Here is a 72,089-nt window from a genome sequence, read left to right as displayed (position 1 = left end):
TAACCGTATAACGCCGGGTGTTTACGCCATGATGAGCGAACTGTTACAGGCTTCAAACAACGCTAGCTCATTGCTCAAAACGCACATTGCTTGGCGCCAGGATCCTCATCATGGTCGTAAAGTAACGCTGTACTGCACATGCGATATTAAAGAATGCAATAGACTTCATTTCGTGAAGTTTTCCGACAAAGTGGCTCGTATGCTTGGCTTCGATATGTATAGAACGAACGAAGAATTAATTCATCTTAACTTGTCCAAAATTATGCAGGGACGTGTAGCGTACTATCCCAATACTGATCGTAATGTGAATCCCCAGAAAGCTGGAGAAGAAAAGTTTTACGCTTTCACTACGACAAAACGTAAACTTATGTCCGACGAACCAAGTAGTGTGGTGCGGGGTGTACCTGATAAACTATTTGTTTATTGTGATATTTGCGAATCCTATATAACGGGAGATGTGCATTCTCCTCTTCTCCGAGTGGTTCCCGTCGACTATAACGATAGTAAATATGCTTACGGACGTAACATGGTGAAACATTTTTCGCCACCGAATTATATTCCATTGCGATTAACATGTTTCCGCACGATCGAAATAGATATAAGAGATCAGGTTGGCGAAAGAATACCATTTGAATTTGGGACGTTGACAGTTACATTACAATTTAGACGTCGAGATTAGAGATAATTAGAACACATAGATATGACGCATTATTTAGAATATTACGAAGCACTATCCGGGGAAAATCGTGGAGGCGGAATTTCACGGGTTTTCGTAGGATCGCGGTATCAGAGCGGTCACGGTATCGGTAGCTTTCTCGGTGGTCTGTTCAGACGGGTGTTACCTTATTTGGCCAGTGGTGCGCGTGTCGTTGGAAAAGAAGCTCTACGCGCAGGGATTAATATACTCGATGATGTGGGGAATAACACACCATTGGAAATAGTTGTTAAAACGCGCCTCAAGGAATCAGGCTCAAATCTCAAAAGAAGAACGGGAGAACACATCAACAACCTGATGAAGGGGTCGGGATATAAAGTTCCTGCGAAAGTCGGAAAAGCTCAGTTTCTTTTCAACACGCCAAGCGGATACAGCGGTAAATCATCTTCGCGCAAACATCGGGTCAGCGCTTCTAAATCAAGTAAGAGGAAAGTGACTCGAAGAAACGCACCGAGGAAGAAATCGGGTAAGAAGCTAGCGAAGAAACCTACGAAGAAGAAGCGTTCAGTGAAAAAAAGCGGGAGAGGACTCACTAAACGTCGGGGAGTTATTAAGAAGCGTACTGTATCAGACATTTTTTCCTAAACAACAAACGTGTGCTTTCGAAGCATGTCCTTTCTTCATACGCATTCCTGCGAATGTTTAAAGAGTGAACTCGATCTCTTCACCCTGCCGCCTACACAAACCAGTATTGAGAGTTCATAATGGATTCACTACAAACCCGTGTCTTCTCTCACGGACGACGCGCCCGTCGAATTCGTCGTACCCGGGCATAGAGAAGAATACATAAATTCAACGAACACTGGATCTCATAGGTCATCTTCACTGCGACGTCTTCAATCAAAATAAATTCTTGATCAACGGTTTCGAAGTGCACAAGAGGCTTGTTCGTTCGAAAGATTCCTTCTGTCTTATGGAGGGAAATACTATGTCACAGATACGCATTTTAGATGCTACACTACTCATCAGCTACTCAAGAGCTAGAATAAACCCAGGCATATTGCTCATACGAAAATGTTGACCAGGACTACTGCTAAATACTCCCTCACGAGAGTCGAGGTTAAATCATTCACGATTCATAGCGGCGTCGTAGGAGAGACACTGGACCATGTCATTCTTGAACAAATACCAAAGCGTATAATTGTCGGCTTCGTCGATAACAAAACGTTTAACGGTGCCCAGCATTTAATCCATTCAATTTCAAGGATTATAGAATAAATATCTTTTCGTTGTATGTCGATGGTACTCAAATCCCTAGCAGACCATTACAACCCAAATTCTCTGGTAACGAGATGCTCTACGCCGAGGCGTATCATACCCTTTTCTCAGGAACGGGCATTCATTTTTTGAACGAAACTAATTCTATATCCAGAGAAGATTATCCTGCTGGTTATACTCTTTTCGCTTTTGATCTCACTCCTGATCTGTCAGCTAATTGCGCGGGCCAATGGAACCTTGTGAAACACGGTAGTTTGCGAATGGAAGTATGATTCGAAAGAGCCCTCACACAATGGTCAATTGCTTAGTTTACGCTGAATTTGAAAGTGAGCTGGAAATAGATTCTTCTCGTCAAGTCATTGTAGATTATAGCAGTTAAAGAAACACATCTCCCACTTTTCTTTTCGGCGTCTTTCCCCTTCCCGTGTAAAGATTTTCAACATCATTCTCCTCCAGAGTAAAAATTTTGAGAAAAGAACTCAGTTGACTTCGAGGCGTAAAGAGTATAGTTTCGACAAGCAGAATTGCGAATACAGCGAGAACATGGATGTGATCATCGAAGCGCAGTGTTTCCGCGATAGCAACGATACTTATGTGCTCAAGGAGGTGGCTATTATCGGTATTAATGAGGCATTTGTCGGACATTGGATCTTAGCTCCATAGTATTCATTTGCGGAATTGAACGAAAAATCAAGACGGGTAAATAACTGGCTTTCACTGAATTATCATGAAATCGAGTGATACGATGTGCAGATTAATCCAAAATATTTTTATCCGCGCTTGCGTGAAATTACGAGTCATATTCGTGACTTCATTACAAATGGCAAGGAAAAAGCGAGCTACTTGCAAAATTTATTAGCGCGAAACGTGTATAATCTGGAGAATATCTCGCCGACGTCCAGTGATCTTTCACCCAGCGAACAAATAGAAGGCTGCTCATTCCACACATTTAGAAGACACAGACGTTATCATTGTGCATTACGCGATATATACAAATTGAAACACTGGTTCATCGAACAAAGTCAAATCAACATCAAGAAACGCGACAATATCTATGTGACCCGGTGCTTGTTCTCCAAAATTGACAAGAAGACAGAGGAAATAGTTATTCCGACAAATCAGGGAGCGAACAGTCACCGGTTGAAGAAGAAGAAAACAAGACAAATACTGAGTTGGAACATTCCGTCGAGCCGTCGAAGACTATAACAATCGCGTTACCAGAGGTAAACGAAATTATATAAAATGAATTCACTCGAAATTCAACATGCATTGCAATATCTCAATGCTAGATACACAGGCGTCTATCCAGCCGACAGACTATCGAGGGTGTGGACGAGGTCGACGGCAGTAGTCGCTAATACGGACAATCATGATCGTCCGGGACAGCACTGGGTCGCATTCTACGTCGATCGGAATGGAGCGGCCACATACTTCGACAGCTACGGGATGCTACACTGGGACTCACGATTTCTCCTGTGTCTTAGAAGAAATTCCGTCATTTACCAATGGAATACCTTTCAGCTACATGGGCTCTTATCGACGACTTGTGGTCATTATTGCTGTTTTTTTCTTTATATTATGTGTCGGGGTTATAATCTCGGGCAGTTTAACAGTGTGTTTACCAATAATTGTAACCGAAACAATCAGTTGATTGTACGAATATATAAGAAAATCTTTTGCCAATGTAAGCATAAATCGCTAGATCATCATATCCCTGTGTACCAAATTCAATCCTGTATTAAGAAAAATGTATAAGAATAAAATGTGAATTGATTCTATGAAAAATATTGTGCATTCCTTTCTCTTCACCTCTTCTCTCTTCCCTGTGATTTCCACTTCGAGGTAACAAATCCCGTTGTAAACTTTTCGAGTTCGAAAGCGAGGGGACCCGCACAGGTAAAAATATTCGGGTAGACATAGACCGGAGGTATTGTCTTCCAACAATCGCTGGGTAGTTTTTGTCTTCGAAATGATCCCTACCTGCTCGAACATGCTCGCACACGCTCGTGAGAGCCGAGACCCGCGGTCTCATGGTGGGGGCTTGAGTCCCCGTAGGTTCTAGAATTTACCAAATTTTTCACGCGTGACGTCAATACTCTTCGTATGTATACAATATATAGTAATATATCTGTAAAGTAAGTGTACGGCATAAATACAGTTGGCTTCAAATATCGTCCTAGTTTTTTGTGAGCCGATAGATGAAGTCTTTGTCGTGAATGCTTTGTCACAAAAGATTCAGTTGGCGTCGAACTCTAACCTGAGAAACATATTAACCGCCATGAGTGCCGCATACGCATCGCGCTACGAGGCTGTATTCGTTTGTTCCCATCCCAAAGGACCAAAAATGTCATATGCAGTGGTTGCTAAATACATGGGAAAGTCAAAATCGTTCGTCGCTAAGTGAGTTCAGCAATATAAGAAGATCAAAAATGTCGATGACTTGCCAGAACGTGGCTCGATAGGCAAAGTGACGCCGAATATGGAAAAGAAATTGTGAATTTGTTTAAGCGGAACCCGACCTTAACATTGCGACAAGGAGCAACAAAATTAAAACAGAAGGGTATAGAAGTATCACATACAACTATTCGAACCCATCTCCTTGCGCATAACCTCAAATATCGAAGCACAATGAAGAAACTACTGTTAAGCAAAAAACATGTGACGAAAAGACTGACTTGGGCAAAGGAGAATTTGGACCGAGATTGGAGCAATGATCCGATCTTTACGGACGAAGCTTCTGTTTGGGGATATACTGCCATCCGACGTTCCTGGTCAACTTTGACCAATAGATTAATAAAATGGACTGTTAAACACCTTGTAAAAGTTCATTTTTGGGGCTGCATTACGAAACAGGCTTTTGGAGCATTACATCTATTTACACACAATTTAAATGCCCCGAAAATGTTTACATTTATGAGAAGTGTTTGTTGCTGACTGCTGAACGATATTTCATAAAAAAAAATGAGGACTGTATCTTACAGGAAAACAACGACCCAAAACACCGGAGCAAGCTTTGCATCGAGTGGAAAGAGCAGTCTGGCATCGTCACACTTGATTGGCCACCGCAGTCGCCGGATGCAAATCCCATTGAAAATGTGTGGGCATATCTCAAGCATAAGCTTCGAGAAAAAGAGTGTGCACTTTGAAGCAGCTGACACGATAAATTCGTCTCATTTGGAGGTCTTTACCGAACGAATACGCAGTCAACTTAGTGGAAAGTATGCCTCGGAGATGCCAGGCAATTATCAATGCCGGTGGTGACTGGACTCATTATTAATAGTATAGCATTTTTCTTATCATGGAGTACAACAAATCCATGTACTTAAAAATCATTAAAAATAAATTTTTCTACACATTAGCCCGTACACGCTCTTAATTTACAGACTGTAGCTAGTTTTCATCAGGGTATAGCAATAGCGTAGTGCATAAGACGTTTGACTCGAAAGCCAGCGGACCCAAGTTCGAATCCGGCCAGGGCCTGCAAGATTTTTCCAGAGACTTCGCACTAACCACACACGCACACACACACACACACACCTCTCTCCGTTCTATGTGTACGCCGTGAAACCAGTTTCTATCAAAGAGTAGAAAGATGGACTTATTCGGCCAATCACGACCAATCCGCCCAAAACTATGAAAACACCTCAACTCTCCACCCCTTATTCCATCTATACCTAAAGATTCATGTCTTCAAGAACTAACCGTCTCCTCCTATCAGATCTTCTTAACCTCACTTTTAACTTCTACTGGCTAAAACCTTTCCCCACTAAGGTCGACCAGGACCATGAAAGAAAGAGGGCGTACTAGGTGGCGACGGGACACCGTGCGTTCGGGACCTGCATCTTATTTTCTTTCCGAAGAGAGAAAAGTATCGAGAGCGCGAGTCGCTAGACCGGGAATCGAACCCGGATCTTTCGCTTGCGGGGCGACTGCTCTAGACCACTGAGCTCCACGCTCACAACACTCCCCTCTCCCTAAATAACGTTGAGAGATGTCGTTCGGAAGTGACATCTCTAGTGCTATCTCGAGCGCACGGCGACTACAGAGAGAGGCATTGTACCTAGTAGTACAAGCTGGTGTCTCTCAAAGTCAAAGGTTGCTATCCTTTAAGACCTGCTGTCCATGCATGCCTGCCTCCACCGTTGCCCCTCCTTATCCGGTGCAAATAAGAGCAGTGGTAAGACGGTTTGACTCAAGAGCCTGAGGTCCCGGGTTCGAGCCTTGCAGAGTGCCTAGGAGATTTTTCCAAAAGTAATATGCAAATTAATGAGCTGACCAAGAGCTGGAATCACAACATCGCCTAATATGAATAATAAAAATTTAATATTTAGGTTACGCTAACTTTTATTCTGGTGATTCAAATTTCCGCCATTTTCAGCCTTAGAGGAGGTATGGCCACTTAAAACATTCCCCCTCCACTCGACCTTCTGGCACCGGTGGGCGTGGTCTAGTGGCGCCGGAGGGTCGAGTGGAGGGGGAATGTTTTGACTGGCCATACCTACCCCTATACTACTTAAGTTTATTACCCAATATATATATGGGAATGTTCACCAAACGTATCTATCACTCTAGTTATAAAATTTGAAACTCTGCGCTAACAAATCTCCAATAAAACGAAGCAACTCGAAGCATTCCTGCTCTAAAACCTTGAAACTTACATCCTCCTAGTCTGAATCCATATGTACCCTACCAGTCAAACAATCGAAGTACGAAACTCAAAAGGGTTTCGAGTTAGTTACCAAATAACCTGCCACCATCTCTTCACCGGTCATCATAAAATTTTATCTCAACCTATGCTTTACGACATCCTGACTCTTCCGGCTAACCAAAATATATGGTTCGCACTTGTACGTACCTCCCTACCTTTTAAAATCTTCTTGCGTTTTACCCCACAAGAATCCACCACCGCACTTTTCATGCCTAACTTATTCGGCCAATCACGACTGTTCCGTACGGCACGTGATGCCGTACGGAAAGTCGGTGTCGGAATCGACGCTGCAGGGCGGGCGGCCTGGTTCCCGGGGCGTTCTCGCTAGCGGCGGGGGACGCGGGTTCTCGCGAGCGAGCGCGCGGGACTTCCGGTAGGTTCAACCGCGGCCGCTACACGGCGCGGCTCGCGATTCCGCTGCCCGCAGGCAAGATTCGACCGCCCGGATATATAACCGGGCGCGCCGTGCCTGGTCTTTGCCTTGCCTTGTCTTCTGCCTGGCCAGTTTTGGTAGCAAGTAGTGCTACGCGTTAGTGCATCGTGTACTGGGGATTACCGACGCGCTTTCTAGGTTTCCTAGGGCGATCGGTCTTCCGTTCAGATTCGAACCACTGCTCTATATACTCTGCTGAGTTGAAGGTGGGGCCGATACACCCTGCTGGGTTGAGGCTAATGGTTCGAATCTCGTTTGTGATCTCGGGCTCACGGCGTTGCCGTGATCTTAGGAGCGACTCGACCGTCTCCTCGGAGCTTCGAGCTCCCTTGTTGCCCAAGTGTCCGTAGGGGGCCTTGGCGATTTAGGAGCGGCTCGGTCGCAGTCCTAGAGCGTTCGCGCTCCTTCGCCCAAATGTCCGTTGGGAACTTGGCTTTCTCGCAGGAGCGACTCGGTCGTCTTGCGAGCCGGAGCTCTCGAAGCTCCATTCCCACGCGTCCTCGGGACCATGGCTGGCTATTGGCCGTTATGTCCGGAAGGGCAGGCCATCCGAAAGACGGAGGTCGTTTCGTTGCACGTCCTTGGCGTGCTCTGGGTGCCGCGCACCGTTGACGTCACAGACGTGTGTCCTGTGGGACCTTGCGTAAGCGACGTTGTTCGCTTGTACATAGTTGCGTCGTTCTCCTGCGTTGTTCCACTTGCGTTTTACTACATTACTTCCGCGACACTCTATTGCGTCTACTGCGTTCGTTGCGTTTTACTTCGGCGTCTCTACATCCTTGCGTGCGTGTCCTCTCTCTCTCTCTCTTGATCGCGATCGCGATGGGATTCACCAGGTGTGATCTACATCGCTTCGCCGCCGTCCCTGGGCGCGCTGCATCGGCGCGCGACGTTGCGTGTTCAGCAGGGTCCATGGTCGCCTTACGGAGCCCCGGCCTTCGATCAGGACGACCGGTCGGTCGTCGAGCGGACTCGAGCGAACCTGGACGCAGGCGGACGTCGCTCTGCGATCCCTTATTTCCAGCCAGCTCTCCGGAGCTATCATATGTTCGGTCTTGTTCCGAACAACGACCAATCCACCCAAAGCTATGAAACACATCAACTCTCCATCCCTTATTCTATCTATACCTAAAGATTCATGTCTTCAAGAACTAACCGTCTCCTCCCATCAGTTATTCTTAACCTCACTTTTAACTTCTAATGGCTAAGACATTTTCCCATTAAGGTCGACCAGGACCAATAATTAAAAATACTAATCAGATCTTCGACATCATTGGGCTCTTCTCAAGATTCCACCCTGTCTCCAAGGCCCATTTCTTTCTCTGATAGATTCATCCTGGCGGCTCCTGCCTCCGATCATCTGTATAAAAACCGCGTATAAAATTCGTCTCCGGACACACTTTTTTCCACACTTTTGGCAGTTTTTCTCTGTTGTTTTTAAACTTTTCTGCGGTTTTTTTTTTACGTTTTCATGCATTTTATTCGCAGTTGGTTTTTGCATATCTTCCGCAGCCTTTCAATAATTATCTGCTGCCTCAAATACATTCTTGTGTGTAACATAACAGATGCAAAATTAGATATCCGTGAGCGACAGAGCCAGAGTTGCACACCCACGCAGTCTAGCAGCAATTTTCTTTTCCTTACACAAGACACTTTGGAACCAGCAGTAAGTTTTATTCTTTACGTTCTTATTTTTATATATTTATGTATTTTTATGTATTTCCGTTTTATTGACTGAACCCCCTTTATTAAAATTCGGCTTTTAGTGGACTACTGTTCTCATTTCTCCTCGCCCGATTAATCTTTTTCATATCCATTTTTCTATCCTTTTCTTACTTCTTCTTCCTCTCTTCTTTTCCTCTTCAGTATTTCACACACACACACACATAGACACACACGCACACGCACACACGCACACGCACACACGCACACACGCACACACACATACACACACACACACACCTCACCCTGTTATACGAGTACGTCGTGAAGCCAGTTACTACTACTACATGGGCTTAAAAGTCTTTAGCTTAACAATGAAAAAACGATTTTTTTAATGAAAAAAGTGTTTTATTCCTCGACATAATCTCCATTCAGAGTAATGCACTTAGTGTAACGGTCCACTAACATTTCGATGCCGGTCTTATACTGCTCAGTGTCAAGTCCCTCAAAATAGGCATTTGTTTCCAACTTTACCTCCTCATTCGAGTAAAATCTTTTACCAGCGAGCCACTGCTTCAGTCGGGGAAAAAGGAAATAGTCGCTGGGGGCCAGGTCTGGAGAATACGGGGGATGCGGGACCAATTCATAGCGCAATTTCTTTAATTTATCGGTCGTATCGCGAGCCGAGTGAGCTGGAGCATTGTCTTGGTGAAACAAAATTTTTTTCTTTGCCAAATGTGGCCGTTTGACCTTGACCTCGTCGTCCAATCGATCCAGTAATGTACAGTAATATTCTTTATTGATAGTTTTACCATGTTCAAGATAATCAATGAATATTATGTTATGCGTATCCCAAAAAATACTGGCCAAAACCTTGCCGGCTGATTGTCTTCGGGCGCTTCGGATAGCTTTCACCAGGCAATAACCACTCCGCTGACTGCCGATTGGACTCCGATGTGTAGTGATGGATCCATGTTTCATCCATTGTGACAAATCGACGCAAAAACTCCTTCTTATTGCGGTTAAACAGGGCCAGATTTTGCTTTGAAAGTCGAACACGTTCCGCTTTTTGTTCAATTGTCAAAAAACGCGGCACCCAACGCGCGCAAAGCTTTTTCATATGTAAATATTCATGGATGATATGACCAACGCGTTCCTTTAAGATGCCTATGATGTTAGCTAGCTCACTCAATTTCATTTTGCAGTCATTCAACACGATTTCACTGATTTTCTGGATGTTTTCTGGAGTAACTGCCTTATTTGGCCTTCCTGAACGTGGTGCATCATTTGTGCTCGTACGGTTACGACGAAACTCAGCAAACCATTATTTGATGGTTGAATTCGGTGGGGCAGATGTGCCGTAACATTTATCAAGCCATGCCTTTGCTTCAACAGTGTTTTTTCTCATCAGGAAGCAATGTTTAATCAAAACACGAAATTCGCTTTTTTCCATAGTAAAGATAAATTCAGAGGTAACGTCACTTCGAAAGCTATAACTTGTACACGAGTCAACGAAATATCATGAAATTTTTACAGCATCTAAGTTAAGGTTGGTACTCTATAGGAAATATAAGGATTTTTAGTTTGTGGCGCCATCTATATGTCAAGCCAAAGACTTTTCAGCCCATGTAGTAGAGAGCAGCAGTGGCACGGTGGTAAGACGGTTTAACTCAAAAGCCAGAGGCCCAGGTTCGAATCCAAGCAGGACCACAGAGTTTTTTCCAAAACTTGTGACGTCGATACTTTTCGTAAGTAGACAATATAACTAGTTTCCATCAGGGTATAGCAGTAGCGCAGTGGTAAGACGGTTTGACTCAAGAGCCAAGAGGTCCCTGGTTCGAGTCCAGCAGGGTCTATATGGGGTTTTTCAAAACTTGTAATGTCGATACTTTCCGTATGTAGACAATATAACTAGTTTCCATTAGGATATAGCAGTAGCGTAGTGGTAAGACGTGTGACTCAAGAGCCAGAGATCCTAGGTTCGAATCGAGCAAAGTTTACAGAGTTTTTCCAACAAATGCAATATGTAAATTAAGTAGCTGATCAAGAGCCAGAATCGCCAACTCCCTAATAATGTCCGCCATTTTATTAGTTCCGGTCATAATTTGCCTATGTCAAAAGCCGATCAATTTTTGCCCGTGGGGAGGTATGGCCCGTCAAAACATTCCCACTTCACTCGACCCGTCGGCGCCGGTGGGCGTGGTTTAGTGGCGCCGGCGGGTGGAGTGGAGGGGGAATGTTTTAACAGGCCATACCTTTCCACATACTACTTATAACATTTCGGAAATGCGTCTTCTGTAATACGGCTCATAATCTAAAATTCCAGATTGTCAAAATCAAAGTCATGATCTTAGTTGATCCGGTGTTCATCCATCACCGATGGTTTCCCGTAATTAATTCATTTATGATTCCGTATTCGGATCCTTAATAACTACTCGTCTGGCTCACATACGTAGAGAGTCTGAAAAGTTCTCGACCTAACAATGAAAGAAAATTTTTTTTGCCGTGAAATACGAGGGCGGTCCGATAAGTACTTAGCCTCACCGCCCGATGGCGCCACTACCGCAAAAGAAATTTACTATCGTGTAGTACATTCTCGTAGACGGCTACTGTCGAAATTTCAGCCGAATCGGACTCGTAGTTTTGTTTTGACCGCGTGTGGAAGCGGGCGTGTCCGCGGATTTTAGAAAAATGGAAAAAGAGCAATATCAGTCGGTGATTCGATTCTTGTTTTTGGAAGGGAAATCGCGCAGCTACATCAAAGAGCGCTTGGATGCTATGTACTGTGACTCTTCTCCTTCGATGGCGACCGTCAAAAATTGGTTTAACGAGTTTCAACATGGTCACACGTCGGTTTTTGATGAGCCACGCCCAGGTCTCCCGAAAACGGTTACCACGGAGGATAACATGACAAAAATCCACGATCTCGTATTGGCAGACCGCCGATTGAAGGTGCGCGAGATAGCTGAGACAGTAGGCATCTCAAAAGACCGCGTGGGTCATATCCTGTATGAAATTTTGGGCATGAGAAAGCTATCGGCGCGATGGGTGCCGCGTTTGCTCACTCCGGACAACAAGCGCAACCGTGAGACCACTTCAGAGCAGTGTTTGACGCTGTTTAAGCGCAATCCGAAGGAGTTTCTGCGTCGTTTCGTGACCGTCGACGAAACATGGATCCACTGGTACACACCAGAGACCAAGGAACAGTCGAAACAGTGGACTTCACCCGGCGAACGTGCTCCGAAGAAGGCGAAGACTGTCCTATCGGCCGGAAAGGTAATGGCCACCGTTTTCTGGGATTCACCAGGTGTGATCTACATCGACTACCTGGAGAAGGGCAAATCGGTCGCAGGGCTGTACTATGCCGAATTATTGGGCCGATTCGACGCCGAATTGCAGAAAAAACGGCCCCATTTGGCGAAGAAAAAAGTGCACTTCCACCATGACAACGCACCGGCTCACACCTCCGCCCTCGCCACGGTCAAATTGGTCGAATTGGGCTACGAACTGCTGCCCCATCCACCGTATTCTCCAGATTTGGCCCCGTGCGACTTCTTTTTGTTTCCAAACTTGAAAAGTCACTCGCCGGGCAGAAATTTGAGTCGAATTAGGAGGTCATCGCCGCCACGGAGGCCTACTTTGCAGACCTCGAGAAAACGTATTTTTCAGACGGGTTAAAGAAGTTGAAGCATCGCTGGGTCAAGTGTATCGAGCTAAAAGGAGACTATGTTGAGAAATAAATTGCCACTTTTCCAAAATTTTCGTTTTTCTTTTGTAGGCTAAGTACTTATTGGACCACCCTCGTATGTCTTATTTTTCAATATAATATCTTGAAACTTGAATACATTTATTCCAACGTGTTTCCAATAATCCAATACCATTATTAAAGTGTGATTCCGGAAGGTCTGCAAAATATCCATCCACGGCTGCAATAGCTTCGTCATTTGATGTAAAACGCTTTACAGCCAGGAATTTTTTCAGGTTTGAAAACAGATAATAGTCAGAGGGAGCCAAATCTGGTGAATACGCTGGATGTTGAAATTCGTACTTTAATTCGTTGAATTTTGCCATTGTCAAAACACTTGTGTGAACACGTGCATTGTTTTGATGGAAAACGATTCTTTTCTTCTTTAAAGCAGGTCTTTTCTCACGAATTTTTGCATCCAATAGATCCAAAAGATTACAATAATATTCAGAGTTAATCGTTTTATCTTTCTGAAGATAATCGATCAACAAAACACCTTTGTAATCCCAAAAAACTGTTGCCATAACCTTTCCTGCTGATGGAACCGTCTTTGCCTTCTTTGGTGCACGTCCACCGGCTTCAATCCATTGTTTCGACTGTTCTTTTCGCTCTGGTGTATAGTGGTAGATCCAAGTTTCATCAACAGTTAAGAAACGACGCTTGAAATTCATTTTATTTTGCTTAAAACGATCCAAACATGCTTGAGAAATACGCATTCGAATGCGTTTTTGATCAATTGTAAGCAAATACGGCACCCATCTTGCACAAAGCTTTTTCATATGTAATTCTTCATGCAAAATATTTCCAATTCGTTCTTTTGAGATGCCTATGGCCTCAGCTATTTCACGCATTTTCACTCGCCGATCATCTAACACCATATCATGGACTTGTTGAATGTTTTGTGTCCGAAGACAGCGCCGCTGTTGTTGTAGCAGTTTTTGGACAACCTTCGCGTGGATCATCTTCGACGCTTGTACAATCAGATTTAAAAAGAGTAGCCCATCTTTTCACAGTGGAAAATGAAGGTGATGCATCCTTATACACTTTTAACAATTTCGGATGAATTTCTGTTGGTGTTAAACCATCCAAAACAAAGAATTTAATCACTGCATGATATTCAATTTCCATTTTTCCATTTTGAAAAAGACAATGACACGTCAATATTAAACTGGTGCTACTACTCGAATGACTTGACAGATCGAAATAAAATTTTACATGGGTTTATATCAGGGATGCCACTTTCCAATACAATTATAGTTTGGCAGTTTCTGTGTGTCAGGCCGAGAACTTTTCATACTGTCCTCGTAACAAGCGTTACAATTTTTACAATGTATGCGATAAACTACATTTTTATGCAGCAAATCCGGAATCGTATTTTTTTGTACCCCAATAATGGTCTTCAGACAATAATGACCTTTCGAGATCCACAGAAATCAACTTTGATGTTAACACGGTTTGACGGCCGCGCATTTCACGAAAAATTTTGCCCTTGCCGCGGGTACCTTTTGTAAGCTACAAATTGATGGTATGTTGTTGATATTTTGTTGTAAATTCAGACATAATTGATATTTAGTAAATAAAAAAGCGTAATTATTTCAGTAATAAATTTGTTATCCTGACTATAATCTCACTTCCACTGTCCCATACTTCATCACTGTTATTTGATATCTGATTGCTAACATTTAATAACCCATTTAATAACATTTAATAAGTTATCAGCGTACACCTCGTCGTCCCTTACGGAGAAAACACTTAAATATTGAGTATCTACACTCAATTATTCGAATTTATTCTCAAATGTAAGTGTATATACTCACATTTGAGAGTAAATTCAAACAACTGAGTACGCCCTCCTTCTTTCATGATGGATCCCTTTTCGGCGCGTTGCAAAAACGTGTTCAAGCGCCCGAGGGCAGCCAAAATATGGCGTCAACCCCGGGGCTTATTTATATGATTTGCACAGGATAAGGAGGAGCAACGGTGGAGGCCGGCATACATGGACAGCAAGTCTTAAAGAATAGCAACCTTGGACTTTGAGAGACCACCAGCTTGTACCACTAGGTACAAGTAACAATGCCTCTCTCTGTAGTCGCCGTGCGCTTGGGATAGCATTAGAGATGTCGCTTCTGAACGGCATCTCTCAACATTATCTAGGGAGAGGGGAGTGTCGTGAGCGTGGAGCGTCAGATAGCTCAGTGGTCTAGTCGCCCGGCAAACGAAAGACCTGGGTTCGATTCCCGATCTAGCGACTACCGTGCTCTCGATATTTTTCTCTCTTCGGAACGAAAATAAGATGCAGGTCCAGAACGCATAGCGTCCCGTCGCTACCTAGTACGCCCTCCTTCTTTCATGGTGAACCATTACCTTGGTGATACCTTCACATTTCGAGTTGTAAACTTATAACTCCCCACCCTATATATGCATAAAATGTTTTTTTCATCTTATCGGTATATTGTATGAATATTCTAATGTTCTCGAAAAATATTTATATAATATTTATAGAATATATTTGTGTTATCTGGGTAAAATAACATATGTCATATTTTTAAGAATCTTTGAGGTTTGATGACGTTATTATCCTCAGGAATCTTATGTGTAACGTAAACTGTAGATTTTCGTACAAAAAACTGTCCATATAACATATATGTATATTAGCCCTTATGATAAAAAAACCCTCAATTTTTACCGAGGGCGAAAATTAGTTTTATTTCAATGATATCAGAAAATCGTCGGGAAGGAAACAAATCGATTCGCATTTTAGCTACTGATGAGGGCCAAATACAAGGCCGAAATGTTTGTTTTATATACTGGACGGGTTTTTACAGAAATAAATTTTTGTTAGATTACGTTACATTTATATCATGTACAGGCGTAAATTGGCCATTTTAGATATTCTAATGTTGCGTTTATAGTGTGACGTGGCAGCCGCGGAGGCGCCCGTCACAAGATGGTGAGCCCTATACCGCGAGGCGGGGTGGGGGGGGGGGGAAGAGGTCCTAAAGGTTGCGCGAATTGCAAAGGACCCTCCTCCGAAATTGTAATGAGCTATTAATATTAGTGGTAAGAGCGCACAGGTGTGACGGTCCCGCGTCCCCGAGCTTTGTGCCCCTGGACCTCCTGTGCCGACCATCAAGACCGGAGGAGCCAGGAGGAAGAAGAGAACATTGTCCTTCGCCGGACAGCCACTTCAGGTGAATGCTTCCCCTTATCTTTCCCATTATCGACTCCCGTATCGCCTCGAAAGATTCTCGCTGCCGTTTTCATTGTCCACAGGCCCGTAGGAATATCAAGCGAATATATCGTTGCTCCCGTGCTCGAAGCGTAACCGCGTGCGAGACAAAGCCGGCCTAGGCGCGCACAGACAGCGGGAGCGCGAGAGAGAGAGAGAGAGAGAGAGAGCGCGCGAGAGTGAGACCGAACATCCGTCCCGCGGATCGAAAACAAAGATCCGCGGAAGGATTCCCGTATTGGGAGAGAAAACGAGGAACGGGGAGAGAAGAGCCTCTAGACAAAACAACGGAGAGACAAGGAAGAAAGGAGGAAAGCTGTTTTTGGAGGAAACAAAAGAGCGGACTACCGTTTTCGCTCTCTCTTACATCGTTTGCCTGCTGCCGAGTATTGCGGATTGCTTATCGTATATCGTTGCGGAAAAGAGTGCCGTTTTGCCGTTAGCGAGAAAAAGTTTTCATCTACCGTTATCGAGAGCTAAAGTTTGTGCTACACTCGCCCAGGATTACCGTTGGTAGCTGCGTTGCGTAGGAGCGAGCGGAGGAAGGAGGTCGAAGGACCATGCCGCCGGGAGGTTCCCGACTGTGTAAGACCGTCCACCTGTTTTTGTATTTCGGTGTCCCGTGCGTACCGTGTCTTGGACTATTTGTGAGCGCAGAGCAAGTCTCGAATTCGCGAGAGCACACAGCGAGGTGTATCGTATCGAAGGGTCGGGCCGTACTGATTCCCGTGATAATAAAAGTGAGATAATCCAAACGCGCAGTGCTACTCTTGTATTTTCCTGATAATTTCCCGGATTCCCTATCGAACCCTCCCGTCTACCGACTTAAAATATCGAGGAGCTACCGGTCCCGTCGGATTCGCGTGTCTCGGCCATTTGGTGGTTTTTCGTTTCGTGTTGGTGATCGGTGCAGCCCGCTGCACCTGGCGCCCAACAACTTTGGTGCGAGTGCGAGCGGCCGGGGCGCGGGGGCCGACGGCAAAAGGAGAGTAACGTCGCAATAGAAAGTTCATGGGGAAGCCTACTTTTTTCTTTCTGGGCTTGTCCCATTTCTTTTAAATAATGGGATATTGTTGATTTATCAACTCCAAGCTGCCCTGCAAGCTCTTTTAATATTTAAGTCAAATTTTCGTTGAGCAATGTTTCCAATTCGTTGTTTTCTATATTGTTTGAATCAAAATGTGGCTTGTCATTCACATCATAATTAACATTTCTAAACCTTTTAAATTTATTCTCACAGACTATGTGTGTATATGTGTGTATGTGTGTGTGTGTGTGTGTGTGTGTGTGTGAGTGTGTGGGCGCGCGCGCGTGTGTGTGTATATTTAAGTTTAATAATGCGTTGCCTCCTTTTGTATTTAACAATTCTTCTGTTCGTTGTGGCATACTGCAAATCAAATTTCTGATTTCTTCTTGTTTTATATTGTTCCATTTTTCTTGCAAAACGTTGCAAAGTGCTGCTAACGTTTGAGTATTATGTTCCTTTGCTCTTCGTTTCAGCATACTGCCCATAAATGCTCGATAGGATTCATATCTGGACTCGTAACATTTTCTTCAAAACAGCATAATTTTCAATTATCAAAAAAGGTCGTAGAAAAATGATTAAAATATTAATTTGTTAAGAAATAAATGAGCTTTAAATCTCATATACTTTTGTACCAGAGACCCGATTCCCCTGAGCAATACAACAGTTAAAAAACAAAATTTTTTTCTCATTAATCGAAGTCTATTTTCAACATTCGCCATTTTGTAAAACATTTTTTATAATTCACTTTTAAGCTTTTGGTTGTTGACGAAACTTTGGTTGTTGTCCAAGCTTTAATTTGAGCTTAGTTTCATTTCAATACGATGATTTTTGGCTGGAGTTATTGCTATTGAAAGATGTTAGAAAACTGTGTTAAAATTTATTGGCCCGTTTTTACGGATTTTTACAGGTGAGTATATGTGAGAAACAATAACAAGAATAACGACTCTATATGTAAAGAATAATAGTTATATTCATTAGTACGTTAATAAAAACTGTACAATAATTAGATTACAATTAGATGCATAAATGAATAATCCAAATTTTTTTAAGCAGTTAGAATTAGTTGAGAAATTAATTTTAAAATCAATCAATTTTTACTGTTATGTAGTGTTGACATATTCGACACTATATTCTATACGAATTACAGCAAGGAAAATCTACCGCAAGGGCATACGAATCGATTTCTTTCTCGACAAAAATGTTCTGTTGTACGATATGTGCATATTTTGATTTAAGCAATTTAAAAATAGTGATTTCAGTCTGATCGACAAATAATGCCTTCGGATATGCGACAGCGATGATTTAGAATAACAAGAATTTGTTGAGCATGTGTCCGCATAAATGCAAAAAACGCTGAGAAATTTGCAGAACAATTAGGAATACGCAAACCATTTCCAATTGCCTAAATAGAAAAGATCCAAAAAGAAGGAAAATGGGTTCTGCATCACTCACTGAAGTTAAAAATTAACGAATAGCAGCGTGTCTTTCTCTTCTCAATAAACAGCGTCGAAAGTGTTTTTTGTGTAAAATTGTTATAGGAAATGAGAAATGAATATAATAATCCAAAACACAAAAAATCATGGATAAATCCCAATGAACCATCAATATCGGTCGTAAACTTCAATTACTTCGGAAAAATAGTTCTGCTCTGCATTTTATAGGAATATCAAGGACATACTTTATTATGAGTTTGAAACCGGGAAATTACTGAAATTACGATTATTACTGACCGCTACTAACGCCAATTAATCCACTATATTATAACTAATTTAATTAATTAATCCAATTAATTGAGTTAAGAATTGGAACGAAAACATCCTATGAAATTGTTATATAATAACGCCAGGCCGTACATTGTTTCTAAAACAAAAAACATCATAACACGAATCTTAGCTAAGACGTCTTACAGCATCCAGCATATTCACTAGACATTACTCCATCCAATTATCACTTGTTCCGGTGTTGTCGATACAACACGTCTTATCTGATGTGTACTTCCAATCAGTAGATGAAATCCGAAAATGACTTGATGATTTTATTGCGATCAAAAATAGCATTTTTCCGTGATAGAAGTAATTAGCTGCTTGAAAGGTGGCTTAAAATTGTAGAATACTTTGATTGAAAAATTTGCTTTATTTTCTTTTAAAATGAATCTAGAATTTAGCTGAAAACTTTAAATTATTCATATATCTATAATATCACATTACTAATAAATCAAATAATAACAAAGTTAGTGTTAATAAAACAAATATCGTGCAACGATAACAGCGTTATAAATAATGCGTTTCTTCTAACTGCTACCAACCTGTTGCTGTCTGGCGCCAACTCCTTCGGGATACAAGTGCCAGTGGGAATGCAAATAACCGCCGCCTGTGCGATGATTCTTTAAAGTAATTGAGGCACCGTAAGCTAATTGCCGTGGCATGGTTGCATTATATAACGAATTCCCCCGTAATAGCGACTGAAATTCAGAACTGTAGAATCCATCGCCGCTTCCACTAAATAAAACATATGTCTATCTGTAATCTGGATATTAACTACACGGTCAAGTAATAATAAATTATACAGAATATCTAAAAATTAAGAATAAAACACTTGTATGCAAATAAAGCAATTTAAGAACTGAATAAGAAAATTCTTTATCATTTTGTGTATTTCGCGATATTATCAAATTAATTAAATGATATTTATAAATAAGTGCACGGATTCTATAAACAAAGTTTTATGGATGGCTTCAATCTGCTGACGATCTGGTAATAGCGGGCAATACATGATGCTAATTACGCACTTCTACTTCAACATTATGAAATGTCCACCGGGCGATGTATAGTATTAGATTACATACTATTATTGTAAAAGTATACAATCTAATATTACATATTGTTATTGTTACCAGGAGATTGCCAACAAATTTATACATCTTGAGTATTTTATATTTCATTTTACTTCTTCAGAAAAAGAAGGTGATTTGAAATTGTTACTTCTCTGCAAAGAATCTCCGTAAAAACGGTGGATTTTTTGCTTGTTTTTCGATTTCCGATTTTGGAATCGAATTTTATGCCAAGAGGTAGCTCATAATGGGACATTAATTATAGAAGTTTTATATTGAGCATACGATTGGTTTCAAAGATATAGAGGGTCGAAGCGGTTATTGCCTATTAAGAAAGTATGACACTAATAACGCTTTATCACACGAATTTTTGCGAAATTCAATATTTATGGGTTCTTTGAGTTGCTGATTACAAATCTGATGTCAGATTTTAAAAATTCAAGATGGCGGATGTAACATGGCAAATACAAATAGTAAAATAATTATTTACTTTTATTGGAACTGTTATGTTGTGGTTTTTTCGGCTAACTGATTGCGAATTTTCTATCAGGTATCCGAAAATAATTTTTTCAACAACAATTTTTAAATAGAAAAAGTATTTTTTGATTGTTTTTTCATAAAAAAAATATCAAATTTAAATTGATACATTACATGACGCATAAAAGATAATGTGATAGTTTCACTTGTTACATTAGGTCGTTAATTCTAAAATGTCCGATTTTCTTAAGTACTAAGTTCGACAATCGATATCTCTGACATTTCATCTTTACAGTTCTTGGTTTTATTTTCTTATCTGCTAATTCACGCGTAGTTTAAGATATATCCGCTCCCACTATAGCTTTCAGCTCATCATTGGTGTCGGGTCGCCCATGTGGTTCATTTCTCATCACTCTTTCAAACGCATTTTTTGGTTTGTGATTATCTTTCAAAATGTCTTTGTTACAGCAATCTTTGTGTAACCATGGATAAGTTAAACATTCGTGTTGTTTTCGAATATGAGTTCCGTCGTGGAACCAATGTAGCGCAGACAACTCAAAATATCAACGAAGTGTTTGGTGAAGATGTGGATAATGAAAGCACGGTACAGTCGATGGTTTGAGAAGTTTCGTTCTGGCGATTTTAATTTTGAAAATGAGCCACGTGAGCGACCCGACACTAATGATGAGCTGAAAGCTATAGTGGAAGTAGATACATTTCAAACTACGCGTGAATTAGCAGCAAGGTTTAATATTACTATTTTAACGATATTGGATCACTTGAAACAAATCGGCAAGGTAAAGAATGGCATAAATAATACGCGTAATGGCATAAATAATACGCGTAACACCCATCGTTGATCGTAAAATAACCCTAACGCCATTGTTGTGCAGAATTTCCAAGTTCGTTTCTCCGTCAACGTATGGTGTGGCATGATTGATGGAATGCTGATTGGTCCCGTTATTTTACAAAATCGTATGATAGGGCAGAGTTACCTCGACTTTTAACAAAATGCGCTTCAACAACAATTAGAAGATATTTCCTTGGCTACACGAAGAATAATGTATTTTCAGCACGAAGCACCTCTTCATAACACACATTTTGTGAGAGAACACTTAAATGCAGTGTTTTCACATCGCTAGATCGGTCGCGGTGGAACAGTGCAGTGGCCACCAAGATCACCCGACCTAACTCCCTTGGATTTCTGCTTGTGAAGTTGGTTAAAGTGCGAGGTGTATAAAACTAAAGTGAATACACGGAATGAATTTATTGCATGTGTAATAGTCGCTGTTGACCAAATTAGGGGCCGTGAAGATGCCCTCCGGCACACAACCCGCCACGTTCTCACAAGATGTGACAAATTTATCGAAGTACGGGGCGAAATATTCGAAAATTTGTTATGACAGATGTATTATAATGTAATTGCAGTAAACTTCAACTTATAATACACAATTCCGACGTGTAATTTAACATAGCTGTATCTCGGAAACTAGTAATAAACGACATCATGTTTATGTAACATTTTTGTCTTATATTACCTCATTCTATACCCCCACGAAATATTGACCTTTCCTCTCGGGACACCCTGTATATAGAAAAGGGGACACTTCTCCGATTGTTTCCATTTTGAAATATGTTGTAAAGCGTGAAATTCTGAGTTTCTTTCTTAATATAACTATAGGGGGTCGCTTGTAGTTTCGGAGATATAACAAGATAAAGTTAAAAATTTTTATGTTAAATTCTAGATATAGTCTGACGTTATTTATAGTACAAAGTTTATATGTGCCGTACTCTCTAATCCGACGTTCATCTTTTAACAAAAAAAGTATTTGTTTACATTATTTATAAAATTGTCCACTGTTGGCAATCGTTGAATTATGAATTTGAAATAGTTCGCGATTAGTATGGTGAACAGCATATATTGTTTTAGTACATACAGGGTTTGTCAAAAGTGTGGGAACCCTTAAATAATTTTTGTAAAAATGAAAATATTAAAGAACGGTAAAACACGTATTTTGGTTTTTCAAAAAAGCTATGACATGGATACCGATCATTCCCCACCCCCTGGTACGCGCGAGTAAAAGGGGGGTTGAAAATTTTAAATTGGACTAAGGGTTGAGTGGAGGTTCATCTGAAAGTTTTCATAACAAACACACCCCCCACACAATGGGGGGGGGGTCGTAGCGACTTAAAATTTTAAGTCGCTACGACCCCCCCCCCATTAAAAATGGCGGCCGTTCAAATTTCGAAATTTCATGCACTTAGTGTTATCCAGAATCAACCGGCTACTTAAAATCAGTTATTCTCACTGCTACTTAAAATCAGTTGTTCTCACGGCTACTTAAAATCAGTTCTCACAGATCTTAGGCAGATTAAAAATTAAACGTTTTAAAAATGGCTGGCGAATTGTCGGAACGTGAAAGAATCACTATCCTCATGATGCGTGGATGGGGTGATAACGAGCGGTCGTACGCTGCTGTCGCTCAATTATTTAATGAGACGCATCCGAATCGAATTAATAAGTCCACTGTCTTAAAAACGTTTCAGAGAAACCTGTAGCGTAAACCAGAGCTGGCCACAATCTGCACATTTCAGGCGAAATTCACTAGGTGACGCCTACCGTCCCCCTCGCACCGCTCCGCGCTCAGCGGCTAGAGCGACGATCGCGATGCGCTCAGGCCCGTCGCTGTATAAGAAATCAGCTGGTGCGTCATATTATCATTAAAACTGTTTCCTCGTTTAATAACCACTTTAAAATATATATGTTTACGTGTTTAATACATATATATATATATATATATATATATATATATATATATATATATATATGCGTATGCGCACACACACATACACATACATATATATATTATACATATACCAGGTATATCGATAATTCCTTTCCGGTTTTTTCGCTAAAGAAAACACGTTATTTACAATGGATAGTTAAAATATATTTATTCAAAGTATTGGCCATTTGATTCTATACATTTTGCCCATCTCTCAGGCAATTTATGAATGCCATTCCAAAAGAATTGTTTCTCCTTTGAGCTAAACCATTCATCGAGCCATTTTTTAACTTCTTCGAAATCAGCGAAGTACTGCTCTGCAAACGCGTGCCCCATCGATATGAAAAGGTGGTAGTCGGATGGAGCCAGGTCTGGAGAGTACGACGGGTGCGATAAAATTTCCCATCCAAGTGATTTCAACACTTCTTTGACTGGTTTTGCTGTATGAGACGGCGCGTTGTCATGCTGCAAAATCACCTTATCATGTCTTTGAGCGTATTGTGGACGTTTTTCGATCAATGCACAGTTCAAATTGATCATTTGTTGTTGGTAGCAATCAGTATTAACTGTTTCTCCAGGTTTCAACAGTTCATAATATATGACACCAACCTGGTCCCACCAGACACAGAGCATGGTCTTGCGACCAAAGCGATTTGGCCTTGCAGTCGATGGGCCGCCTTCGCCAGGTGATAACCATGATTTTTTCGCTTGGGATTTTCGAAATAAATCCATTTTTCATCACCCGTTACTATTCGATGCAGAAATGACTTCCTTTCATACCTTTGAAGCAGTATTTCACTGACGATTTTTCGAGTTTCCAATTGCCTGTCATTCAATTCATGTGGCACCCATCTTCCCATCTTTTGGATCTTTCCCATTGCTTGTAATCGTTCACAAATTGCTACTCGAGTCACATTCAACTTTTCTGCCAATTGTTTTTGAGTTTGTGTTGGGTTTTCATCCAATAACTCCTGCAATTCCGCTTCTTTAAACGTTTTCGGCCTACCAGGACGTTTTTTGTCTTGAACGTTGAAATCACCACATTTGAATTGTCGAAACCACGTTTCACATGTTCTTATGGTTGGAGCATGCTCACCGTAAGTCTCTACCAGCAAACGATGACTTTAAGCGGCTTTTTTCTTTTGATTAAACAAGAAAAGTAATGCGTGCCGCATATGCACGTTCTCAGGCACAAAACTCGACATTTTCAAAAAATTATAAATCTATAACGCTGTTATTTTGGTGGAACGTAACTTGTGTAGTTTTGAGGTTAATGTCAGTAGAATAAAATGACATATGTATCAAATCATAACATTGCATACTTATGACTAATGACATCTGTTACAAAAACCGGAAAGTAATTACCGACATACATGGTATATGTAATATATATATATATATTAGGTGCGCAACTAAGTTCCCGCTGTTTTTCAAGAGATGGCTCCAGTAGTAAGTGTTGGTCGATCGTGACATAACCAAAACGTCATGAACCAAGCTTAGACATATGGTAAACAAACCGCTTTGACACATTAGTGATTTTGTTTTTGCGTCATATACTTTTGGTTGTGTGAAAATGTCTTATTTTGTGCCAAATAATCGTCATTTGCGGGAAGTGTTGCTTTTCTTCTTTCATTCGAAGAAAACGGCGGCTGAAGCGCATCGAGAACTCCAAAAAGTTTACGGAGATGCTGCTCTAAGTGAAACAACGTGCCGTGATTGGTTCCGTCGCTTCAAAGACGGTGATTTCGATGTTGACGACCGTTCGCGTGAAGGAAGGCCAAAAACCTTCGAAGACGCTGAATTGGAGGCATTGCTCGATGAGGATACGTGCCAAACGCAAAAAGAGCTTGCTTCAGCATTAGGAGTTACCCGCCAAGCCATTTCCAAGCGATTGCATGCGTTGGGAATGATTCAAAAACAAGGAACTTGGGTTCCTTATGATTTGAAGCCAAGAGACGTTGAGCGTCGTTTTTTCGCCTGTGAACAACTGCTCCAGCGGCAAAAAAGGAAGGGTTTTCTTCATCGCATCGTTACGGGTGATGAAAAATGGATTCATTACAGCAATCCAAAGAGAACAAAATCATGGGGACTGCCCGGTCATGCTTCTACGTCGTCGGCTCGGCCGAATATTCACGCTGCGAAGGTTTTGCTGTATATTTGGTGGGACCAGGGCGGTGTTATTTATTATGAGCTGTTAAAACCGAACGAAACCATCACTGGGGAACGGTATCGAACTCAATTGATGCGATTGAGCCGAGCACTGCGCGAAAAGCGGCCACAATACGAGCAGAGGCACGAAAAAGTGATTCTACAGCATGACAACGCTCGGCCTCACGTTGCCAAACCCGTTAAAACCTACTTAGAAACGCTCAAATGGGAAGTCCTACCCCACCCGCCATATTCCCCAGATATTGCGCCGTCCGATTATTACTTGTTCCGTTCGATGGCACATGGTCTGGCTAATCAGCAGTTCCGCTCATATGAAGACATCTCAAAATGGCTTGATTCGTGGACAGCCTCAAAAGACGAACACTTCTACCGTGACGGTATTCGAGCTCTGCCAGAAAGATGGGAAAAAGTTGTCGCTAGCGATGGGCAATATTTTGAATGATTCATTTGTAACCATTTTTTCACAATAAAGTTGCATTTTCATCAAAAAAACAGCGAGAACTTAGTTGCGCACCTAATAATATGTATATATATATATGTATATATATATATATATATATATTTATAAAACACGTAAACATATTTATTTTAAAGTGATTATTAAACGAGGAAACAATTTTAATAATAATATGTTGCAAGGGTACGCCTCAGCCGATTTCTTATACAGCGACGGGCCTGAGCGCATCACGATCGTCGCCCTAGCCACTGAGCGCGGAGCGGTGTGAGGGGGACGGTAGGCGTCACCTACTGAATTTCGCCCGAAATGTGCAGATTGTGGCCAGCTTTGGCGTAAACAATCGCCCTAAATCAGGGAGACCTGCCATTAACGAAGGAAAACAACTTTGTTGATGTTCTGCAGACATTTATTGAAGGTCCCAATTCTACTATTAACAGAGCCGCTCAAACTCACGATATTACTCCCAAGTCCGTTTGGATAATTTTAAAGAAAGACAAGTTCCATCCATACAAATTACAATATGTTCAAGAATTGCAAGACGGAGATGTGGAGCATCGTATAGGTTTCTGTGAAAGAATGATGGCACTAATAGATGTACGGCCCATGTTCCCTTATCAAATTGTTTTTACAGACGAGGCAACTTTCACGTTAACGGGAGAAGTTAATAATCAAAATTTTCGTTTCTGGTCAAATGAGAATCCGAATTGGGTGCGGGAAACTCACACACAATACACACAAAAAATTAATGTATGGTGTGGAATAATAGACGGCTACTTAATAGGACCGTTTTCTTTTTAAGAAAATCTGAACGCTCAAAGGTATGACAGATTACTTGTAGATCAAATAATTCTAGCCATACGAAATATTTTTCCAAATAATTTCGAAGAAATATGGTTTCAGCATGATGGAGCTCCTGCTCATTTTGATTTAGGGCCACGTCAAACTTTAAATAAGACTTTTCCATTACGATGGATAGGAAGAAGGAACAAAAATGAGGGAGGAGAGGATTGGCCACCTCGGTCACCAGATCTAACTCCTCTTGATTATTATCTACTGGGACACCTGAAGAGTAAGGTTTACAAAACAAAACCTAAAAGCATCCAAGAATTGATACAGCGAATAAGGGATGAAATAGATTTGATACCTTTTGAGACGAATCGTACAGCCATTTCTGCATTCTATCAAAGATTGGCATATTGTCAGGAAGTAAATGGCAACAACTTTCAGCATTTACTTTAACATACTGAGTAAAATTTATTTTAAAACACGGAATAAAAGGTTTTGAATAATTAAAGAGAGATGACGGTTTTCAATCATCTGTTTTGCAACCTATCATGATATACAACACATTCACACTTGTTTAACCACACGCACGCACACATATACGCACACGCACGCACACCCACACCCACACCCACACGCGCACACACGCGCACGCGCTCGCACGCACGCACGCACGCACGCACGCACGCACGCACGCACGCACGCACACACACACACACACACACACACACACAAGGGATCAGATTCATGCCACTTCCACGCAGTTGATCCTGGATAACACTAAGTGCATGAAATTTCGAAATTTGAACGGCTGCCATTTTTAATGGGGGGGGTTGTAGCGACTTAAAATTTTAAGGGTGTGTTTGTTTTGAAAAGACCTTTCAAATGGGCACCCTTGACCACTCGACCCTTAGTCCAATTAAAAATGTTCAACCTCCTTTTTACCCCCGCGTATCAGGGGGTGGGGAATGATCGGTATCCATTTATCCATAGGGTAGCTTTTTTGAAAAATCAAAATACGTGTTTTACCGTTTTTTGATATTTCGATTTTTACGAAAATTATTTAAGAGTTTCTACACTTTTGACAAACCCTGTATATCATTTTCACTATAGTCTATTTTAGTAGCTTGGACATTAACCAGACTCAAATCACAGACACAAACCTCGTATCGTTACCAAGACATCGAGTTAGTTGACGTCTATTTTCACGGGGCGTATCAGGACAGACATATGCTTTCGCCCGGTGGCCGCTCTCAGGTTTCTCTCTGACTAAACAAGACACTCTGCCTTCTCTTTTGGACCGTGTTCCTTCAGGTGTCGTGGCTTTGGCTCTTGTCTGTTCTTTCTCACGCTACACTGTATTACCGGCATGACAGATTTCCTAACCTCGTGTCATTTTTTAATAATTTAACAATTTAACCATTTCTCGCAAAGTAGAGCCGAGCGACGATTTTAATTTACAGATTCGGCTTCTACACGTCAAAATACACAAGATAGGTGAGTTTGAGCGAAATCCAAGGCGAGTCCCGTCTTCTAAATAATTACCACTTTATCTTGTTATATCTCCTAAATTACAAGTGACCCCCCTATAGTTATATTAGGAAAAGTTATTCAGAATTTCATGCTTTATAACATATTATATTTCAAAATGAAAACAGTCGGAGAGGTGTCCCCTTCTCTATATATTTACCTACAGGAGTATTTAATTATTAGTTAAAAGAAGGAAAACGTGAACTTTGGAAGAAAGAATAGAGATGTTGATTATTAGCATAGAGATGATAGATCATCAAATCGAATTCAAATCGATTTTTAACTCATTATCTCTGTTAAAATTACTAGGTGCGCAACTAAGTTTCCGGGTTTTTTATCAATGAAAAATGGAAAATTTCAAGAGAAATACAAAAAATGGCTTATTCAAAGTATCGTCCCTCACTAGCTACACATTTTTGCCATCTCTCTGGCAATAGATGAATACCACGACAATAAAACGACGCGTCATTGGACCGAAACTATTCATCCAACCAATTTTGCACTTCTTCGAAATTGGCCAAGTGTTGCCCAGCCAAGCCATGCGCCATCCACCGGAACAAGTGATAATCGGAAGGGGCCATGTCTGGCGAATACGGCGGATGCGGTAGCAGATCCCATTTCAGCGTTTTGATGGTTTGACAATAGAAGTGCGATGGTACGAAGCGTTGTCGTGCTGCAATATTACTCGTCCATGTCTCGTGTCCCATTCTGGCCGTTTTTCGAGCAATGCATGGTTGAAATTGATCAGTTGTTGTCGGTAGCGATACCCATTGACAGTTTCTCCCGGCTTCTTTTCAGCAGCTCATAGTACACGATTCCTTTCTGGTCCCACCAAACGCAGAGCATTGTCTTCTTTCCGAAGCGATTTGGCCGTGCCATCGATGTTGATACTTCGCCAGGTGAAAGCCACGATTTTTTGCGTTTGGGATTTTCGAAATATATTCGCTTCTCACCGCCAGTAACAATTCGATGCAGAAAACTCTTTCTTTCATGTCACAAAAGCAAAATTTCGAAAGTGGCTCTTCGATTTTCCATCTGTCTCTCAGTCAACTCATGCGGCACCCATTTTCCTTCCTTTTGAATTTTTCCCATGGCATATAAACGTTTGGAAATACCTTGGCGAGTCATGTTTAATGCCTCCGCAAGTTGATCTTGTGTTTGTATATCATCTTCATCCAATAACGCTTGCAGATCAGCGTCCTCAATTGTTTTTGGTCTTCTGGAGCGCTCCTCAGTGTCGAAATCGCCACTTCTGAAGCGTTTAAACCAATCTTCACAGGTAGTTTTCGATGGTGCATGTTCGCCGTAGGCCTCCTCAAGCAAACGACGTGTTTCAGCTGCACTTTTTTCAAGTTAAAGCAGGAAAGCAAAGCTTCCCGCAAATGCTGTTTATTTGGCACAAAACTCGACATCTTCGTTGTTAGGAAAAATATTTTTGCGTTGCGATATGTGTTGGTATTACGACTGGTTATTGTTAACAGATGTCCAAGCTATAAAAAAACAACTTCAGACATGTATGTCGGCTACATGTGTCGTTAGTGCTATCCATGTGTGAAACCCGGAATTTAGTTGCGCATCTAGTATTTGAACGAATATCAAGATTATTTTTTATACAGGGTGATCCGAAATTCCGGCATTCGGAGTACAGGACATGACATTTTATGTTAAAATAAACAATTTTTCCTTTAACAAAATTCCGTCTGACAAGTAGTTTTTGCAGGAGAGCATATCAAAGTTAATGAATAAGCATTCTTGTCTATGTAGCGCTCAGGGCCGGCGCGTGCGCCTCACTCGCGTGTAGCTAGTCAGTGACTAGTATTCATAAGTAATGTCTTTTAAAACGCTCATACGGCTTTGTTGTAATTAGTTTACGACATCTTAAGAGTATACTTAAGACAATCTTAAATAATAAAAATCAATTATGAACAATATTAGGATTTGACCTTCTTCCATATTATATTGCTTAAATAATGAAAATTTAGTAAAATAAGTACTGCCTTTATTTCTTACGTAATAAATAAATAAAAATTGTTTGATTTTACCATATTATCTGAATATAAAAATAAATGTAAATAGTAATATGCTTTGTGAGTTGTGAAATCCCGGTATTGTTTATAGTTCTTATTATTTAAGATTCTTATTATTTAAGATTGTCTTAAATACAGTCTTAAGATGTCGTAAACTGATCACAACAGAGCGGTATGAGCGTCTTGAAAGAAATTACTTATGAATACTACACTGACTAGATACACGCGAGTAAGGTGCACGCATCGGCCTTGAGCGCTACATAGATGAAAGCACTTATTCGTTAACTTTAACACGCTCTTCTGCAAAAACTACTTGTCGGACGCAATTTTGCTAAAGGAAAAAGTTGTTTGCTTTAACATAAAGTATCATGTCCTGTACTCCAAATGCGGGAATTTCAGATCACCCTGTACAGATATTTTCCAAAGAAGCAAGTATTAGTTTTAGCAAGAAATAATGTTTGATAAAATAGAGTTATGCCATATTTCCATATAATTTTCTGATAACGCTGATTATATTGTATGTTCTTGTTGATTGCAGATTAAAGTTTTTTTTTTCATGTATAACAATTATTCTCTTAATTTCTTTTATATAGATTTTGCAACATGACCAACAAATTTTTAAATAAATTCCTGATATTCAGTGGAAGTATTTTATCATTTTAATTATTAAACAGTTCTCTTTTCTTTTTTTTTTAACGACTTTATACCGTGTAAAAGCTTTTTATATAATATTATGTATGTATAAGATTTTACTAAATTTATCTGCGACTTTTTGAATATACGGAGTATGATCACCCAATTTTTTCATAAACGCGACATTTTAAAGAAAAATGTTTCAGACAAAAGTTGTAGAGCTTCAAAGAATCTATTTACTGACGCTATGTATTTGACCTTGGGATGGCCTCAACCCGGCAGTTCACGCGCGGGGTCACCAGAGACTCCAGCTATGAAAAACTTATGTTCACGTTACAATGAGTTGTTTTACCGACCTGAAACCCATACCTACCTTTCACTTGGACCTTTAGCAACATAATCTATATAAGAACAACTGGCTATGCCATAAAAATTAAGCGGCAGAAACTGTCAAATACTGGCTGGGGGACAGTGTAACCCCACGTGAGAATTCACATTAGGAAACTTATGAAACATAGTATGTACCAAGTTTTATGAATATATGATAATAAGATGTTTGAAAGAGAGGATATACGTAGCTATTACATACCCAATAACATTTACATTATACTTTAATTTATCACTCACATATTTCTATATATAGGGTGTCCCATTTTAAACGTCCAACCCAAATACCTCTCTTATTTTTGATTTTAGAGGAAAATGGTTTAGACACGTTTTGTATGGTTTCGAGGGGGCCATAAGATGGTACCATTGATTTGACCTTGAAGAATCATTTGAAGGTCACGTGAAGGTTACCTCAATTTTTTTAGACAGCATCCCCTACATTTTTATTACATATTCTTGTAGCTGACCTCGAGAGCTTCCCAAAACACTATAATCAAATGTTTTTAGGTGAAGTACTTTTCGAGTTATAAAGCTCCAAATTTACAAAATTTTGATAAAAATACAAAATATTTCGTAAAACATTCACTTTCCGATAGTCTTATCTTACATGATCCAACGAGTCAAGGCAAGATCCGAGCATGATCCAGCCAGTCAAGGCAAGATCCGAGCATGATCCAGTCAGTCAAGGCAAGATCCGAGCATGATCCAGCCAGTCAAGGCAAGATTCGAGCATGATCCAGCCAATGAAGGCAAGATCCGAGCATGATCCAGCCAGTCAAGGCAAGATCCGAGCATGATCCAGCCAGTCAAGGCAAGATCCGAGCATGATCCAACCAGTCAAGGCAAAATCTTCTTTTGTGTACAATTACTTAGTGTTCAAAAACTTGGCCATTTACTTGTATGCATAGCTCTAGTCTATGGTGAAAGTTGTCCCTAACTTTTTCAAGAACACCTACATTAATATTTCTGCAAGCCTGTCTGATCCGGTTTTTCATATTTTCAACGGTTGTAGGCTTTTGTGAATAAACTATATCTCCAATGTAGCCCCAGAAATAAAAATCTAAGGGTATCAAGTCGGGTGATCTTGGGGGCCATTCTTGAACTTGGCTGCCCATACCAATCCACCTATTCGGGAATCTATTGTTTAAATATTGTGTAACAGCTCGAGATCTATGAGCCGGTGCTCCATCTTGTTGGAACCACATTCGTCTGAGTAAATCATTGTCGACATGTCTCAGGAGGTTGGGCAGGTCATTTTGAAGAAATCTTAGATAGATTGCCGCATTGAGATTTTCTTCAAAAAAGTATGGACCAACAATAACATCTCCCAGGATGCCTGCCCAAACGTTAATGGACCACTGCCGTTGGAACTCTTGGCTTCTCTGCCAATGTGGATTAGCATCTGAATAATAATGGCAGTTATGTCTATTAACGCCTCTTCTATTACAAAACGTGGCTTCATCAGAAAGAAGCGTATCAGCAATGAACCGGGGATTTTATTGAATTTGATCTCGAGCCCAGTTACAAAAACGTACACGGCGTTGGTCCCTCTCTTCCAATTGCTGAGTTAGATGAATGTGATATGGGTGAAACTTGTTGAGCTTGAGCACACGATTGGCTGCTGATTTAGATATACCGTATTGCCTCTCAATTTGTCTCGTAGAGATTTGAGGATTCAAAGCAACGGCACCTAAAGCAGTCAATGATGTGACTTCATCAGGACCCGATTTTCGCCGGTTTCTTTTAAGAATATCCTGTTCAGCTCTGTCGCAGAGTCTTTTTATTACTTTCCTATCAGGATGGCGTCTGTCTGGAAATCTTTCAGCATAAAGCCTTTCTGCTGCCGAGTAATTATTCCTGGCCTCACCCAAAATGCGAATCATATCCACAATGTCATTTGGTGGATAAGCAGCCATAATTATAAAGAAAAAAAGCGCCAAAAAACCAAAAATTCCTGTCTTATCAAAAAAAAGTCAATGGATAATAATATGCGTCTGTCTGAGACTTCGCCAAAATACCGACAGTTGCCCAAGTAAGAAATTTGAAACAAGTCTCTTGATATGTGTTTCATTAAAAGAATTGACAATTGCACTTTCACAATTGTTCATTGGTTATCAGGCAATAAAGAATCTCGTCTTGACTGGCTGGAACATGCTCAGATCTTGCCTTGACTGGTTGGATCATGCTGGGATCTTGCCTTGACTAGTTGGATTATGTAAGATAAAACTATCGGAAAGTGAATGTTTTACGAAATATTTTGTATTTTTATCAAAATTTTATAAATTTGGAGCTTTATAACTCGAAAAGTACTTCACCAAAAAACATTTGATTAGAGTGTTTTGGGAAGCTCTCGAGGTCAGCTACAAGAATATGTAATAAAAATAGAGGGTGCCATCTAAAAAAATTGAGGTAACCTTCACGTGACCTTCAAATGACTCTCCAAGGTCAAATCAATGGTATCATCTTATGGCCCCCTCGAAACCATACAAAACATGTCTGAACCATTTTTCTCTAAAATAAAAAATGAAAGAGATATTTGGGATGGACACTTAAAATGGGACACTCTGTATACAGGGTTGTCGAAAAATATCATACCCCTTTATTATCTCCAGAAGTACGCACTTTTACGGAAAGTGACCTCAATAAAAGTTGTAGGGATCATGAAGTATTATCTTTTGGTGACCTTGAAATTAACCTTGAACTTGAACTCGACTTTGAGGGTTATTTGAAGGTCAACTCGAAATTTCCAAATGGAAACCCCAATTTCTTATTACACCATCTTTTTCTACCAATTAATTTGAATAATTTTTGTCTGAAACATTTTTTTATTTACTTAATATTTTTTGAGATATTTAAGGAAAATTTAGTAACTTTTCCAATATTTAACTTATGATATCTCGCTATTTGTCAGAAGAAAAATAATACTATATTTTTTTACTCTATTTGATCTCACGAATATATTGTTACAATAATACCCTAACTTTTGTTAACTTATCGACTTTTGGAAAGGACCACGCACACAAATATCGGAAATCTGGGCACCGGTCAAATTTTTCCAAACTTTGGGATTTTTTAGCTTATAACCCTCCGATCAAAAGTCCTTATGGGCCTGAACCTCCAGGAAGTCATGGAAAAGAGTTATGGGGTATGGAAGTCGACTATGGAATATAAGTAGTCGAGTATACACGTTTTTCCCCTTGAAATGTCTCGAATTTGAGGGGATTTATTATGATAACTAATGGAACAAAACTGCTTGAACTTGAAGAGGACTGTCTGATAGTCTGGCTCAATCGTGGCTATAAAGCCTAACTAGGATCCGGTTGGGCCCAGTAAGGGCCGAGCCAGGTTTTTCTGATGGAAACCTGGATTCATCGCAGAATTAGATTCTGTGACTAGGAATATATTCATATATGATACTAACATTTCATAACCGACCCGACCAATTAAAGCAAGATCTGGTGTGGATACGACCAGTTAAGGCAAGATCCGGTGTAGACCTGACTAGTTAAGGCAAGATCCGGTGTGGTTAAATAAATGGGTCCAGGCTCCACCGAATATCATTAAGACCCAAGAGATGTTCAATCCAACAGTAAAGATCCAATAAAAATAGGTCCCAACGAAATTGATACTCGTTTTCCTCTTGGAACCCAATGACCGCTGGGAGTCAGATTGTAGATCTCTGATCATTAGCAATCAATTTGTTCCTAAATTCTTAGTAGGATTTTTAAAGTAAGAGATTTTCGTTTCCAATTATTCACAAACAGTTCTTTTTAAAACTATTTTATCCATCAACTTGAGTATCTCTTCCATCATTTGTTTCCATAATTTTCGTTATTACTTATCAAGACTATTATTGGAGCGAATCTGAAAATGCAAGTTGTGACGTGACAGCTGCAGGGGCGCCCATCAGTAGTAAGAGAGACCTCGGTCACGACGCGGGGGAGTAGAAATTATCGCGCGGGTGGGAATGGGGAGTTCGAACTCCCCGAAAAACCATTATAATTTGTTCAACACTCATTAGAGTTAGGAGCGCGCAGGTGAGACGGTTTCACGTCCCGCAATTTTGTGCCCCTGGACCTCTCGAGCCGACCAGCAGGACAGGAGGAGCAGGAAGGATTTAAAGGACTTCGCTCATCGCTAGGCACGTGTCGATCAGGTGATTGCTCTCGATTCTCGTTTCTTATTAGGAAATATATATCATCCCGAAATAGACTACCGGCTGCCGTGTTTGTTATTAGACAAGCCTATACGACAACACGGAAGGAGACGGAAGGAGCGAGGCGTGATACCGCCGAATACGATCACGACGCATAGCCCGCTCGCTGAAAACAGCGGCCAGACAGACACGAAGACAAGGAGCGCGGGAAAAAGAGAGAGAGGGAGAGGGAGAGAGAGCATTCGTTACGCGGATCGTCAATAGCGATTCGCAAAAGGATTCCCGACCCATTAGAAGAGAGAGGAACGGGGGGAGAGAGGAACCACCCGAAAAACGGAGACAAGGGAAGAAAGAAAGAAATGAGATTCAGATTCGCTTTTCGCTCTCGAGAGAAAAGATTAGTGGCCCGCTCTCTACGAAGAGAAGATAACGGTGTTTCGCGCGTTATCGAGAGTTTTCTTGTGTGCCGAGAAAACGATATCGAAAGGACTAGCGTGAGCAAAACCGGTGACCGAATAGGATAGCGAGGAGAGATTCGTGCTGCGTTGGCTACCGTGCACCGAGACCTAAGAAGGACGAGAGTGACCCGTCCAACGACCGACCAGGGCCACACCGCCGGGAGGTTTCCGAAATTGTAAAATCGTCCACCTGCTAATTTTCAGTGTTGCGTGGTCGTGTACCGTCTAATTTTGCCGTGGTGCGCAGAGCGGTAATAAGCGTGCGAGTAGGCGTGCGAAGAAAAAAATTGTACCGTGCCGCAGGGATTCGGAGCGTACCGACTCCCGAAAGAAATAAATCGAATTTCCGTAGCAATCGCGCCGTTCTTTTTCTTTCTTCCCGTTTTCCCTATCTCCGGCCGAACCCCTCCCGTCTCCCGACTTAAAATCATTACGAGCTACCGGTCCCGTCGGACTCCTGCGTTGTGGTCGCGGATTTCTGGCTGTGGTGAGTGGTGCGGAGGTCCGCATTTGGCGCCCAACTTTTTTAGCGTGTAAGAGACCGTGACGTGAGAACCGACGAAAATTTGCGGGCGAAGGAAAATCGCGTCGTAAAATAAATCGTTGAAACCTATCGTAGACAAAATGTTGATGTTGCTTCATTTACTGATTCATGGTATTGTCCTGTCAAAGCTATAACAGAGCAAGTGGTCCCCCCATAAAACAAACTTCTTGATTCTTCATTTATCTTTTATTTAGCTTCTTCAGTCCTCAATAAAATATTTTCTTCACAGTATTTGTAATGATTTGTATATAGCTATTTATTTCCAAGGAATAAATGAAAATTGATTGAAATAAGATAAATTGTGTCTACAATGGCTGAAAACAGACTACACTGTTTCATTTGCAGTATTGTGCAAAGACCTAGAATATTGAGACGAATACCTGTAGATGATCCTGAAAATCGACGTGAAATCATTAATCGTTTCCGGAGGAATTTAGGAAGGCCTCCTGCTGATGTTGATGAGAATTCTCGCATTTGTTTGGTTTGTCGTGGCTTCGTCAATGATGAAATGCGATTCGAGAATGATGAATTATACACAAGATTGAATGTCTTGAGGCGAGTTCATAATCATGCTTGTTTCATTTGTCATGGAAATGGACATACTGAAAGATTATCTCTGAGCTGTAGAGTGAATGCATACGTAAATGTAAATGTTTACATTACTGAAAATGCTCGCTGTTGTCCTCAGCATCTTAATAATGAAGGTTGCATTCTACAGACTTTACTACCTGGACTCCCGTACTTGAATAGGTTGTATAGACTCGTTGGTAAAGAACTCCTGGAGTTTTTGAACATGTTGAGGGTAATGGCTAAAAATGATCGACCAGATTTTGAAAATGAAAATTCATTCTCCGATTATGAGTTTAGGTCGATTACTACTACCACCAAAGATCAATTTAACGAAATGCTAACATTTTGTGATCCTGTATTAGAAAACAATCGTAATAGGTATGTCCATAAAAAAGATTTATTAATGTTCTTGTGCAAGCTCAAGCAAGGACTGTCTGATGACTTTCTTAACCTAATATTTAATTATAACAGTAGACGAGTCGTGAGCATGGCGATTAGTACTGTGAGGAAATCATTGATGATCCGTTTTGTACCGCAAAACATAGGATTAAATGCAATAACCCGCGAGCAGTACATCCAGCAACATGTCATGAAATTCGTTAATACTTTATACAATGAAGAAGAAAACGTAAGAAAGGTTATTGCATGTATCGATGGCACTTACAGTTACATTGAAAGGTCAAGCAATTTTCAAGCTCTGAAGCAGTCATACTGCCTACATAAAGGAAGGCATTTGGTTAAGCCAGCTCTGATAGTGGCTCCCGATGGTTATATCCTGGATATCCACGGTCCTTATTTCTCTGAAGCGAGGAACAATAATGCTACAATTCTAGCGAGAAAGTTTCAAAATTATGCGGGTGCTTTACGAGAATGGTTGGGAGAAAACGCTATCATTATAGTTGATCGTGGATACAGAAATGTTCTGCGTCTCCTACAAAATCTGGGAACAGAAACTCATATGTCACCGTTACTTCAAGAAGGTCAAACTCAACTCAGTATAGAAGATGCGAACAACTCCAGATTGATAACTAAAAGTCGATGGATTGTGGAAGCTTGTAATGGGCACATAAAAATGATTTTTAAATTCTTTAAGGGAATCATAGCGTACCATCACGTTATACACCTTCGTGAATATTATCTGATAGCCGGAGCACTTATTAATAGATATCGTGAGCATATTTTAATGGAAAGTGCTACAGCTGATTCAATTAGGGAAATGCTTTAGAGAGCATGCACTGCTAATAACCTACGTAACAAAGTTCTTCAAGAAAATCTAAGAAGACGTATTGCTATCTGGAATACACTCGATCGCAATCAAGTTTTAGATTATCCACCCCTTACACTAAATTATTTGAGACTTAACTATGGGTAAATACCAAATAGAACTCGCTCCTTCTTATATACAGAACAAACTTTCAAGAGATAATAGCGAAATATTACAGGTAGATGTATATTAACAAGAAGCTGGTCTTGTTCGTCTTAGAGTCTATTCAAGATTTTGCAACGCGACACGATATCAACTGTAGATACAGTTTACAGAATGATGCCGACAACATGATAATAACGAGCCTATACTCGGTTATTATTGTACATGTAAGACAAGAGCTAGGACTCTCGGGACATGCGCACATATAGCAAGTGTGTTATGGTTCTTGGGATATGCGTGTCATCAACCAAATGTTAAATACCCAAGCACTGGCCTCCTTGATAACATCGCGGATGCTGGTGAGAGAAATGTTCGTAATTGAGATAGATACATATTGATATATCCAGGAGAGTTGACACCGGATCTTGCCTTAACTGGTCGGGTCCACACTGGATCTTGCCTTAACTGATCGGATCCACATCGGATCTTGCCTTACCTGGTCGGATCTACACCAGATCTTGTTTTAATTGGTCGGGTCGGTTATGAAATGTTAGTATCATATCTGAATATATTCTTAGTCACAGAATCTAATTCTGCAATGAATCCAGGTTTCCATCAGAAAAACCTGGCTCGGCCCTTACTGGGCCCAACCGGACCCTAGTTAGACTTTATAGCTACAATTGGGCCAGACTATCAGATAGTCCTCTTCAAGTTCAAGCAGTTTTGTTCCATTAGTTATTATAATAGATCCCCTCGAATTCGAGGGTAAAAACATTTCAAGGGTAAAAACATGTATATTCGACTACTTATATTCCGTCGACTTCCATACCCCATAACTCTTTTCCATAACTTACTGGAGATTCAGGACCATAAGAACTTTTGATCGGAGGGTCATAAGCTAAAAAATCCCAAAGTTTCGAGAAATTTGACCGGTGCCCAGATTTCCAATGTTTGTGTGCGTGATCCTTTCAAAATCATCAAATTGACAAAAATCAAGATGCTATTGTAATAATATATTCTTGAGACTAAATAGAGTAAAAAAGTCTAGTACCATGTTTCCTTTAGACAATAAGTTAGCGAAATATTGTAAATTAAATATTGAAAAAGTAACCAAGTTTTCCTTAAATATCTAAAAAAGTATTACGTAAATAAAAAAATGTTTCAGACAAAAGTTTGTCAAATTAATTGATAGAAAAAGATAATATAATAAAAAATTGGGATTTCCATTTAAGAAAAGTAACGATCAGTGAATATCTCGAAAGTGACGTTATCTGTAAACAAACTGATATATTTGTTTCATGTACTCCTCAAAACCATGTACCTTTTGCCTGGAATATTTTTCCATATCTTCCATATTTTTCGAGATATTTTCCTGGGGAATTTAAAATGTAACATCCTGTATATACAGAATGGGGGGTTATAAGTTTACAACCCGAAATGTGAAGGTAGATTGGGTTAAGATAAATATAAAAGTCCCGTACCGTTTTGCGAGATTCGCAATAATTATCGAGTTATTAATGACAGAAATTTGAGGAATGGCGCGCCGACATAGACGATTGGAGAACCGTGGCAACTACTCAGACCACAGTGCGGCCCACCCGACCTAGCAACTGTTGGCGGCATGCGGCGAAACGTAGATCCGGCGAGATAAAACAACAAATAGTAGCGCATTGTCTTTCCCCTCGCCGCGCATCGGCAACAGTTGCTAGATCAACTGGGCCGCGCTGCGGCCTAAGCAACTACAACGCTTCTCCAATCGTCTATGCCAGCGCTCCCACTCCTCCCTCTCCCACTCCTCAAATTTCTGTCATTAACTACTCGATAATTATTGCGAATCTCGCAAAACGGTATGGGACTTTTATATTTGTCTTAACCCAATCTACTTTCACACTTCGAGTTGTAAACTTATAACCCCTCACCCTGTATGTGTGCATATATATATACAGGGTGTCCCAAAAGTAACGGACCTAATAACTCTTCAGTATTGAAGTTTCAAGGAAAGTGATCTGAATAAAAATTGTAGGGATTTAAGTGAGCTACCTTACGATGACCTTGACTTTGACCTTGACCTCTATTTCCAAGGTCATTCAAAGGTTAACTTGTGTTTTTCAAATAGAAACCTCTATTTTTTACCTCGGATTCTGAAAGAACGCAAAATTTTACATTCAGTTATGTATCTTTATGGGAAATGTACTGTAGAAGTCATTTGAAGGTCAAATATGTTATTGGTACGAAATAGCTGGTAGATCGTGGTTTCTATGAAATATAACCCGAATAAAAATTGTTGGGATCAAAGAGGGCTATAAGCTGGTGACTTTGACCTTGACCTCTATTTCCAAGGTCATTTAAAGGTCAACTCGTGTTTTTTAAATAGGAACCCCTATTTTTTACCCCGGATTCTAAAAAACGCGTTCAGGTTCAGGTTGTTGAGCATTCAGGTTGTTGTAGGAGTCAAGGTAAACGTTGAGTGTCACTTAAAGGACAAATAATGATTTGACCTTGAGAGCACCGTGCAGTAACGGAATACGTTGTCAATGTTCACTTGATTGAATAAAATATTAGGTAAACATTGCCTGCATAGCAGGGTAGAATTTTAGACCCCATGTGATCCAGCCACTGAAGGCAAGATCGTAATTGATCCAAGGTCTAAGTAGCTTCCGAAATTAGAACATTGTCAGAAAAAATCATTTTTAATATAATTTTTAAATTTATCAGAATTACTCGGACTTGTCTCATAGACTATACAGTTCAGATAGTCCCGCAAAATAATATTCAAGCTTTTAGATCGTGTGATCAACTGAGCAGCCGATTCTACCACTTTTCCTATGAGCTTCTGGTGCTAGTGTTACCTAGTCCAAGTTTAATAAATTAAAAGGGAGATTCTAGCTGTTCCGTTGAGTGTGACTAGGATAAATCCAAAGTAATATAAATTTCGTAATATAAATTTCAGAAAATTATAGTATGGATTAATGTTGGAAAATAAAGGCTCATTCATGTTGTCATTAGTAAAATATTATGAATGAAATTGACTATACTCACCCGACGTTCTGATGCAACTACGTATTTCTCTACAGAACATTTCATTATAAAAAGTTTCTTTCGAATTAAACAGTCTTTTTTGGAAATCTTCCAAGTGCTTTTTGTATTCAGTCAATTTCTATCTCTAAACTATGGCGTATGTACAACTCAGTGAGCAGGAACGATTATTACTATTAATGATGCGAAGTTGAGGTGACCTTCAACGTTCTTACTCGCAAACTTGCACAATATTTAATTAAACGTTCTGAGATAATGGTCAGCCGTTAATTTCCAGATCTATAGTCACTCGAACTGTGCAGCGATATCAAACTACTGATGGAGTAAAAGATCGTCAGAGATCTGGACGGCCTAAATCAGCTACAAATGAGGAGAGTCAGATGGAGGTGCACAAGCATTTGTAGAAAACCCTCACCTTTCTATTCGCAACGCAGCTGAACAGCATGGAAATACTCAAGCGTCCGTTCATAGAATCTTGAAGTTAATCAAATTTCATCCGTATAAAGTTCACTTAGTTCAGCAACTCAATGAAGACGATCCCGATCGTCGAATAGAATTTTGTGAATTAATGATGGATTTGAACGACAGGGACTAGGATTTTTCTTCTAATATAGTAATTCTTATAATATAGTTCTTATAATCTAATAATATTTTCTGACGAATATACTTTCACATTAAAGGACGAAATGAATAGACACAACTGCAGATATTGGAGTGACACTAATCCACGCTGGATGTAAGAATCTCTTACTCAATATCCACAGAAAGTAAATGTCTGGGCAGGTATTTTGAATAACTCAATAGTGGATCCTTTTTTTATCGATGGTGATTTGTGAACGCCGCAAAATATCCGGATATGTTAAGGAATCAAATAATACCAAAGATAAAAGAAATTGTAGGTGATAATTTTGAACAAACTTGATTTCAACAAGATGGAGCAGGACCTGACTTTCGTGACTTTCTTAATAATCAGATTTATCGTCGATGGATTGGAAGAAGAGGTGAAATCGAATGGCCATCTCGATCCCTGGATCCGACCTCTTGACTATTTCCTGTGGGGTTATCTGAAGAATAGAATCTATGAAACAAAGCTAAATAATTTACTGGGTTGGCAAATAAGTTCGTTCGGTTTTTGTTTCAGTGTAAGTTTCATGCGAATTCGCTTTTCTTTTTTCAGCGCTATCGTGCAAATCGAATATACATTTGAAAGGTTATGTTCCACTGTTTATGTTGTGCTATGTTTGGTTTGGCTAACATCAGTATTGTGTGTGCTACGTAGCTGTGAACATGAAAATAAATAACGTGTATTATCGTCACATTTTGCTCTATTATTTTAAAAAAGACAAACGAGCTGCGAATACTCATAAAAAGATATGCCGTATGTATGGAGATGATGCCTTAATAGAATGCGTATGCCAAAAGTGGTATGCCAATTTCCGTTCTGGAGATTTCGACGTCAAATGATGCGCCCCACTCCGGTCGCCCGACCGAGATTAATTCAAGTGACATTAAGACTATAATCGAAGTAAATCCATCCCAATCGGTACGAGAGATTGCTACGACATTGAATATATCCCACACAAGCGTAGAAAAGCATTTGCGCCAGCTGGGATACGTTTCTCGGCTTAATGTTTGGGTGGTTGGGGTACTAACTTTACCACACGCATATCCATTTGCGATTCGCTACGGAAACGCCAAGAAAACAACCCATTTTTTAACAAATGGTGACGGATGATGGAAAATGGGTCGTCTACGATAATGTAACGCGTAAAAGATCATGGGGGCACAGCAACGAGTCACCGCAAACAACCTCGAAGGCGGGATTGTATCCGAAGAAGATAATGCTTTCCGTATGGTGGGATTTCAAGGATGTCATCTATTACAAACTGTTACCGTCAGGCAAAACGATTGACTCAATTGTATACTGTTCGCAATTGACGAAATTGAACCAAGCAATCCGCATAAAACGTCCAGAATTGACAAATCGCAAGAGTGTCCACTTCCACCACGACAACGCCAGACTTCATACGTCATTGATCACTTGGAACAAATTGCTTCAGCTTGGCTGGAATGTTTTGCCTCATCCTCCGTATTCACCGGATTTTGCCCCTTCCGATTATCATTTATTCCGGTCGCTGCAGAACTCTATGAACGGGAAAACCTTCAAGGATGAAGAGGCCGTTAAAAACCACCTGGATTGGTTTTTCGGCGATAAGCCCTAGACGTTTTACGAACGCAGCATAATGAAGATAGTAGAAAGATGGCTAGAGGTCATCAATAAAGATGGCCAATATATAATTGATTAAAATTTATCTTGTGTATCAAAAAATTATGTTTTATTCTACTCTAAAAAACCGGAGGAACTTATTTGCCAACCCAATATATGAACTCCGAAATCGTATTATCCGAGAGTATACCTCGATAGACCAAGGTGTCGGGGAGGGAATGCTGGCGCAGTTCCCCTGACTCCCCCCCATCTCGGTCCGACTGGTAGACATCCCGCAGGGGTTTTAGTGAGTAAGAGTCTCACGTAACCTCCTGCCCCTCCCAGGGAGTGGGGGGTACCCGTGATGGGTTTCCCCTGCGTTATCAAAAAAAAAAAAGACCAAGATATGATAAGAAGATCTGTCTCTGATTTTTATCAACACAGCATATTGTCAAGAGGTTGGAGTCCTCCAATTTGAACATTTAATCCACTAGTTTTCCATTCACACATAAGTGAGGATCCAATCCTGGAAGCGACCTACATCATGCATCCATTGGCCGAATGACTTAGATCTTGCCTTCAGTGGCTGGATCATTACGATCTTGCCTTCAGTGGCTGGATCACATGGGGTCTAAAATTCTACCCTGCTATGCAGGCAATGGTTACCTAATATTTTATTCAATCAAATGAACATTGACAACGTATTCCGTTACTGCACGGTGCTCTCAAGGTCAAATCATTATTTGTCCTTTGAGTGACCCTCAACGTTTGCCTTGACTCCTACAACCTGAACCTGAACGCACTTTTCAGAATCCGGGGTAAAAAATAGGGGTTCCTATTTAAAAAACACGAGTTGACCTTTAAATGACCTTGAAAATGGAGGTCAAGGTCAAAGTCAAGGTCATCAGCTTATGGCCCTCTTTGATCCCAACTTTTATTCGAGTCACATTTCATAGAAACCACGATCTACCAGCTATTTCGTATCAATAACATATTTGACCTTCAAATGACCTCTACAGTACATTTCGACCCCCTATAGAGATGCATATCTGAACGTAAAATTTTGCGCTCCTTCAGAATCCGAGGTCAAAAATAAGGGTCTCCATTTGAAGAACACAAGTTGACCTTCAAATGAACTTGAAAATAGAGATCAAGGTCAAAGTTAAGGTCATTATAAGGTAGCTCACTTAAATTCCTACAACTTTTATTCAGATTACTTTCCTTGAAACTTCAATACTGAAGAGTTATTAGGGTGGTCCGTTACTTTTGAGACACCCTATATACATATACACACATACAAGGTAATAAAAAATTCCCGCGTTCGGAGTACAGGACATGATATGTTATGCTAAAACAACTTTTCCCTTTAGCAAAATTACGTCCGACGAAGTAGTTTATGCAGAAGAGCGTGTTAAAGTTAACGAATAAGCGCTCTTATCAATGTAGCGCTCAAGACCTGCACGTGCACCTCACTCACGTATACCTATAGTCAGTGATTAGTAATCATAAGTAATATCTTTTAAGATATTCATACGACTCTGTTGTAATTAGTTTACGATATCTTAAGACTGTACTTAAGACAATCTTAAGTAATAAAAATCAACTATAAACAATACCGGGATTTCACAACTCACGAAGCATATTACTATATATATTTTTTTTTATTTTCAGATGATATTGTGCAATCAGATAATTTTTTATTCATTTATTACGTAAGTAATAATAAAGGCAGTATTTATTTTATTAACTTTTCATTATTTAAGCAATACAATATGAAAGAAGGTCAAATCTCGGTATTGTTCATAGTTAATTCGTATTATTTAAGATTGTCTTAAGTACAGTCTTAAGATGTCGTAAACTAATCACAATAGACCATATGAACGTCTTAAAAGACATTACTTATGAATATCTGTCACTGACTAGGTACACTCAGAGGCAGGTATGGTGTCCCTCGACGGCGTCGTATACACCTGTAAAACAATCAAAAGCGATGACAGGCATATACGCAGGGCGTACTGTACAGTGCGAGAGAAGCGAAGAAGGAGCGAAAGAGAAATGGTAGGAGGCGTTCCGATGTTGCATCTTTATCGCACGTCGCACGATCGAGAGAAAGCATTACTAGACGTGATACGGTTAATGGTGTCTCCAATAGTTGTCTCATTCACACTACGCTTGAATGCAGGGAATATGAGTAAGACAGCTGTAGAGACACCGCATTGTCTCTATAGATGTCTTGCTCGCTCTAATAGCCATGTATCGCACTTTCCTCTTTTCTCTTTAGCAGATATGCTGATTACGGAAGGAATCCTGTCTGTAGACTAAAAAATAGACTATTTTGACGATTCTTTTTTTCGGAAATTAAGCGGACGATTGATTTCGAACTTGGTAGAGATAATAATATATATTTAACTGATAAGAATGAATTTTTATAGTGTTATATGAATAATAATGTAGCAGATACACAAAAAATAACATGACGTGTTTAGGTGCGCCCCGTTTCACGGCTTCCATAAAATCTCGAAATAGACTGGGACAAAATCGCAAGTAAAATAATTAATCCACGAACTTGCCGCTATCTTTTGAGCTAAGAAAATAAAAAACGAACTACTTTTCAATATTTTAAGGCATTTAAAAATTATATTTGAGAAATCGCCATAAAAATCAACAGTTTTACGTTAAAAATATTTTATTTGCAAGAAAACGATATTTCATAAAATTTACGAAAAAACTTATTTTATAGTAAGATATGTCAAATTGTGCAACTTTTTTGAGACGCAACACATCTTTACTTTTGAAAAGGCTATGGGGAGGGAGAATAAATGCAACATCCTCTTTAAAATGCTACTTAAAATGTAGGCTCCGCTCTTGAAAATAACAAAATAAAATTAGGAGACTCTTAATAAAAAAAATTACAATAATAATAACGAGACGCTATATGACATCTGAAACAAGAGAAAAAACCTTTTTTATATAAAAAAAGTCGACCGATCGATTTTAGCATGTAGTTATATATTCGAAACATATCTATCTATCGTGTGAACTAGCGAAAATAAAAAATATTAATTTTTTATATTTATTTTTAATGTAAAACTATCGACTTTTATGACAACTTTTTAATATAATTTTTAAATGCCTTAAAATATTGAAAAGTAGTTCGTTTTTTATTTTCTTAGCTCAAAAGATAGCGGCAAGTTCGTAGATTAATTATCTTACTTGCGTTTTTGTCCTAGTCTACCGTATTTCGAGATTTTATGGGAGCCATGAAACGGCGCGCGCCTAAACATGTCACGTTATTTTTTGTGTATCTGCTATATTATTATTCATATAACACTATAAAAATTCATTCTTATCAGTTAAATATATATTATTATTTCTATTAAGTTCGAAATCAATCGTCGTTTAGTTTCCGAAAAAAAAATTCGTGAAAATAGCTTATTTTTCTGATTTACAGATAGGATTCTCTCCTTAATCGACATTTCTACTAAGGAGAAAAGAGGAAAGCGCGATACATGGCTATTAAAGCGAACGAGAGCTTGCGCGGTGTCCCTATAACTATCTCACTTATATTCCCTGCATTCAAACGTAGAGTGAGTAAAACACCATTAACCGTACTACGTCTGGTAATGCTTTCTCTCAATCGTGTGACCTGCGATAAGGATGCAACATCGGAACGCCTTCTACCATTTATCCTTTGCTCCTTCTTCGCTTCTCTCGCGTTGTACAGTACGCCCTGCGTATATGCCTGTCATCGCTTTCGATTGTTTTACAGGCGTACACGACGCCGCCGAAGGACATCATATCTACTTCTGACTGTACACGCGAATGAGGCGTGTGCGCCGACCCTGAGCGCTACATAAGCAAGAGCGCTTATTCTTTAACTTTAACGCGCTTTCCTGCAAAAATGACTCGTCGGACGCAATTTTGCTAAAGGAAAAAGTTGTTTATTTTAACATAAAATATTATGTCTTGTACTTCGAATGCGGGAATTTCGAATCACCCTGTATACAAAGTGTACCAAAAGTCTAGAAACGGTCGAATATTTCATGAACTATACATTTTATAAAGAAATATTTCAGACAAAAGTTATTTGGTTCGAGGGGGACATAAAATGATGTCATTGGATTGACCTTGAATGAACGTTCCAAGGTTATACGGAGTTCAACTTTGTTTTTTTAAATGGAACCCTCTATTTTTCATTGCATATTCTTGTAGCTTATCTCGAGAGCTTTCCAAAACAATAGAAATAAGTTATGTTTTATTGAGTATTTTCCGAGTTATGGGGCTTGAAAATTACAATATCGCCGGCATAGCCAAGGTGTACCGCGTGGTGGTTGCATGATCGGATTTACATCTCTTGTATATATGTGTGTGTGTATATGTGTGTATGTGTGTGTCACAGCAGAGATAAGCAGCTACTTGTTCAGAGGATCTAACGTGGTCACCATATCCTCGTATTATTCGCAGTAATTTTTTCTGAAAAGAATCGACAAAAGATTCAATAAATGCGGACCGTAGACTAGGGGAAGATTCAAATATCGAAATTATTATACTTTTCATAGTCTTTTCCAATAAAAGTCTTGCTACATTAATCGTTCTGACGTAACCTGTAGTCGAACGTTTTCCTATCCTGGATACATTCAGCTCTTCATATTACACACTACTAAGCAACTGAGTGAAATTTCAGTGGCATCCAGAATAGTATTGTCTGAAAAAGAAAGAATTAGTTTACTGATGATGCGAGGATATGGTGACCGCGTTAGATCCTATGAACAAGTAGCTGCTTTATTTAATACTTATCCAGATCATGAACCGATTTCGAAGTCTACAGTCCAGAAAACGGTCAGACGATTTGATGAAACAGGATCCGTCAAGGACCGACAACGTACTGGCAGACCAAAATTTGCGACAAATTTGGATAAAAGTTTCGAAGTAATCATTCGTCGAAAAAATCCTCATTCTACTTTGAGGAAGGCAGCACAGACACATGAGATTAGTACAATTTCCATTCATCGTATTTTAATTAAAAATGGCATCCTTTCAAAATTAAAGTCACTCAGGAGCTATCGGAAGATGATTTTGATCGAAGAAATGAATTCTGCAACGAAATAATGTGTCGATACGATGATAAGAACTTTTTCGATCACATAATTTTTCCAGACAAAGCCTCTTTTGAATTGAATGGAGCGGTAAATCGGCATAATTGCCGATATTGGAGTGATGAAAATCCTCACTGGATACGTGATATCCGCACGCAGTATCCCCAAAAACTTAACGTTTGGGCGGGTTTTTGCGAACGTGGTATTGTCGGACCATTCTTCATTGATGGAATTTGAACACGGCGATCTATCAAGAGCTATTGCAAAATGAAGTCATACCCGCTCCTGAAAATATGTTTGATGGGAACATAGAAAATATTTGGTTCCAACAATATGGTGCAGGCCCACACTATGCAGTAGCAGTACGGCAATTTTTGGATAATACTTTTCCAAATCGATGAATAGGAAGATGTGATCAAATAGAGTGGCCTGCTAGATCACCAGACCTTTCTCTTGTCGATTATTTTTGTTGGGGATATCTTAAAAACAATGTATACGAAACAAAACTTGCCAACTTTGCGGACCTTAGGAAACATATAATACACCAAATCGATCTTATTTCGGCAGAGGTGAGACGAAATGTTTTAAATAATTTGTATCTACGATTAGGCCATTGTCAAGCAGCAGACGGAGGTCAATTTGAACACTTAACTAAATCACATATACCTACACACACACACACATATACACACGCACGCACACACGCACGCGCGCATACACATACGCATACACACAGCAGAGAGAGTTTGGAGTCATTAAATACTTCGGAAGTGACGAACTGTGAAACCCTTACCTCTGCTGTGACATACACACACACATACACAAGAGATGTAAATCCAATCGTGTGACCTCCACACGGTACACCTTGGCTAATGCCGGCGGTATTGTAACTTTCAAGCCCCATAACTCGGAAAATACTCAGTAAAACATAACTTATTTATAGTGTTTTGGAAAGCTCTCGAGATGAACAACAAGAATATGCAATGAAAAATAGGGAGTTCTATTAAAAAAATCAAAGTTGAACTCCGTATGACCTTAGAATGTTCACTGGAGGTCAATCCAATGACACCACCTTATACTCCCCTTCAAACCAAATAACTTTTGTTTGAAACATTTTTTTCTAAAATGCATAGTTTATGAAATACTCGACCGTTTTCAGGCTTTTCCTGGTACATCCTATATATAAAGTACTCATTTTCTAAAATTTAGTAATGCACAGAAATATAGGATAAAGATTAATGATTAGTTATGAAGATATATAATGAAGATATACAGGGTGGACCATTTTAACTTTTAATGGAGAATAACTCGACCGGTGAGCGAAATAGTGAAAAAAGTTTCATACAAAAGTTGTTGGACAAGGAGGGGGACGTATGACCATATCCTTGAATTTGACCTTGACTTTGACCTTAGGGGTTATTTGAAGATCAAATAACATTTTTTAAATGAAATTGCCTATTTTCGACCCCGGATTTGGAAAGAGCGGGAAATTTTAGAATAGGATATGGTATGATCGATAAGATCAAATGTCATGTTTTGAGGTCATTTCAAAGTCAAAAGGAACTTGTACGTGTATTCATGCGAAAATCGTATCTGTATACGGGGATTTCTAAATTATCTTCTACACTTAGCATTACCCAGAGACAACGACGTGGACGTAGTAGAATTCTGCCTCTTTCGGGGTGCTTGTTTAGAGTGAGCCCCTTGCCTCTCACTATGCATACTTTGCTATTGTTAATCTAGCTATTCAAAAGGTTTTCGAAAGTTGCACCGTTAGCATTTATGCAATAATTGAGCCTTCTTTGGAAATGGGCCACTGTGCTGAGCAAGACATTTCGTGGAATCGCTTCACAAGCTCGTCTTATGCGATTTCCATATCTTCTCTTGTTGTTGGTTCTTCTTTGAAAACAACTTCTTTCAAATAGCCCCAGAGATAAAAATCGAGTGACGTCAAATCAGGAGAACGAGGAGGCCATGCAATCGGACCCTCTCGACCAATCCATCGGTTCGGGTACCTTTCATCTAAAAACCTCCTGACTATACGTGCAAAGTGCGGTGGTGCACCATCCTGTTGGAAGAACATCCTTCGCCTGGTTTCCAAGTATACGTTCTCCAACAAATGAGGCAATTGGTCTGTGAGCAAATCGAGGTATGTATTTGCATTCACAGTACGTTCGAAAAAGAATGGACCGACCAAGTATCCATTAACAATCCCGCACCAGACATTGAGGCTCCAGCGGTGTTGATTGTCAATCGCTCTATGCCAGTGCGGATTGGTATCGGACCAATAATGGCAATTATGCCGGTTCAACTCCCCTGTGTTCTTGAACGTCACTTCATCGGAAAACATCACAAATCTAAAAAAATTAGGGTCCCGATCGATCTGCTGTAAGGCCCACCGGCAGAACTCGAGGCGTCGATCAAAATCGGCAGGTAATAATGTTTGGGTCAAAGTGATATGATAAGCATGGTACTTCCGAGCCTTCAAAATCCGCAAGATTGTGGACTTCGGTATTCCTGTGGATACCTCCAGTCTACGGCTCGAAATATGAGGATCGAGATAGACCGATGCCAAAATAGTCAGCACTCGAACGTCATTCTCGTCATATTCGTGATGACGACGTTGACGTGTTATTTGCCCAGTACGTGCCCTCGTGGTCAAATTTCTGATCGTCACGTTACACTGATGTCGTCTCCTCGGAAAGCGCTGAGCGTAAAGTGCTGCGGCATTCACATAGACACCTCGACATTCTCCTAAAATATAAATCATATCAACGATCTCATTGAGTGTATAATCTCCCATTTTAATCACACCAGATCTCTGCTTATTAATACTAAGAGACAAGCTGTATGATAATAATTGAGTTTTATCTCAATGAACAATATTTATTATACTAGCTTTATAATAATTATTGTTATAATTATTATTATCAATATTATTTTTGGGCGGATAATGATAATAATAACAATGATAACACTATTTTGTATTCTCAGTGAATAATTCCTTGCGAGTGAAAAATGTGAGCATTACTCGGAAGCGACGTGGACATATTGTCTTTCTCTGCGTGCTCCTACCGGCCACATGTGAATGCCGCAGCACTTTACGCTCAGCGCTTTCCGAGGAAACGACATCCGTGTAACGTGACGATCAGAAATTTGACCACGAGGGCACGTACTGGGCAAATGACACGTCAACGTCGTCATCACGAATATGACGAGAATGACGTTCGAGTGCTGATTATTTTGGCATCGGTCTATCTTGATCCTCATATTTCGAGCCGTAGACTGGAGGTATCCACAGGAATACCGAAGTCCACAATCTTGCGGATTTTGAAGGCTCGGAAGTACCGTGCTTATCATATCACTTTGACCCAAACATTATTACCTGCCGATTTTGATCGACGCCTCGAGTTCTGCCGGTGGGCCTTACAGCAGATCGATCGGGACCCTAATTTTTTTAGATTTGTGATGTTTTCCGATGAAGCGACGTTCAAGAACATAGGGGAGTTGAACCGGCATAATTGCCATTATTGGTCCGATACCAATCCGCACTGGCATAGAGCGATTGACAATCAACACCGCTGGAGCCTCAATGTCTGGTGCGGGATTGTTAATGGATACTTGATCGGTCCATTCTTTTTCGAACGTACTGTGAATGCAAATACATACCTCGATTTGCTCACAGACCAATTGCCTCATTTGTTGGAGAACGTATACTTGGAAACCAGGCGAAGGATGTTCTTCCAACAGGATGGTGCACCACCGCACTTTGCACGTATAGTCAGGAGGTTTTTAGATGAAAGGTACCCGAACCGATGGATTGGTCGAGAGGGTCCGATTGCATGGCCTCCTCGTTCTCCTGATTTGACGTCACTCGATTTTTATCTCTGGGGCTATTTGAAAGAAGTTGTTTTCAAAGAAGAACCAACAACAAGAGAAGATATGGAAAATCGCATAAGACGAGCTTGTGAAGCGATTCCACGAAATGTCTTGCTCAGCACAGTGGCCCATTTCCAAAGAAGGAAATCTCAATTATTGCATAAATGCTAACGGTGCAACTTTCGAAAACCTTTTGAATAGCTAGATTAACAATAGCAAAGTATGCATAGTGAGAGGCAAGGGGACTCACTCTAAACAAGCACCCCGAAAGAGGCAGAATTCTACCACGTCCACGTCATTGTCTCTGGGTAATGCTAAGTGTAGAAGATAATTTAGAAATCCCCGTATACAGATACGATTTTCGCATGAATACACGTACAAGTTCCTTTTGACTTTGAAATGACCTCAAAACATAACATTTGATCTTATCGATCATACCATATCCTATTCTAAAATTTCCCGCTCTTTCCAAATCCGGGGTCGAAAATAGGCAATTCCATTTAAAAAATGTTATTTGACCTTCAAATAACCCCTAAGGTCAAAGTCAAGGTCAAATTCAAGGATATGGTCATACGTCCCCCTCCTTGTCCAACAACTTTTGTATGAAACTTTTTTCACTATTTCGCTCACCGGTCGAGTTATTCTCCATTAAAGGTTAAAATGGTCCACCCTGTATATAATTGGACATCATACTTATTAGATAGTAGTGGTTAGCATACCTTAACCTTCTATTTTATCTAATTCTCTTTAAATTTTTCTTACCTTTTGTTCAGAATAGAAAGATGAATATAAAAAAATAGCATGTAAAGTAACACCGGTAATAGAATGAGACAAAAGCACCTTGCTAATAAATGCTTTCCCACATAAGACTGCAAAAAAGGTAAAATAATCTTTTAAAAATTTACTAATTAATTAATAATAAAAATAGTATTATAATATAATATAATAATAGTATAGATAATAATTATACAGGATGTAAAGTTGAAGATGTTACAAACTGTTATTTCTAAAATTAAGCGAGATACGAAATTTGTATTCTTATCAACTGTTTAGTATCAAAAGTAACCATTTAGTAGTTTTATGATGAAGTTAGTTTTTCTTAATAGAATCGTTAAAATCATTTCACGAATTGATCTTGATTTTCTAATTGTCAACATATATTTATCAAGTATGATTACAGCTCTTTGGACGAATAGACTAGTTACATATAGTCATAACAAAAAACGAAATAAAAGTTAATAACAAGTTTTTAAAATAAACGTTACGAAATGCAGGATATTCATAGGATCAGTCACATCAACAAATAACATATCTTAGCTGCTGGACTATAGTTTAACTACCCTACATTTACGACCTATATTTACTCTATATTTACGACCTATACAGGGTATCCCAAAAGTAACGGGCCACCCTAATAACTCTTCAATATTGAAGTTTCAAAGAAAATGATCTCAATAAAAGTTGTAGGGATTTAAATGAGCTATCTTATGATGACCTTCACCTCTATCTTCAAGGTTATTTGAAGATCAACTTGCGTTTTTTAAATGGGATCCCTTATTTTTTATTACACTTTTTTCTACTAGTTAATTTGAATAACTTTTGTCTATAATATTTTTTTATTTATCTAATATTTTTTTAGATATTTGAGGAAAACTTGATAACTTTTTCAATATTTAACTTATGATTCTCGCTAACTATTTGTCGGAAGAAAAAGTGATACTAGATTTTCGAGCTATATTTACCATGAAAGAAGGAGGGCGTACTAGCTGGAGACGAGACGCCGTGCGTTCGGGACCTGCATCTTATTTTTGTTCCGAAGAGAGAAAAATATCGAGAGCGCAGTAGTCGCTAGACCGGGAATCGAACCCGGGTTTTTCGCTTGCCGGGTGACTGCTCTAGACCACTGAGCTACCTGACACTCCACGCTCCCCTCTCCCTAGATAACGTTGAGAGATACCGTTCGGAAGCGACATCTCTAGTGCTATCCCGAGCGCACGGCGACTACAGAGAGAGGCATAATCTCAAGAATATATTGTTACAATAGCGCCCTGACTTTTGTTAACTTACAGACTTTTGGAAATTTCAAAATCATCAAATTAACAAAAATCATGGCGCTATTATAAAAATATATTTTTGAGACTAAATAAAGCAAGAAAGTCTAGTACCACTTTTTCTTCCGACAAATAGTTAGCGAGATATCGTAAGTTAAATATTGAAAAAGTTATTAAGTTTTCCTCAAATATCTCAAAAATATTAGACAAATAAAAAAATGTTTTAGACGAAAGTTGTTCAAATTAACTAGTAAAAAAAGACAGTGTAACAAAAAATAAGGGTTCCTATTTAAAAAACGCAAGTTAATCTTCAAATGACCTTGAAAATAGAGGTTAAGGTCAAAGTTAAGGTCATCATAAGTCAATCATAACTCATTTAAATCCCCATAACTTTTATTGAGATCATTTTCCTTGAAATTTTAATACTGAAAAGTTATTAGGGTGGTCCGTTACTTTTGGGACACCCTGTATATCATATGCTCATGTAAAAATCCGTTTCTGCTGCAGTTAAAGTGTGTGACCATCATTTATTTTAGAACATTACCTTTCTACTTTTGGCACTTCAAAGTTATCACATTGTCTAGTACAAAAATCTAAACACTTGAATGCGATATAAGATTTTGATATTCTATTTAAATTATATTGTCTACATACAAAACTGCTATCCGCTAAAATTCCGCCGATATTTTACTAAAATTAGGAGCATATCAACATAATCGTCGAAATCGATTATCTTTGTGAAAAGGAAATTAATGTATATTTATACCTTTTTAAACAAGAAGGTAAAAAAAGCGCAAAGTACACGCGCAATATGTATTGTGTTATTTTTAAAAATCTCAAACTAAAATTATATATTTTTTAAAGATATACAGGGTGCACGATTTATCTGAAGACATTGAAATATCTCGAGAACTATGCATTGGATAAAAAAAAGTGGTTAATGAAAGTTGTTAGTATCGGAGGGGGACATCCAATGATACCAAACTCGACCTCCCACCCCACCTCCTGGAGGTGGGGGTTGGGGGCAACTTTGAAATCTTAAATGGAAACCCCCATTTTTTATTGCAGATACGGATTCTACGCCACAAAATACGTAAATTTTGTCCGAAACTTTTCTTTTTATTCGTGATAGATGGCGCTGTAATCGCCAAAAAAAATTATATTTTCCGCAATTCTCCAGAAATGATCATTGGATTGAGAAATAAAAAGTACCTGTTCAATATTTTTAAAGAACATAATAAAAGTTACAATGTCGATAAATTCAAGTTAATTTCAACAAATATATTATATTATTAATATTCAATACATTCTAATATTATTTTGACATACCATTTTAAGAGTATTTTATATTAGATGTATTTGTAAAGAAACGATTTATATTTTACTATTGTATGAGTTTTAGACATTCTAATATTAGAGAAATGTTTCACCGATAAACGATAATCACTCTGTATAAACTTAAATAAAACATTACAACGTATATGTATAGAGAGAATTTACAAGTACATTTTATTATAATAAAAATGCTGTCATGTATATATTAAACAAGTTTTAGTTCGATATAGTTTTTGGTGTAGCCGCGCCAAGCTTTTTTGTATTAAATATTTTTTATCGCATTGATCGCATTGATTTTGTTTTAAATATTTTTTATCGCATTGATATAACTAATTTGTTATAATAACAAGTAAAATAACCATATAACTCAGTATTCTAATAAATAATGATAAATTTTAGTTGTAAAAATTTATGTTATAGACATTTTTTGTAATTAGGTTTTTCTTGAATAATAATAACCTTTAAAAAGATATCTCTTTTAAATATTGGACACTATTAATAAACGTGTTAAATTTTTATAACACGATATAATTTTTACTTGTAAAAACTTATGTTATGTACATATATCTTAGAAGAAAAAGAATTTAATAAGTTTTACTTGTAAAAGCTTATATTATGTATTGGGAGTACAAATTAGTTCGGTCCGTTTTTTTGTGTTAAACAATGTATTTATTTCAAAATAAAATGAATGAACAGATTAATTAAGGGAGGAACCTGGTTTATAGGGTCAAGATTTTCGAATTTTTTTTTTGCTTAATCGATAGTTAAATTATTCAAGAATATATTCCCAAAGTTTCAGAGCCCAATTCAAAGTATTTTAAAAGTTATAGAATACATGGTGAGTCAGCGTCGCGCAAGTATACAAGCGCTCGGTCGCGCGCTCACCCGACACAGATACGTGCTATATGCCGGCACGATATTTAATTACACATTCCTATAGATTGTCACGTAGGTGTATGAGTGTATGCGTGTCTATGTGTGTATACGTGTGTATAGTTCATAGTTTCAACGATCAGTCTTGCTCTGATTCTCGACGAGTAAAGAGTTTCTATTTAGCAAAAGTCGTTTAACAGTTTTAAATATGTATCCAGAAGGCTCAAGAAGTACTTCGCAGCGCATTTCGAAACCGCCGAAAAGAAGATTTCGTGGCAACCAGCATTCCAAGAATGAAAGTGATAATTTAGACGAAAGCATCAGTACGAAAAAATTAAGTACAGCGAGTACTGATAATATTATTGTGAATCCATTACATTATTATAGAATCATAGAAAAAAAAAACTTATAAGTCCATTTTGACTTTGAATCTGTATGGCGAAGATTGCCCCGTAAAAAAAACGTGAGTGTGTCGGACACATTCAGAAGCGGATGGGGACGCGACTTCGAAATATAAAAAAAAAGGAGAAGCTTGGCGGCAAGGGGAGATTGATCGATCTCGTCATAAAAAAATTAACCACTTACTACGGTTTAGCCATAAGACGAAATGTAGATTTTGTGGGTGATATGAAAAAAAGCATAATGGCAATACTCTACCACTATTGCTCGACCGATGAAAAGCCGAAACATGGAAATTGCCCCGCAGGCACCAACAGTTGGTGCGAGTGGCGCAAAGCTGAAGCCGCCGGTCAACTCGTAAACTATAAACATCCTGCTCCAGTTATAAAGCCTGATATTGAGAAACACCTTACTTCGATCTATGAAGATCTTTCCAACGAAGAACTTTTGACTAGATGTTTAGACGGGCACACACAAAATTCCAACGAATCCTTTAATTCGACTGTATGGCGTATCACTCCCAAACACCTCAATTCGGGCTCTAAAATTGTTCAAATCGCTATTTGGCTACTGGCATCTTTAATGAAGGCTACACTGCCATTTTATTAACAATGCAGTTATTAGAAATCAATATCGGCCAGCAATGCAAAATGTTCGCTGATAATTATGATGCACAGCGAGTTACGAGAGGAGAACGGCGCCGAAGCAGCATGACCAAGGAAGCTCGCACAGCTCGTAAACTGGAGCAAATGCAACGAAACGAGTTTTATGAAGAAGCTGAAGGCTTGCAGTATGGCCCTGGTATAGCTGATTAGCATAAGATTGCGGTAAGTCTCCAATAAATGATATTTTTTTGTACCACAAACTTTAAACGCGTTTTTCTCGAAATATCATTTTCGTACTTTCTTAAAATCAGCAGGAAAGATAGAAAAAAAACTAATTGATCAATCGACTTGATTCAAAGTGCGTTGGCTAGAGAATGAACAACCATTCTATGTGAACCTCAAACATTGGTAAAAACATTAATTTAAATAATTATTATTGCATAAAAACGGAGGAAATTTTTTCTCAAAAATGTCATTTTTTGTTCAAGTGCTAAAAAGTTTTGTATTTTACGGTTTTTTAACCATGTTATTGGTTCACATAGAATAAAACTACATGAAAATTAATAATCTTTTTGGTTTTTTGTTTCAGATCAAAATTGCTGGCTACATTTTTCCCGCAGATTGGCAACTCGGTTGGCGAGGCGCTCTGATTAGAGATACACCATGGCGCCATTTTGCAATTATTTTACAATATAAAATTTTTTTTACATCTTCAAATAGGCAGTTAAATATTATAAAAGTTTTAGGAACCTCAATTGCATCATTGTCAATAAAAAAATTCATAAAAATCTCCTTTTTAGTCTCTTAAACCAGGTCCCCCCCTTAAAATATTTTCCATCGCTGGCTACTACTTTCTCCCATTTCTCAGGCAATTTTCGAATTCCATCTCGAAAAAATAACTCGTCTTTTGAGGCGATCCAAGTTTGAAGCCAATTTTCGATTTCTGTGAAAGAAGTGAACCGGTGACCTGCCAAATCGTGCTGCATCCTTCGGAACAACCAGAAGGAACAATGTCCGGAAAATACGACGGATGCGGTAAAACATCCTATTTGAGCGTTTCCAAGTATTTTTTTACGACTTTTGCGACATAAGGCCGAGCGTTGTCATGAAGAAGAATAACTTTATCATGTCTTTGTTCGTATTCCGGCCATTTTTCTCGCAATGCACGGCTCAAACGAATCAATTGTAGCCGATACCGATCGCCCGTAATGGGATCTCCAGGTTTCAGCAGCTCATAGTAAACAACACCCTTTTGGTCCCACCAGATACAGAGCATGATCTTCGAACCATGTATGTTCGGCTTTGATGTTGATGTTGAGGTCGATGGCAACAATTGATCGGGCTTGGCGTAGTACTTTTTCTTCTTAGGGTTGTCGAAGAATATCCACTTCTCATCTCCAGTTACAATCCGATGCAAAAAACCTTTTCTTTGTTGCCTTTGAATCAGCTGCTCGCAAGTGAAAAATCGCCTTTCAACGTCTCTCAGTTTTAGTTCATAAGGCATCCAATTTCCTCGTTTTTGAATAAATCCCATGTCTCTCAATCGTACGGAAACGACTTGTTGAGTCACTCCCAATGATTCTGCAAGCTCCTCTTGCGTTTGACTGTGACCTTCTTCGAGTAATGCCTCTAATTCTTTGTTCTCGAATTTTTTTGGCTGTCCAGAGTGAGGCTTGTCTTCGACGCTGAATCTCCATCCTTGAAACGTCGAAACCATTCCCTACATGATTTATCATGTTGGAGCAGCGTCACCATAAACTTTAACAAGCATTCGATGGGCTTCAGCTGCACTTTTCTTCCAATTAAAGCAGAAAATTAAAACCTCCCGCAAATGCTGCTTGGTTAACACAAAATTAGACGTTTTCAACACTGTAAAAAGTAAGGTTTTTGTATGAAACTCAAAACGATATAAACTGAATATTATTAGCAGATGTCTAACCTCTCTGAAACCGCCAAAATCGACAGTCACTATGAACCATTCATAACAGCCGGAGCCATCTTTTGAAAACGGACCGAACTAATTTATACACCCAATACATAATATATTTCTTAATAAAAGGAAATAATTTGAATTTAAGATTTCTAAAAATATTAAGTATACAATAATCATATATATACTACTGTGATAAAAAAATAAGATGAATTTTTCATTTAAACTTCGCGGGTACTATAAAATCATGAAATTATTTTTTGTGGGTTGGTAGCACTATCTTTGACATCTATGCAGAATTTCATGTCAATATATTCAATTACTACAGAGCTTTTTGTAAACATACAAAAGTGAATTTTTTGATTTTTACTATGTCTGATTTTGTTGAGCAAAGAATTTGTATTAAATTTTGTTTACGGAATGAATATTTTGCCGCGGAAACGTTGAGGATGTTGCAGAAGGCCTTTGGTGATAAGGCTATGTCGCAAAAAAATGTTTACAAGTGGTACAAAGACTTCAAAGAAGGTCGAGAACGAGTTCAAGACGAACAGCGCCCCGGACGACCATCAACATCTACCGAAAGCCATGTCAAGGAAATCAAACTGTTAACAAGGAATATTATTTGAGTGTTATGCGTCGTTTGCGTTAAGCTATTCGCCTCAAGAGGCCAGAATTATGGGAAGACAATTCTTGGTTTTTGCACCACGATAATGCACCATCCCACACTGCATTGGTTCTTCGAGAACATTTCGCCAAAAATTCGACCCATATCGTTTCACAACCACCGTATTCGCCTGATTTAGCACCGTGTGACTTCTGGCTGTTCAACAAACTCAAAAGACCGCTCCGGAGACACCGTTTTGATTCGATTGAGGAGATAAAAGCCGAATCGAAGAAAGTATTGAAGGCCATCCCGGAAAAAGACTTCTCTGACTGTTTCGAGGATTGGAAAAAATGTTGGCATAAGTGCATTGTGTCGGACGGGAATACTTTGAAGGCGATGAAATTGATTTGGAAGAATAAACAAAGATTTTTCATTTTATAAACAAATTCACCTTATTTTTTGATCACAGTAGTATGTTCAGTTTCTCAGTTGGCGCTACTGCTTTAATATATCACTTCTTTTGTACAGTAGAATAGTATTGTAGAGTTTTATTATAGTTATAAGTTTCACTTGTAAAAACTTATGTTATGTACACGTACATACCTTAACAAAAATAATTTGAATTTGAAATTTCTAAAAATAACACAATACGTATTGCGCTTGTATTTACGCCTTTTTTATCTTTTTGTTTAAAAAGGTAAGTTTTATATAAATTTTACTTGTAAAAACTTATATTATGTAAGATTTACTTGTAAAAACTTATGTTATATACATATACATACCTTAAAAAAAAATAATTTGAATTTGAAATTTCTAAAAATAACACAATGTGTTGCACTTGACGCCTTTTTTTCCCTTTTTGTTAAAAAGGTAAGTTTTATATAAGTTTTACTTGTAAAAATTTATGTACACATATATCTTAAAAAAAATAATTTGAATTTGAAATTTCTAAAAATATATTCATTATACGAAAAGATTTTTAATTCGGTGCATCCACTACAATGTAATCTTTATATAATTTCCAGGAATTTTGCTTATATATACAGGGTGTTATAAAAGTCCGGGAAGAGCAGAATAACTTGAAAAATATAAGTCCCAGAAAAAATGCGAAGTATGGGTTTTTATGATTTTTTCCTGGTTATCTGACGGTAACCTTGGATTTGACCTTGACAATGACATTGAAGGTCATTTCAAGGTCAGGCCAATTTTTTTAAATGGGCCCCCATACTTTTGACCCCAGAAATGAAAAGAGCGGAAAATTTTACGTTTGGATATGACCTTGAATACTGCCAAATTTGACCTCTGAAGGTCACATAAAGGTCTAAGCTTGTTTTAGGCTGAAAACACGAATATCTTCGAAAATGCACCTGCTAGGGAGCAATGTTACGCATAAGAATAAGAATGTAGAAGTCAACGAGGGACATTCAGCCGTGACCTTGCCCTTATTCTCAAGGTCATGAGTTAAGATTATTATTAAAGTCAAACCGGACTTTTTTAGGACTAAACATCCATACTTTTGACCTAAAAGTGTCAAGATTGAAAAATTTTACGTTCGGATATAACGTTTTCAACCTTGACCTTGTTCTCAAAATTATGCGTTTTATGTTACTTCACTGATCCTGAAGTCTACTGAAAGTAAAGCGTCTCAAACCCGATCACTGAAGGCAAGATGTCTTAAACCCGACCACTGAAGGCAAGGTGTCTCAATCCCGACCACTGAAGGCAAGGTTCAGTTAGTCCCGGCCACCAAAGGCAAAGCATCTTGTAACTCGGCCTGAGATTACAAGAGATGTTCAAAATGTTCCCCATTGACCGTTTGACAGTGTGCTAAGCGGACGTACAAATTGTCAGTCGCACTCCTTATCATTTCTGGAGGTGTTGCAGCACATTCGTCTATGATCCGTTGTTGAAGCTCATCCAGGTTACGAGGTTTAGTGAAATAAACTTTATTTTTTATGTAACCCCAAAGAAAGAAATCAAGTGGTGCAATGTCGGGCGATCTCGGTGGCCATTCGATTATTCCTCTTCTACCTATTCATCGATTAGGAAAAGTATCGTTTAAATAGTTCCAAACAATGCGTCCATAATGTGGCGGTGCCCCATCTTGCTGGAACCAAACATCATCAAAATTATCACCAACAAACTCCTGTATTGATGGAACAATTTGGTCTGTTAGAAGCTGCAGATAGGTTTCTTAGTTCAAAATCCCATTAAAAAAGGCCCATAAAAAAAGGCCCAATCACTTGATTATCATAAAGACCTGCCCAAACATTCAATTTTTGAGGTCGCTACGTATGTGCTTCAAGCATCCAATGATTTTCGTTGTTCTAATATTTAAAATTATGACGGTTTACCTTACCAGTAATTTCAAAAGACGCTTCGTCTGAAAAAACGATATTATGCAAAAAGTTCGGTTGCTGAATAATTCTTTGCATCATAACTTCTGAAAATTGCACCCTGCGGTCAAAATCATCCTCATTCAACTCATGGTGGAGATAAATTTTGTAGGGGTGAAACTTAATGGTCTTTAGATTTTTGGAAATTGACAATACTCATTCGAAGCTGTTGAGATGCTTTTCTAATTGACAATCTGGGATTTTCAACAAATGATTGGGTTACTTCAAACTGTCGCTCTTCTGTCGTTTGGGACCTTGGCCTCCCAGATTTTTGGCGATTTTTATTAATCCCAGTTTCTACAAATCGTCTGATAGTGCGAGATACAGTCGATGTTGTAATACCTTCGCCTTCATTACGAAAGTTTTCATTGAACAGCAATCTCACTTCACTGTATGACCTTTGTCTATCCCCCCATCCTTTCATCATCAATAGTGAAACTCTTTCATGCTCTGTAAGAGAAGCTATTTAGAATTGAAAACAAAAAATTTGCAAAAATTTGGTATAAAAAATTTCCTTACCTTTAAATAAAAATAATAAGTAATGTACCATTGATCGTTAATAATGATATGATAATAATTCAAAACGGACTAAAATGACATCAAAACATGTTAAATCGATGAAAACTGAAAAACAATCTATTATCTGTTTGACATTGATAGAATCGAGACAAATAAAAACTTTGAAGCATACATTTTATCGATGGCGAATAAATTTTTCGGATACCGATCCTGGGATTTTTGAGCTCGCTAAAACCGAATCCGACGTCGGATTTTACAAATTCAAGATAGCCGATTCAAGATAGCGGCCGATATTTAAGAATAACAAAAATTGGATCTCGTTTAAGGAGTTTTTGAAGTCGTTTCTGAAATCGAATCCGACGTTGGATTTTACAAATTCAAGATGACCGATCAAAAATGGCGCCCGATATTGAGGAATTACCAACAATCGGAGTGTGACCTCGTACGTAACTTAAAATCTCACTCTTCACATTATGGGGGGGGTGAAAGTATGTTTCCAGCCTAAAAAGATTAATTGACCTTGATATGACTGACACATAACCTTAAGAACAAGGTCAAGATTCAAAACGTCATATCCGAACGTAAAATTTTTCAATCTTGACACTTTTAGGTCAAAAGTATGGATTTTCAGTCCTAAAAAAGTCCGGTTTGATTAATAATAATAATCTTAACTCATGACCTTGAGAATAAGGGCAAGGTCACAGATAGATGTCCCTCGTTGACCTCTACATTCTTATTCTTGTGCGTAACATTGCTCCCTAGCAGGTACATTTTCACGTTTTCAGTCTAAAACAAGCTTAGACCTTTATGTGACCTTCAGAGGTCAAATTTGGCAGTGTTCAAGGTCATATTCAAACGTAAAATTTTCCGCTCTTTTCATTTCTGGGGTCAAAAGTATGGGGTCCTATTTAAAAAAATTGACCTGACCTTGAAATGACCTTCAAAGTCATTGTCAAGGTCAAACCCAAGATCACCGTCAGATAGCCAGGAAAAAATCATAAAAACCTAATACTTCGCATTTTTTCTAGGACTCATATTTTTCGAGTTATTCTGCTCTTCCCGAACTTTTATAACACCCTGTATATCCATATATATATACTTATGGATACTTATGGATACGTATATTCGGATTATTCGTTATCACATTTGCAGGAAAATTTCAGCGCTGGCTATGAAAACAGTCGTGAACTATTTTTCTGCTCTGTATTATCATATTTATCGGGAAACTTAACCGCATATATTAAAAATTTTTCTACAAAGTTTTCGTATCGTTTTAGGTTTCCTACCTAAATTTTGAGTTGTTAAAAATGATTTATAAATTTTTTCTCATTGGAGTATCCAGAGTTTCGGTACATACAAGCTGCAAAACTTTTATATTAGATAAATATTACGCTAACTGTCAATTCGAAATTTTACTTTAAAAATTTTTACTTTTTACTTCGAAATTTTACTTTTTATCGCTTTCGTCATATAATGAGTGATGCTCCAATTAATTTTTGTACGTACTTTTATCATGTAAAAGCATATTTAATTCTGAAGCATTTAAAACAACATAAACTTTGCAGAAAAGATGTCAAATTTTGACTGTTCTCTGTCGATAAAGTTTTCACGTTCAGCATCCCCTTAAGGGGATCCTGGAGTCGTCTGTTTTACCGACACATTGATTCAATATTCTCAAACACTATTCCTTTTTTTAGCTGGACAGATTGGAAAATCCTTTTGTACAACGAAAGTAGTTATAATAACGAAGTCCGGAAAACCAAGTTTTATGTAAAATTCAATGAAAAATTACAAAATTACAGTTTCGTTATCATGTTTTGTGTCAGCTCATAACTTTACTTATTGATTATAAAAGTTCTGCAGTTTATCCATGCAAAAGCTTTTGCTTCTGGACTAGCCATAATATGAAAGAATAATACTGAAGTAACTGAAATGAGCTTAGAAGTCAGTATAAAAGGAATAGTGTTTGAGAAAAATGTAATTCATACGGAATTGTGTTTGCTACATTTTTGGATAAAACAAAATAGTAGATTAGTTCCACATAATCATGATCGATGGAGCTGCAGGCAGACAAATCATACTATCCTTGTCTATTTCATGCGTGGAATAATGTTATGACGAGGAAACTGTAATTGTTAAATTTTTCATTGAATTTTACATAAAACTTTGTCTTTCAGTCTTCGTTATTATAAATATTTTCATTGTGCAAAAGGATTTTTCAATCTGTACGGCTAATAAAAAGATTAGTGTTTGAAACTCTCTTGTATCTTTGTTCCCTCGATCGCACGCTCATTAGATTGCATTCACAATCAGTCGGAAGGCGTTGTTATATTCTACACGTATGTCGTACACACCAATCACATCCTCACATGTAATGTCTTAAATTAAATTAACTATATATATTCATATAAATATATATATATATATATAAAATTTAATTTATAATTTATATATATGTATGTATATATATATATATATATATATGCGAGGTGAAGCGATTGTCAAGATGTTCAGTGAGCGGCGACATGTTCGCGCTGTCTTCTTTTAGTAAGTAGTATGTGGGAAGATATGCCCCGTCAAAACATTCCCCCTCCACTCGACCTGCCGGCGACACTAAACCACGCCCACCGGCGCCGGCGGGTCGAGTGGAGGGGGAATGTTTTGACGGGCCATACCTCTCCACAGGCAAAAACTAATCGACTTTTGAAATAAGCAAATTATGACCGACATTATTAGGGAGTTGACAATTCTGGCTCTTGATCAGCTACTTAATTTGCATATTGTATTTGCGGAAAAACTCTGTGAGCTCTGCTGGATTCGAACCTGGGACTTCTGGCTCTTAAGTCTCGCGTTTTACCACTATAACGCTACTGCTATACCCTGATGGAAACTAGTTATATAGCCTGCATACAGAAAGAATCGGTGTCACAGGTTTTGTAAAAACTCTGTAAGGCCCTCTGCTGGATTCGAACCTGGGACCTCTAGGGCTCCTGAGTCACGCGTCTTACCACTACGCTACTATTATACACCCTGATGGAAACTAGTTATATAAGCCTACAACACATGGAAAGTATCGACGTCACAAGTTTTGGAAAAACCCTGTAAAAGGCCCCCTGCTGGATTCGAACCAGGACCTCTGGCTCTCGAGTCAAACCGTCTTACCATCGCGCTACCGCTATACCCTAATGGAAACTAGCTATATCGTCTACATATGGAAAGCATCGACGTCACAAGTTTCGAAAAACCCTGTAAGGCCCTCTGTTGGATTCGAACCGGGGACCTCTGGCTCTCGAGTCAACCGTCTTACCATCGTACTACTGCTGCTCTCTGGTAGAAACTGTCTTTACGACGTAGTCGTATAACGGGATGAGATATGCGTGTGTGTGTGTGTGTGTGTGTGTGGTCATCCCCACATGCGTGTTCTCTGGAAAAATCCTGTTGGTCCTCCTCGGATTCGAACCAGGGTCCGTTGGCTCTTGAGTCAAGTGTCTTATATGCTACACTTTTGCTATACTCTGATGGAAACTAGCTATATTGTATACTTACGTAGAGTATTGACGTCATGCATGGAAAATTTCGAAAATTCTAGGTCCTACGGACTCGAATCTCTGGGGCCCCTGCTCTTGAGGCTCGTGAGCGTGTGTGCACATGTTCGAGCAGATAAGGATAATTTCGAAGATAAAACTATTGATGGAAGACGATGCCTCCAGTCTATGTCTACCCGAATATTTTTACCTGTACGTCCCCACCGCTTTCGAACTCGAAAAGTTAACAATGGGCTTAGTTACAACGAATTGGAGATCGCAAGGAAGAAAAAAGAGGTGGAGAGAAAGGAATATACAACATTTTTATAAAATAAATTCACATTTTATTTTTGAAGTTACATTCGTAGTTTTGCAAACGTTCGTAGCATTCTGCATTCGTTATAATTTCGTGTATAATTTCATTTAAATGAATCGTGGTTAATTCATACAATACAATATTAAAGTACGTGTCTAAAAATGGTAAATTTTTTATTTGACGTCGTATGTTTTCTTCGATTTCTCGATATTTATCAACGAGCGTCTGTTTCACGAAATCTTCGTTTATGCCTTTCTTCGTGAAATTAAGTTCTATTTCGGATATTAAAATACATTTACAATTATTTACAAGAGCTGCAACCGATTGTAAATGTTCGTATCTAACGCCGATACATTTCGCGACAGTTTCCAGACCATCGAAAGAAGTCTTCTGCATTACAATATTCTCCGTATATAGTTTACGCTTCTTCAACGGCGGCTGCTTCAAATGTGTAGAGTCCTCCGATGCCTTCTTCACAGACCCTTTCGTCTTCCATTTTCCCTCGCTGGCTCACCATTATAGCCCGTGCACCGTATGCAGAGGTAAAGCTGATTGCGATGTTGTTAATGATGATAGGAGTTGGCATATTCTTATTTTCTCTGCACAAATAAGAATTTTATAATGTCTTTAAATTTTTCCCACGTATTTTTCCCACTTTAAATCAAGGAGAATTCCCGAAGACGTGTTTCCCATTATCTTGATCGCTGGCTCGAATGTTCCCACGTCGTACATGGTGCGCAACCCAACTTGCAGCCTCTTAGTGTCCGAATTGTTAAGAGCGTAAGTCGTGCATAGAAGCATGTTGCGCTCGTTTCTCACTTCTGTAGAGAGGCTGTTCGACGTCTTCTTAAGATCGGCGTTCACGTTAGCGGCGGTTATTTTTCTTGCAAGAACTTGTAAATAACTTGTAAAGAACTTGTAAATAACGAGAACTAGCTATGTTGCGAGTAGTAGCAACGAAGCTTGAATGCTTCACCAGTCTCAGCACCGTATGCCTTTCCCCGTAGAGAAAAGAAAAAGTAGTGGGGATGGTGATGCGCATACGTAAAAGGTCTACAACTACTTATCTTTTTCAAAATGATATATACAAAAGATGTATCATTCACGTTTACTTAGGATGGGAGATAAGTTTCTGTATCGATAACATACAGTTTCTGAAAGCGTTTCTCTAAGGATTAGATTTACTTCGTTTAGTTTTACGAGCGTGAGAACAATTTTTCGAAAAAGGTCTATAGATACTTATCGCGTTCAAATAATATGTACAAAAGATATAGCTTTTATATTTATTTAGAATGGAGAGATAGACTACTATATCAAAACCATTCTGTTTCTCAAAGCATTTTTCTGGGAATTGAATGTACTTGGTTCCTTTTACGTATGTGAGGATTATTTTTCGAAAAAGGCCTATAGCTGTTTATCTTGTTTAAAATATATATAAATATACAAAAGTTGTATCGTTTTTATATTTTCTTAGGATAGAGAGATAAACCTCTAACGATAGTACACAGTTTCTGAAAGCGCTTCTCTGAGGCGATTAGATATACCTTGTTAGATTAGATATACCGCTACACGCGTGGGAAAATTTTCCGTTAAGATTACACTAAAAGAAATGTTAGGGCTTTACTAAAAGAAGATTATTACAGATAATTTTTCCATCTTTACTTTTCGAAGATATGGTTTGGAGAAAATTTTAAAAGTGTAGAAAATAGAGTAGAGGAAAAACTGACGAAGGCACCGTCTTTCGCCTTTTCGTTCACTTCCTCCGCAACAGCGGTCGCATATTGTGGCACGTGTTTAAGTAATATCGAAGAAAGTGTTGAGAAGATGTCGTCGCTAATTGAAACCGTTCGCGCTTGTATTATCGTCGACTATAAAGCATCGACTATAAATCCTCTCATCGAGCGCGAGAGGTATTTGCGCGAACTCGTGGCTAGTAACGATGAGTGTAATTATTTAACATTTTATAGTTTCGCGGCCTCATGCAGTAGTACTCTGTTGGGAATGCTATTTGCATGTGGGCATTTTAAAAGTGATCAGCGACTTTGTGAAATTGCTGTAGATATTGTGGAAGCTCGAAGATTGTTCGGAGAAAATGAACCGGACATCGGTAACCACGTCCGTGTTCCTTACTTCAACGTAAATCTTTTATTATTCATTCCTAAAGTAACATAAAAAATAATTTTATAATGCCGCGGGATTCCCCATTAATCTTTATCTTTTCTCTCGTTCAGTCTTTCTCAATGTTTCTCTCGAAAGTGAAGAGCGTCGAAAGAGCTTTTCCCTGAACAAACAGTCTCACCGCCCGCATTACGACATTCCAACAGCGAAGAAGTAGAAGAAACGCTGAGGAATAACGCAGCCCACAGTTCATCATCAGCTTCTAATTACACAACCTTTAAAGAGATGCATGATATTGAGAAAGCATCGGCTGAAGAGGTACAGCACAGCCGTCCCCATGCCAAGCCCTTCGACATTTGTTTCTTGCTCGAAAACTATCACGTAGGTAGGATGATATTGAACTCGTAATTAATTTCTACGCGTCACGCATAAAATTTAAGAAAATTAAAAATTAAATTTTTACAATGCAACAGGGCGGCGGGTACGAACAGTCAGATTTTCATGGGGTAGACAAACACGACGAAAAAGAAGAGGAGGACGTTGTAGGAGAGGGTGGGGAACAATCGAACGCACCGGAAACTTCCCTAATTAGAGCTAATATTAGCGAGACCGATTATAAATCTATTCAAATTTATGGGGAAAGGATGTGTAAATTTAGAAAGTTTAATATTCTCGGTAGGGAAGTGTGTATCAAAATTAGGCTTCCCCCGACGATAACGATATCGTGCGTTACCTCGAAAATGCTTTCCGCGAAATCTATGCCTACGCAGTTAACTCGACTAGCCTAAACGACTACGTCGGGTTATCGTTTGCTTCAGCAGACTTAACTCGAGGACCTGCAGGTTTATCGTTTCGCCCAGCACGTGACGAGCTATGGTGATATTTGAAATCTCGTGAGCTCGCTAGTTCAAAGTGCTGGAAGTCACGATATATTGGAGCATTTTACTGTTAGTGTTTTCAATGTCGCGTTACCTTCGGGACAAGGAACAAAAGTGAACAAATTAACGCATGAAGGGGTTGCGAAACGTTCGATTCTTATTATAAACAATACAGATAATCTATGTTTCCCGCGCTCGTTTGTAGTTGCAATGATTTATAGTGAACGCAGGAATGTGCGCACTGGGGAGCTTCACACAAAATGGAATACTGTGAGAAAACAGAATTCTGTGATGCAGCGAGAGCTAGCATTCGAACTCACGCGGAAAGCTAGTGTTTCTATACCCGATGAAGGGTGTAATATTCCAGAGTTCGAGTGTTTCCAACTCCATGTCGCCAAGTACGATGCGGTGATCACTGTTTATAATTTTCTCTTTTGCTCGTGATGCGCCTCCGTTATACGATGACAGCGGGGTACTCGTCTCTCTAGGTCGCGCGGTTAAACATAAACTAAATATTATGTATTACGAGCGCAGTCGTCACTTTAATCCAATATTGAATTTAAGAGCTGCTAGTGGAAGCGGGGGTTATTGCAACCGCGGATATAAGCCTGAAAGAGGGCATCGGTGTTCAAATACATGTCTCCGGTATTTCGCTGTTCCAGCGTGTGAAGAAACAGTTCAACTAATACATTGTAACATGTGCCAGCGTGCGTTTTACCGCCTGCTTCGAGCGTCATCGTGCCCCAAAGTCATACAATGTCGAGACAATATCGTGTCTGTAGCATTTTCCGGATTTGTAACAAATGCGGTCGTTTACAAAACTCAAGAAAAAAACACAAATGCGGTATGGTTTATTGTCGTATTTGTGCGTCGTCAAAACCATTGAACCATCTCTGTTTCATGCGCCTTCTTCGTTACACTGATGGATTATCGAAAAATTCAACGCAAGCGGAAAACACTAGTGAAACTAAAATGGAGAATGAAAATAATAAGAACGTCGAAACATGCGAACGGAAGAAAGATCGCGTCGCATTTGTGTTTTATGATTTTGAGATACGATGATGCAGTCGAAGGCAGCGAAAATGTTAAAACACACGTGGTTACACTTTGTGTCGCGCAGCAAATATGTGATTCGTGTATGGGGATAGACGACATGACTGTGCGTTGTCGTTGGTGCGGTGTGCGTGAATTAATATTTCGCAATGACCCGGTGAAGCAATTTGTCGATTTTGCCACGAGACTGACGAAGAGCTTCAAACAGATCATTTGCATCGCGCATAACGCAAGTGCGTTCGACTCGCAATTTATTCTCCGTTACATGGTCGAAAATAGCAGCTACATTGAACCAAAACTTATTTTAAACGGTACGAAAATTGTACTATTAACCGTTGGGCAAACTAAATTCATAGATAGCATTAGTTATATGCCGATGCGATTGTCAATGTTGCCAAAAGCTTTCGGGTTGAAGGGTATTTCAGGCAAAGGGTTATACCCTCATTTGTTTAATACCGTCGAAAACCAATATTACACCGATCCATTACCTAATATTCGGTATTTCTCACCAGATACGATGAAACCAGATGAACGTGAAGAGTTTTTAGCATGGCGGAGATGGTTAGTAAAAACGTCGAGTTCGATTTCCAACGAGAGATAGTGGACTATTGTCGCAACGACGTGGATATTCTTCGTCGAGCATGTCTCGCCTTTCGTAAAATTTTTTTCGAGCAGGGAAGAGTATGCCCCTTCGAAGAATGTACAACCATCGCTTCCACTTGCATGCGAGTTTTCCAGAAAAACTTTTTGCCAGAAAGAGATAGGTATCATTCCGACAGGAGGTTACAGACACGTCAATAATCAATCGTACAAAGCTCTTCAATGGCTGTTTGTAGAAGAAACGCGAACTCGAGCGCGTTATAATTCACGCCGGTAGAGGACGGGAACAACGTTTATCAGATGGTACATTAGTTGACGGTTATTACGAGTTGGAAAATCCACCGCAAAGACATGTTCTACAATTTCACGGATTTTTGGCACGGATGTCCTGCATGTTTTCAGTGAACCGCGATAGACCACTCTCGACCTATGTACACGCGGATACGATCGACACACGTTACGAACGCACACTCGCAACGTCAAGTCGTCTTCAAAAACAGGGATATTTCCTTACGGAGAAATGGGAAAACGTCTTCAATCGAGAACTGCGTGAGAATCAGGAGATGCGCGATTTTGTAGAAAATCACTCAATGCTGCGAACCATGCCCCTCGATCCTCGCGACGCATTCTTCGGTGGCGCACGGAATATCGTCACGCGGTACGAAGTTACGAGGGATGAGAAGATACGTTACGTTGACGTATGCTCTCTATACCCTACGTACTGAAGACGGATGCTTTTCCGATCGGACATCCAGAAGTTT

General features: G+C 39.2%; 3 protein-coding genes across 4 annotated transcripts; 1 reads left to right on the top strand and 2 right to left on the bottom strand.

The window, feature by feature from the left end:
- Nucleotides 1-18,996: 18,996 nt before the first annotated feature.
- LOC112590226 (protein O-mannosyl-transferase 2-like) lies at nucleotides 18,997-52,991 on the bottom strand. Of its 2 annotated transcripts, none has more exons than XM_025306111.1 (2): nucleotides 21,583-21,671; nucleotides 18,997-19,235 (listed from the first exon to the last, which is right to left on the bottom strand). In XM_025306111.1, the coding sequence occupies exons 1-2, from the start codon at nucleotides 21,585-21,587 to the stop codon at nucleotides 19,028-19,030; spliced, it is 213 nt and encodes a 70-aa protein (XP_025161896.1). In that variant the 5' UTR covers nucleotides 21,588-21,671; the 3' UTR covers nucleotides 18,997-19,027. The 2 variants fall into 2 exon arrangements, with proteins under 2 accessions (XP_025161896.1, XP_025161895.1); XM_025306110.1 differs by lacking the exon at nucleotides 21,583-21,671 and adding an exon at nucleotides 52,890-52,991 and having other exon boundaries at nucleotides 18,998-19,235.
- LOC112590225 (uncharacterized) lies at nucleotides 25,644-26,847 on the top strand. Its single transcript, XM_025306109.1, has 2 exons — nucleotides 25,644-26,274; nucleotides 26,357-26,847. The coding sequence occupies exons 1-2, from the start codon at nucleotides 26,206-26,208 to the stop codon at nucleotides 26,693-26,695; spliced, it is 408 nt and encodes a 135-aa protein (XP_025161894.1). The 5' UTR covers nucleotides 25,644-26,205; the 3' UTR covers nucleotides 26,696-26,847.
- Nucleotides 52,992-61,912: 8,921 nt separating the features above from the next.
- On the bottom strand, nucleotides 61,913-62,855 carry LOC112590227 (uncharacterized). The gene is made up of 4 exons (XM_025306112.1): nucleotides 62,840-62,855; nucleotides 62,477-62,770; nucleotides 62,284-62,367; nucleotides 61,913-62,031 (listed from the first exon to the last, which is right to left on the bottom strand). The coding sequence occupies exons 2-4, from the start codon at nucleotides 62,745-62,747 to the stop codon at nucleotides 61,967-61,969; spliced, it is 420 nt and encodes a 139-aa protein (XP_025161897.1). The 5' UTR covers nucleotides 62,748-62,770; nucleotides 62,840-62,855; the 3' UTR covers nucleotides 61,913-61,966.
- Between the last annotated feature and the right edge of the window lie 9,234 nt (nucleotides 62,856-72,089).

Source organism: Harpegnathos saltator, unplaced genomic scaffold (genome assembly GCF_003227715.2).
Source record: "Harpegnathos saltator strain DR-91 unplaced genomic scaffold, Hsal_v8.6 scaffold756, whole genome shotgun sequence".
In the NCBI taxonomy this organism is placed as follows: domain Eukaryota; kingdom Metazoa; phylum Arthropoda; class Insecta; order Hymenoptera; family Formicidae; genus Harpegnathos; species Harpegnathos saltator.
This window is presented reverse-complemented; position numbering and strand designations above follow the sequence as displayed.

What these genes read in the sequence shown, in the direction of transcription:
- LOC112590227 (XM_025306112.1), bottom strand. Translation starts at nt 62,747, where the DNA reads ATGATGAAAGGATGGGGGGATAGACAAAGGTCATACAGTGAAGTGAGA. An exon ending in ATCTCAACAGCTTCGAATGA is followed by an intron (nt 62,368 to 62,476) that starts GTATTGTCAATT and finishes TGCAATTTTCAG; the next exon opens with AAGTTATGATGCAAAGAATT. An exon ending in AGCGTCTTTTGAAATTACTG is followed by an intron (nt 62,032 to 62,283) that starts GTAAGGTAAACC and finishes GTTTGGTTCCAG; the next exon opens with CAAGATGGGGCACCGCCACA.
- LOC112590226 (XM_025306110.1), bottom strand. Translation starts at nt 52,930, where the DNA reads ATGCTATTTTTTTATATTCATCTTTCTATTCTGAACAAAAG. An exon ending in CTTTCTATTCTGAACAAAAG is followed by an intron (nt 19,236 to 52,889) that starts GTAAGAAAAATT and finishes TGTTTTATTTAG; the next exon opens with TGGAAGCGGCGATGGATTCT.
- LOC112590225 (XM_025306109.1), top strand. Translation starts at nt 26,206, where the DNA reads ATGGTGTGGAATAATAGACGGCTACTTAATAGGACCGTTTTCTTTTTA. An exon ending in GAAAATCTGAACGCTCAAAG is followed by an intron (nt 26,275 to 26,356) that starts GTATGACAGATT and finishes ATATGGTTTCAG; the next exon opens with CATGATGGAGCTCCTGCTCA.